The sequence below is a fragment of the Anolis sagrei genome, chromosome 2, assembly GCF_037176765.1.
Source record: "Anolis sagrei isolate rAnoSag1 chromosome 2, rAnoSag1.mat, whole genome shotgun sequence".
Taxonomy (NCBI): domain Eukaryota; kingdom Metazoa; phylum Chordata; class Lepidosauria; order Squamata; family Dactyloidae; genus Anolis; species Anolis sagrei.
The window spans coordinates 129,659,040-129,730,944 of NC_090022.1; the positions used below are offsets into that span (position 1 = coordinate 129,659,040).

General features: G+C 43.1%; 2 protein-coding genes across 3 annotated transcripts; both read left to right on the forward strand.

Annotated features, from left to right (window-relative positions):
- Nucleotides 1–7,003: 7,003 nt before the first annotated feature.
- ENPP7 (ectonucleotide pyrophosphatase/phosphodiesterase 7) lies at nucleotides 7,004–27,302 on the forward strand. Of its 2 annotated transcripts, XM_060764338.2 has the most exons (6): nucleotides 7,004–7,267; nucleotides 13,213–13,358; nucleotides 14,807–15,427; nucleotides 17,596–17,821; nucleotides 22,363–22,503; nucleotides 26,004–27,302. In XM_060764338.2, exons 1-5 carry the CDS (start codon nucleotides 7,027–7,029, stop codon nucleotides 22,464–22,466), a joined length of 1,338 nt encoding a protein of 445 aa, XP_060620321.1. In that variant the 5' UTR covers nucleotides 7,004–7,026; the 3' UTR covers nucleotides 22,467–22,503; nucleotides 26,004–27,302. The 2 variants fall into 2 exon arrangements, with proteins under 2 accessions (XP_060620321.1, XP_060620320.2); XM_060764337.2 differs by lacking the exons at nucleotides 22,363–22,503; nucleotides 26,004–27,302 and having other exon boundaries at nucleotides 17,596–17,955.
- Nucleotides 27,303–47,438: 20,136 nt separating this feature from the next.
- CBX2 (chromobox 2) lies at nucleotides 47,439–61,599 on the forward strand. Its single transcript, XM_060764335.2, has 5 exons — nucleotides 47,439–47,721; nucleotides 47,882–47,925; nucleotides 49,652–49,717; nucleotides 55,191–55,260; nucleotides 55,837–61,599. The coding sequence occupies exons 1-5, from the start codon at nucleotides 47,650–47,652 to the stop codon at nucleotides 57,208–57,210; spliced, it is 1,626 nt and encodes a 541-aa protein (XP_060620318.2). The 5' UTR covers nucleotides 47,439–47,649; the 3' UTR covers nucleotides 57,211–61,599.
- Nucleotides 61,600–71,905: the final 10,306 nt, after the last annotated feature.

Sequence of the window (71,905 nt, forward strand, 5' to 3'; positions counted from 1 at the left end):
CCAGGCCAACTCCATTCTGCTACACAGGAATACACAATCAAAGCATTGTGTGCCATTTGATGACTCTCTGGCTATCTTATTTATGCTTCTTCGCCTTCTTGTTTAAGCAGTTGGTGAAATTTAATGAAACCAAGTTAATAAGGAAGGGTGTTACTGTTGCATACAGGAAATGACTGTTGTCTGGCTGGACAAATGTTCTGGTAAATAAATAAGGCAAGGAATGAAGAAGCTCAGTGACCACCCTATAAGGCGGATGTATTAACATTCAAATAATGGAACCCTATTGAAAGGCAGGTCTGTATATGATAGTGGGACTGAGGAAAACACAGACCTCCAGATAGTATTGGCCTGCAGTTCCCATCAGAAAATGTAGCTCACAGTAAGGGATGGTGCAATTTCCAACATCCGGAGAGCCACACTTTGACACTTTCATTTAAATGAAGAAGAGAAGAAGGCTGAAAGGAGACATGATAGCCATGTATAAATATGTGACAGGAAGTCACAGGGAGGAGGGAGCAAGCTTGTTTTCAGTTGCCCTGGAGACTAGGACACAAAACAATGGTTTCAAACTACAAGAAAGGAGATTCCATCTGAACAATAGGAAAAACTTCCTGACTGTGAGAGCCGTTCAGCAGTGGAACTCTCTGCTCCGGAGTGTGGTGGAGGCTTCTTCTTTGGAAGCTTTTAAACAGATTCTGGATGGCTTTCATGCTGGGGGTGCTTTGAATGCAATTTTCCTGCTTCTTGGCAGGGGGTTGGACTGTATGGCCCACAAGGTCTCTTCCAACTCTATGATTCTATGATTCTATGAAATAATTCTGATGTGATGTTGTTTTTCATGTGTAATGGCACGGGCAGATCATGATACCTGTTGACTGTCAACATTCCGGAATGCTCTTGGTGGGATCAGGTACGTGGTGGGTGGCATCACTGAGAGTCATCTTGGTGAGCTAAGGCAACAGATGTCCCAGGAGACAAGAAATGACAGAAGGAAAGGCACAAATGGAGGTTTGAAACCTGATTATCTGGGGTGCAGGATAAAGTTAAGTTCCAGATCTCATCCTTCTCTCATGACCAGAGGAAATGTACAGAAAATCCTGTAAAGCTGATACCACTCACTTTCCTTCCCACAACCGGAAAGATCAGCAAAGCAGACAAGAAACCAAGCAGCTAAAGAAGGAACTCGAAACCCACCGAGCAAGCAAAGAGGGACACAAGGAAAAGCACCAAGGTCGATCGCATGGAGCCTCTGGGGAGCCACATGACATAATTCCCTTAAAATATTAATCCCCATTTTCGCCGCGAGGTGAGTCAGCAGCAGTGATAAAACCCCAGAGAAGTCGTAAAAAGCAAGAGCAATTGATAAAGCAGAGAGTCAACATAATAAAACTCCGACACGCTGAAGGTCAGGTCGTGCCTGTCTCAGTCAGGGCTATGAGCTCGCAGATGGATGGCATGCCTGCTATATGGCCCTCAGGGCCACCGAACAGATGCATCTGAGAAGGAGGTGCCACTCAATGAAACTTCAGTTGTGGGGAATTCAGGACCTGAAAGGTGCCACAGGGTCACCCCAGTAAAACTTCTGCACCTCAAAGTTTCCTAAGGATGACTGAACCTTTGTGCTGTATTCTTTGATGCAGGTAGAAAGGAACTTATGTCTCTGAATAATCACACATCTCTTATGATGGCTGAAAACTGAGTTTGAATGATGATAGTTTGAATGATGATAGAATGATGATAGATGGCGGAAGAGATCAACACCGAGCAGGTACATACACCAGGAATCAATCCTTTGATCCATCCTTGTCAGATGTGCAAACTGAATGTGTTAAAAAGCAGTGCTTCTCATCCTGGATGTGATATTCTGGGATTTGTAATACAAAAAGTTGGACATTTGAGGTCATGTGCAAGGATATAGATCATCAGTATTAGGCATCACTAGTGACTGAGCCGTTATCCCGTGTATGGATACAGCACTGGATACTACACACCAGCAGCATATATTCCTAGCACTGCCGTCTTTGTGATCAGCCAGATTAAAGCTTCACAACCAGTAAATGCAACAGCGTTACTGTTCCGTAAAGGTTTTCAGTGGCAGGTGAATGGGTATGCTCATACCAGCAAATGCATTGGTGGCAGTTGAAGGAGACTTGTCTTAAAAGATCCTGGAAATACAGTTCAGTAGGCTGCCAGAAACACCCATACAGTGATGAATTGCATTGGATTTTGTAAATAGAAAATAACAATAAAGTGTATTTACATGGACTAAAAGATAGCTAATAGCTATCTCTATGGAGAGTGCAGGAGAGGTCGGCATAGCTGGCATGGCAGTCCTTTAATATTAAATATTATGAACAACTTGAGATGGAGACGCAAATGATGCCTATATCTACCCAAGTCAAGTTGTATATTATTGTATATTTTCAACATTAAATTTAAAAACCCTAAAGTGCTTCTCCCTCTCCCTGAGAGGAAAGAAACAATAACAAACTGAACAACTAGCAATTTCCTGCTCTTCCATGACCTCAAATAAGCTGTCTAAGCTAGACACCTCACTTTAATGGTAGGGTTGGCCCTGGCAGGACACCCTCCTTAACCCTTCTCTGGCTCAGCCCCTCCCAGGGACTCTGATCAAGCAGTACAGGTGGATATCCCTGCAGCAAGAAAGGTGGTTTAGAAAGGATTATGCCAGCAAGCTTTTTTCCTAAGAGTTTCACAAACAATCTGATGTATTGACCCATCGTAAAAGATAGGGTCTCAGAGGGAGTTTGGAAGTTAGTGTTCAAAGGGAGCGGGGCATCTCATCTACAACACTCATGGGAGAAGCTCTAGGGTTGTATTTAAACACAAATTGAATGTGGTACCATTTTGGACATTAGTTTTAAAAAGGTTCTTAACACCAGAAACTCATCTACACTGGGCAGTTTAGCCTTGTGCAAAATGCTCTGGAGTCAAATCTGGGGTCATTATTCAGAAGGTCTGGGGCACGCTCACTCCATCGGGGTGGCACACATCTCACCTCTGTGTTGCTGCTGGAGCCACTCCTGAGTGGAGTTGCACCTGAGCTCCTGGTCATACGGGCACTTCTGCCAAAATCGAAACAGGCCACCTACATAACCAGAAGGAAGGAAGGGAAATCGTTCCCCTCCTTCTTGCTGATTGTACAGACAAAGCTCCATGGCTGGCATGGGGCAGTGAAACATGGGCACAATCCATCCACTTTCTCTGTGCTGATGAGCTCAGGAAAAGGGTGATGGCATTGTGTTCAGACTGGGCAGCAGATCAGTCTGAAGCAGGGAGTCCCACTATCCAAATAGCTTTGAAGCTGTGGCATACTCCAGAGTTTCCAGCAAACTCCAGAGTATTCCCAAAGGAGGGCAAAGTCAGTTTAAAGCAAAGCAAAACATCCACAACAGCAACAAAACTCCATGATACTCACCAGAAGCTGTGCTGAATCATGGAACAGCCAGCCTTCCATTCAGGTTGAGTCCAAGTTTTTAGTTTTGTTTTTTGTTGTTGTGGTGGTGGTGGTGGTGGTTTTTTGCAAATTAAAGCAGGCTACCAGAACACCTATTTCTTTTTAAATAGCACTAGTTACAAAATTTGAAAATTTTCTGTTCCTGGTTTAAAAAGTGTTATTTCCTGTTTAATTGTGTAATAATTACTTTGAAATGGGTTGTTATACTTCAAAAACTTCTTTTTTTATGGCTGCCACAAACTATGCAGAATTGGTTGAGACTCTGTGAGATATTCATTTAAAAACTATAGCAAAATGTGCTGCAGGATGGAATGAATTTTTTCCATGTTTTTATGATAGAACCAATTAGGAAATGACATTTATAACCCAGGAACAAAAATTGTGTTACATAGTGTAATATAAATTAAGCATAGGATTTCCACAAGCCTTTGTCAGATATTATTGGGTTTTTTAGTTCATACATTCATGAAGATAACTAAAATGTAATGTTTTCTCGTAGTCCGTAATACAGTACAATTTTTTCTTTAGGATATTGCATATTTGCCAATAGCTCAAGTTCTCTGCTGTGTGCACTAGTCTTCCATCAAACCTAAAGATTATGTGTACCGGGAAAGGGGGATCTCTGTAGATTCATTACTGTTGCCTGGGAGGACAAAGCTATCTGGAAACATTGGTGTGGCTTGCTGGAGTTTAGTCCCAGAATATGTCCATTCAAGTATTGTTGGATTTCCAAACAATGTCTGGGATGGGCAATGGCCAGGGGTGATGGATTAAGAAAGAGGCACATGACTATCCCATGGTTTCTTCTTTCGATTACAGAAATAAATCAAAGGCCATGCAGATGAGTCACATTGGAGGAAAATGAGAAAGGAAAACAAGTTTGAAAGCTGGTCTCAGTCTGTATACATGTTCAGCAAGGAACTCCATACCAAAAGGAAAGCAGGAAAGCAGAGGCAAAATCCAAGGGAGGGAGGGATGAAGAGGGGGAGGGAATGGGGGGTGGGACTTCAGGTTGCTAAACTGGAGGACAAGAGCAGGAATATGATGAGTGGCTGTTTTTGTTATCACTATCAGTTTGTTAATGCTTGCATATGATTGATACATTTAGATATGCCACCTGGCTTTTTAGATAGTCCTGTTTTAAAATATTGTAACATTCCCCTTTCTAATGTGCTGCTTCCTCTGGATGGAAAAAGAGGAAATGGTATTGGGGAGAAAGTGTGGCTAGATGGTGTCAGGAAAGGAGTGATTAGATCTTAGTGCTTTCCCCCAACCACATTATGTTGTGGAGTCTGCTATCGTCAACCCAAGGCAGCCCTTATGATTCATGCCACTGCCTACTGAAGCCTACTACCTTGGTTGGTACAGCCCAAAATTCTCTATAAATAGAAAGAGCTGCCATGTTGGATCAAACCAAAGCCTTATCCCCTGTTGCCTCAGCAAAGCCTCACAGCAAGGCATCAGTATAACAGCACCTTCTTGCTCCTACTCCTTGGTGACTAATACCTAATGTCCAGACTGGTCATTTTCTGTCTTTGCCTTATGGTTCCTGAAGTCAACTGTCAATAAAACAGTTGTAGGAGTCCTCTCTCTGCATGGCCACTTGGCATACCTGCCTCTGGCCATTTTGATGACACAGGGAAAAACTTACGACTATGTCACAACATTTTACCTCTCTTTGGGATGTTACACTGATTACTTTCTTCTAAAGCTGACTCTAGTTCATTTTCCATTTCTTCTCATGCCATACTAGCATATAACTCACTGGAATTGTAATTATGTGTCTTAAATTTGACCCTGGCTCTATTCTAGGACTTTCATGAGCAAGATTTGTTCAGACAGAGTTTGGCTTTGCCTGCCTGTAAGACTTGCTCAAGATCACCCAGTGGGTTTCTATGGGCAAATACAGATTTCATTCTAGGTCCCTTGAAGTCCTAATCCAATGCTCAAAAGTGTTACATTACACTTGTTTTAATCCAACCCAGGCAACAGACCAATTTTTGATCAGTTACAGAAAATATGCTGCTTCTGTCCATCTAATTCAGTGGTTCTCAACCTGGGGTCCCCATATGTTTATGGCCTACAACTCCCAGAAATCCCAGCCAGTTTACCAGCTATTAGGATTTTTGGGAGTTGAAGGCCAAAAACATCTGGGGACCCCAGGTTGAGAACCACTGAAATGTGTGGCAAAAATGATAGCAACACTCTGATATCACGATGCTTGTGGTGTGTGTCCATGTGGCATACTTTTGTTCTTTTTCCATTACTCTTTTCATGATCGGAACAGTTTTAGCAAATTATGTTGAGGTCTGGTGGCTCTTTGTGTCTTTACAGTGGCTTGTGTTTCTCCTTCATTCCTCTATTGTCTAAAATTCATTCCTTTTTTCCAAAACATTATCATCTCTCTTTACACTTTGTATTTGTGATTTAATTGTATGTGTGAGAGAGTGTGTGTATGTGTGAGTGAGAGAGAGAGAGAAGTTATCACCGTAGCAATTTTATTAAACAGAGATAACTCTTTTTTCCTCCCCCCCACACCCATTGTACCCTCATCCTACTTTTGAGCTTTTAAAAAACATGTGATTATCTGTTCAAAACACTAGGTATGTGGCAAATTATAAAGCTAAGTATCACAAAAACGATTGGGCCTAAATTTGGTAGGGTTATTTTCCTGAAAAGTCTGCCGTGTCTTCAAATGGCATCCAAGTATGACCAAAACCAATCAGCCCATCCCCAAAGTACAATCATTCTCAGGGGGGAAAATTAAGGAGGCTAGCAAAAATGACCCTGGACTGATCTATGTGGCATTTTAGAGAGTTGGGCTACTCTGTAGAGACAATGTTAAATGTTTAGTTATTTTAATAGCATAAATTTATTAATTTGGCTTTTTACATTTTATATTTATATTTCAATGTCCTTACATTGTTGTTAATTAGCACTGTTTTTATTTATTGTTACCACATTGGGCCCAAATGAAAGGCAGAATAAAATAAATAAATAAATAAATAAATAAATACAATGTGGCCAGATTCCATATAAATATGTGGAGTGACCAAAAGGGGGAAATGGTCTGGCCATTTTTGTTTGTGACCACAGTTCCACAGAAAAGATTAAGATTCTATTTTGACATTTTGATTTAGATTCAAATCCAAATAGTATGAGATCAAATTGGGACTAAATCCCAGTCATCAAGCTGGCTGCCAATGAAAAGGTCCCAAAGATCTACCAGCTGTAAGACTTTAGCAAAAAGGAAAGAAGCATGAAAGGCTTGGTCTGCCTTCCAGTCTCACAACCCCAGTATGTGTACATGTGTACATATGTCATTACATACTGCCTATTTATGCATGTGTTTGTACACGAGAGAGAGAGAGAGAAGGAGGGAGATGGTGATGGTGGAAAGTGATTTGAATACCAGAAGAAACTTGTTCCAAAGCCAAGTGCAAAAGGTTGTGGATAAGATAGAGCTGTGAACTTGGGACCCTGCTATGTACATATTATCTCAGCCACCGGGATATTTGTCCTTTTCTCTCTTGTGCTTTCTTGGAAAGATGTTTGCTCTCCTGGGCTTAGTGGCTACCTTGCTGACCCTTGGAGCTGCAGCTCCACTACAGGAAGCAAAGAGCCGCAACAAACTTCTCCTGGTCTCTTTTGATGGTTTTCGGTGGAATTATGACCAGGATGTAGATACTCCCAATCTAGATACCATGGCCAGAGATGGGGTGAAGGCAAAGTATATTACGCCTCCCTTTGTCACCCAGACGAGCCCGATCCATTTCACTCTGGTTACAGGTAAGGACTTGGTCACCTGGAAGAGATGGCGTGGGATGGAGCAGGGGAAGTGGAGAGCTGAGAATTAGGGGCTTAAAGACAACAACTGACCTCAATTACAATAGATCTTGAAACAATGTGAATTTGGTAAGTCAACACTTAAGTAAGTTTCATGATTCAGGGATCCCTTCTAGCGGGAACTCACAATTGGACTTAGGATAGAAACAGCAATCTTCTCTTTTTCAGAGGAATAAAATTTCCTTTTTTAGACTTTATGCACTTTTAAAAGGTGGCAAGATATATAGCAAAGACCGATCCCTTCGCGTACTCCAGCTCTTCTAGAAGTGTCTAGTAAGTCAATTGAGCTGTCAATATTTTTACTGGCAGTGAATAATTCTATATCTGAGAGAGCCCTCCTACTGGAATAGGCCTATTTCAGTCAGGAATTTGTCAGGCACACACATATTTACCTAGAATGAAATAGACAAATATGGCATTTCAGGCCGCCCTGGCCAGGACCAGTAAGGGGATTATGGGCAATCCGATTCTTCAGCAGGACTACATTTGCCCACCTTGATCTAGATCAGGCATGGGCAAACTTCAGCCCTCCAATTCCTAACAGTAGGCTGTTAGGAATTGTGAGCGTTGAAGTCCAAAACACCTGGAGGGCCGAAGTTTGCACATGCCTAATCTAGAATGTGTATGCCAAATTGAAAAAATGATCTGGAACTGAAGTCCAAAACTGGATCTGATTTTCAGAGCTTGGACTACAATCCCCCCATCAGCACAGTCAGTTTTCTGCGGATTCATTTACAGCAACTTTATCTGACCTGCAGTGTCTCTAACAAGAGGAGGGTGGGTTGGGTTTTTTTTTTTTTGGGGGGGGGGGAGATCTTTTCTTATTTTGTAAGTTGTATTTTGTTGTTCTTGTGTTTGGAGAAAATAATTTGTAAAAATCAAGATGAGGTAGGGATTTTGCCTGTGCTGAAATCTGCAAAGTAAAAGGGTTAAGAATTTCCATGTATAGATTTTATTATATTGCCACACTGTATTTGTTTGGGAAAAGCCAAGGAAAGTTTTCAGAAACAACTTAATCACTTAGTATCTCACTTTAAAACTATAACCGCCCATCATGTGATGCCTAGTAGGCTCACGGTGAAAGGAACAAATCTCATCTCTCTGACTCATATTCTCTTACTTGTTTTGGGCCCCCTTCATAGACAAGAAACAAAGAAGCTCCAGAGAGGGATTTTCTCAGTGCTTGCTTTGCAAAATGTCTACCACACTGTTCTTATATAACATACCTTTGCATAAAGAAGGAGATGTTGTAGTTGTATATGGAGACAACTAGATGAGACTCTATGGGCTTTCCATCTTAAGTGTACTGTGTAATTTATCATGAACCATGCTTAGTTGTGAGTGATTAATGTTGTAGTCCAACATATTTGGAGTGGGGCATGTCACTGAGTTGGAAAAGGCCTTCTCAATAGGGTGGGGGTTCTGGTACCAATAATATTGATTTCTGATTAACTGCTAAATCCCAGGCCTTCCTACAGCCATCTGAGTTTCCTGGGGCTGATTGGAACCCAGAAATGTTTCTGAAATCTCCAGAGCTGTTCTTAAATATGCAAAGACAACTGCAGTCACTTGATTCAACTGATCTTTCCCTCTGAACACTCACACAACAATTAGTGGTGCTGGATAGAGTGGATAATGAAAACTATCAATGTAGAATTGAAGAATGTTTGGCTGCAGATGTTTTGGACTCCACATACTGCAGTCCCTTGCTATTACAGATTATGGCTGGGGTTACTGGGAGCTGAGGTCCAAAACATCTGGAAAGGCAAAGATCCTCCAGCCCTGCATTAAAGGAATAGGGTTATTTCAGAACATAGAGTGAGACCAGTGCCCATCTTTGGTGTGTACATAGTCACTTGGGTAGTGGTAAATGATATTGCTAGTAGCAATAATATCGTAATCAAGGCCTAGCTCACCTTGTTCATGGCCCATTATCTAAAGATATCATTTCATGCGCCATTATCTGAATCCATAGCATCCTCTCCTTTGCATTGATTAGATAAATGTAAAGGTAGCCATATCTGGGGGAGGTGGAGACAGCTGGAATAGGAAATAGGGGGACCAAATGGAAATAAATGGCTGTGTGATTCTAGAAACTGAAATGGGCAACAGAAACTTGAAATCTCCTTAGCCTAGGCCTGGCGCTGTCCTGTGCTATTAAAAGCAGGGCAGACCACTAGTGACAGATCTAAGCGCGAATCCAGAGTGGCAACTGAGCCACATTTCTAGGGATGACTTGGTAATACTTCATTGGCAGAGGAGCATTCTGACTGAGCAGACTGAAGGTGAATCTACACTGAAGAGTGAAAGCAATTTGACACCAGTTTAACTGCCATGGCTCAATGTAATGGGAGTTGCAATTTTATAAGATCTCTGCCAAAGTTTGCTGGTGGCTCACCAAACTACAACTCCCAGGATTCCATTGCACTGAGCAATGTCAATACCTGCCTAGATTTATTATTATTTATTTATTTTTTGCATTTATTGACCGCCCCTCTCAGCCCGAGGGCGACTCGGGGCGGTGAACAGCAACATAAAAGAACAGCGTACAATAAATTCCGACAATACAGACCAGACAATACAAACATAACATATACTTATACTAAAAATCCGCTTCGTCAAGTCCTGGGGTCATAGCCAAAATTCATAGTTCTAGTCCATTCCAGTGTCGTTTCAGGATATACTCAGTTGAAGGCCTGCTCGAAGAGCCATGTTTTCAGGCCCCTACGAAAGGCCATCAAGGAGGGCGCCTGTCTAACTTCAACAGGGAGGGTGTTCCACAGCCGGGGGGCCACCACCGAGAAGGCCCGCTCTCTCGTCCCCGCCAGACGTGCCTGTGAGGCAGGCGGGACTGAGAGAAGGGCCTCCCCGGATGATCTCAAGGCCCTCGTGGGCTCATAGGCCGAGATGCGGTCTGCAAGGTATTTTGGGCCGGAACCGTTCAGGGCTTTGTAGGATAACACCAGCACCTTAAATTGGGCCCGGTAGCGGATCGGCAGCCAGTGGAGCTGGGACAGCAGGGGCGTTGTATGCTCTCTGCGTCCTGCTCCCGTTAACAACATGGCTGCCGCGCGTTGGACTAGCTGAAGCTTCCGGGCCGTCTTCAAGGGCAGCCCCACGTAGAGAGCGTTGCAGTAGTCGAGGCGGGATGTGACCAAAGCGTGTACCACCGTGGCCAAGTCAGACTTCCCAAGATACGGGCGCAGCTGGCGCACGAGCCTAAGCTGTGCAAATGCTCCCCTGGTCACCGCTGAAACCTGAGGCTCCAGGCTCAGCGATGAGTCCAGGGTCACACCCAAGCTGCGAACCTGCGCCTTCAAGGGGAGTGCGACCCCGTCCAGCACAGGCTGTAACCCTATACCCTGTTCGGCCTTGCGACTGACCAGGAGTACCTCTGTCTTGTCTGGATTTAGTTTCAGTTTGTTCGCCCTCATCCAGACCATTACAGCGGCCAGGCACCGGTTCAGGACTTCGACGGCCTCCTTAGTAGCAGGTGGGAAGGAGTGACAGAGTTGGACATCATCTGCGTACAGGTGACACCGCACCCCGAAACTCCGGATGATCTCACCCAGCGGCTTCATGTAGATGTTAAACAGCAAGGGGGACAAGATGGAACCCTGAGGAACGCCACAGATCAACGGCTGTGGCGCTGAACAGGAGTCCCCCAGCAACACCTTCTGAGTACGACCCTCCAGAAATGACTGGAGCCACTGCAAAGCAGTGCCCCCAAGACCCATCTCTGCAAGGCGCCCCAGAAGAATACCGTGGTCGACGGTATCGAAGGCCGCTGAGAGGTCCAGGAGCACCAACAGGGACACACTCCCCCTGTCTAGCTCCCGGCGCAGATCATCGACTAAGGCGACCAAGACCGTCTCGGTGCCATGTCCCGGTCTGAAACCAGACTGTGCCGGATCCAGATTATCCGTGTCTCTCAAGAATACCTGGAGTTGTGAGGCCACCACGCTTTCCATGACTTTGCCCAAGAAGGGAAGATTGGAAACAGGCCGAAAGTTGTCCAATTTAGTGGGGTCGAGTGATGGTTTCTTCAACAGCGGCTTTACAACAGCCTGTTTCAGGCTCGCTGGAATCTTGCCTTCCCGGAGGGAGGCATTAACCACCACCGTTACCCACTCGGCCAATCCCCCTCTGGCCTCCTTCAGAAGCCAGGATGGGCAGGGGTCTAGGATGGACGTGGTGGGTCTCATTCCTCCAAGTATCTTGTCCACATCCTCGGGTTTCACAAACTGAAAAGAATCCAACAAAATCGGACAAGCAGGTGCTTGTGTCACATCCACAGAGACTGCATCTAATGTGGCGTCCAGCCCAGAGCGGATCAAAGCGACTTTGTCTGCAAAGAACCGAGCAAATGCTTCACAGCGCGCTGCCGAGTTGTCAGGGCTCCCACCTGAAGTAGGGGGAGTTAACAGACCTCTGACAACCCGAAACAACTCCGCCGGACGGTTTTTTGCAGACGCAATAGTGGCCGCAAAGAAAGTTTTCTTTGCGGCTTTTATTGCCGCGGCATATGCCCTTAAAAAGGACACAAACCGTGTTCGGTTTGACTCGCTTGGGTCTGAGCGCCACACGCTCTCTAGAACCCTCTTCCTTCGCTTCATCGCTGCCAGCTCCTCAGTAAACCAAGGGGCTGGTTTAGCTCGGTTACTTGAGAGGGGACGTTCCGGAGCGATCCTGTCAATTGCCCTGGTCATCTCCCCATTCCAGAGAGCGACCAAGGCCTCGACATGGTCACCTACCGAGGTGGCGGGAAACTCCCCAAGAGCCGTCAGGAATCCATTCGGATCCATTAGCCTCCTGGGGCGGACCATCTTAATGGGTCCTCCACCCTTGCGGAGGTTAGGGGGCGCAGTGAGCCTAAATCTAATCAGGAAGTGGTCGGTCCATGGCAACGGAGAGATAGATAGCTCCTCCACACCGCCACCCTGCTCCCATCCCTGGCAGAAGACCAAGTCCAATGTGTGTCCAGCACAGTGGGTGGCTGCTAAGCATGCATAGATGTCAATGCATGCTTAGCAGCCACTCCACACCACAGGTCAAAAGGTCAAAAATGACACAAGACCAGATGTCAGGATGATAAAGAAGTAAAGTGGGGGGAAGGTAGCAATGTCATGAAAGTCAGAAGAATGTAGAAGAAGAGCACAGAACTGAGGCTCACCTAATACATGAAGACTCTAGATGGGTCTTCTGATCAATCAGAAAGCTGGAATCAGAAGTCAATCAGTTCCTGGAGGATGGGATGACAAACAGATAGGATATTATTGTTTCTCAGAATTTGTATGTTTGGTGTCTGCAATCTAGGAATATTGGATTTGTTTGGTGGTAGTGTTTGGAAGGGTCAGAGTCCATTACAACCCCATAGACAAAGCTCTAAAGAGAGTCCCAAAATTAATATAGGAGCATTGATCCATGGGGGGGGGGGGGGGGGTTACTTCTAGCAGTTTTCATTTCCAAAGAAGAAGATCTTTTGTAAAGTTAATGAGTTTAACTATACTCTTGAGACACTTCACGGTCCTTTGCATTGCAAAAAAAATCTGTTTGCAGTCCTGTTGTTGAGAATGCCCCCCCCCCCCACCTACACACACACACACATACTCTAGTCACACAGCTACTGTGATAATTACAGGATCATCCAAGTGGGACAGAGAAGTTTAAGGGGCATAATAGATGACATTATAATCCCTGCTGATCATAAAAATCCTAACAATTTCACCCAGTGATATCTGGTTGTAGGCATTCTGCAGTCTTCATGAGAGAGAAGAGAACTGGCAATAGTGGGAATATACTCCAGGATCCAATAGTTAAGTAGAAAGAAAAGAATCACCTTGGGAAGCATCTGGTCATTCACTTCAAGTTTTACTCTCTCTTTACAGGACGATACATTGAGAATCATGGGGTGATTCACAATATGTGGTTCAACACCACCACTGGGCAGAAGCTTGCTTATTATACCACCCAGGGGAGGTCTGACTGGTGGGACAACGGGAGCCTCCCAATCTGGATCACAGCGCAAAGGCAGGTAAGCTGTGAACAAACCCACAGGACTTTTAGGAGTGCGGCTGGGACATTAAAAGGTTATGCTTTTGAGACAAGTTTTTGGGGCTAAAATTCTGTTTTGTACACAATTTTTAAATATGGCTCATCCAACTCTGTCAATGCATGCATATGGGATAACCATTGAAAAAGGAAATACAGGCAGTCCCCAAGTTACGAGCTAGATAGTTTCTGTAGGTTTGTTCTTAAGTTTAATTTATATGAAAGTCTAAACAGGTACATTTTAAGTGTAACTCCAGCCATACATGTGTGTATGTGTGTAGTTTTGTAAGCACAGGGAAGTGTTAACACTCCTGTGGTGTTTGTTTTGCTGTCTGTGCCCCTGTTCAGAAAATTTCACCTCACTTTCTGTCTCTGTGATAATTGGATTTTGGAAAAAATTGTTGTGTAAATGAGGATTGGTGAGAAAACTTCAGTGGAGACACCTTTTCCCCATGATAACTCTTCCAGGACTGAATTTCCCTTCCTAGGGGTAAATTTCTATGAGTGATTTGTAAGTCAGATGTCTGTAACTCGGGACTGCCTGTATGCTTTAAAATAGAACAGGATAGCCCTTACCTGGCAATACAAGCTAGAGTTTGTGAGTAGAACAAGGTGAGGAATAGGTAAAATGTCAAGAAATAGTAGATAGGTGAGCATGTAGAAGGGGTTAGATTGTCTCCAACTGGAAAGGGGGCTGTTTCCTTGATTATTTTCTTTAGCTTTTGCTATCTGGAATCACTACTGAGATGTGAGTGAAAGTAGAAAGAGTTAACATAATCCACATCTAGACTATAGGTTAGCACCTCTGATTTAAGATAGAAAGAGGTTCTATAGCTAGATATAAAACGGGGCATTGTAGCAAATATTATTCAACATTCTGGAACTCAGATCTCACTTTTAAGAAAGAAAAAAGAAGCACAATTTCTATATATTTTTAGAATGATGTGTATTTTTTTTACACAGAGAGTAATATTGTGTGGCCCTAAGAATGAGAGAGAAAATTGCAGAAGGCACTGTTGTTCTGTCCACTTTCATCACCAAATGTCATGACACTGTCCGGCATGACCTTCGCTGCAGTTGATTTTGAATCTTTGCCCATACATCATTTTTTTCTACAAAAGGGATAGAGACAATAACAGAGATCCAGAGGGTTGCAACATTCTTTTGAGTGATCAGAAGTAGTATATTTTTAGGAGTGGGGCTCTTTTTGTTTGAAGAATGTTTCCCATGATTTTTCAAGCAGAAAATCAGAGTATTTTTTCCAGTCATTTAGCACCTCATATAGCCCTTGGATCACATTATTCCCACCCCCTGTGAGGACTAGAAAGAAAGGATGTCCAGTTCTGCTCTCAAGAATACTGTACCTCAGCATCAATATGCACTGCTGTATATTACTTTTTCAGTTTTTAGGCATATGATTTCTCATTCTAGGGCTTGAAGACAGGGTCCCTCTTCTTCCCTGGAGGGAATGCAACCTACCAAGGTGAACAGGTCAATGTTAAGAAGGTGGAGAAGCTCCTTCACAATTATGGCAATGAGACTGAATGGAAGGGGAACATTGACATGGTCATGAAGTGGTTCTCTGAGGATGATCTTGACTTTGTTGCCCTTTACTTTGGAGAGCCTGACTCCACAGGTCACAAATATGGCCCAGAATCCCAGCAAAGGAAGGACATGGTCAGTCAGGTGGATCGGGCAGTGGGTTACTTGAGACAGCGTATATTGGACTATGGCATGACATCGACACTCAACCTGATCATCACCTCTGACCATGGCATGGAAACAGTAATCAAAGAAAATGAAATCGTCCTCCGCAATGTAGCAAACTTTTCCTTTTCAGACATTCAGTTTGAGATGCTAGATTACGGGCCACAAGGGCTACTGGTGCCAAAACCAGGGAAACTGGAACAAGTTTATGAAGTCCTGAAAACAGCTCACAGCAAACTCCATGTCTATAAGAAGGAGGAATTCCCAAAGAGATTCCACTATGCCAACCACACTCGCGTCACCCCACTGGTATTGTATGGAGACCCTGGATACGTGATCAATGGGGTATGTTGAGCTCTGTTGCCTAAATGGAAACCTCTTACTGTGTTTCTTCTCTCTGCCCCTAGAACAGCTGTTGTTTTGTTGTTGTTGTTGTTGTAGTTCTTTATGGGAAAGACAAGAGTCTTTCTCTAGGAAGGTTCTTAAAAGTAGGGGATGGGAGAGATATCATATGGAGTGCCAGGTCAAGACGCAGAGCCCAAAATGGCATTTCCCACTCATTCCTTTTTCTTGCACCACTTACATATGACTTTCCTTCATTTCTCTGCTCATTGCTGTTGCTACTTGAAACACTTCTTTCTTCCCACTGCAAGACAAGGACAACACTACTCATAAAAAAGATGTCCCCCTACAGCTGGGTGGGCACTTATGTCCTCCAGATGAGGAGTGGGATTAGATTTAACCTGGAAGTTTTGTTTTAAATCAGATTTTTTTTTCCTTTTCCTTTTTTTAAATTAGGAAAAAAGTTTGTGAGATTGTGCAATGAACTCAAAAAACTCATTAGCTAGGGAGTAAAGGCACTGAACAACGTGGGGCTTACTTCTGAGAAAAAAAATAGGTAGGATTCCCCTGTTGGTGGATATGTATGTCACTGTGGATTTCCTACTGGACCCAGAGACTAGCAAGACATTGTAGGAGTGAGAATCCAGGAAATACCTTTCTGAATTTATATGATTGACCTTGCAATGCTGTTTTTTTTAATGTCTTCTTAAGCTCAGCAGTTTTGAGCTTATGAAGATTTAGAAGTCTGCTAAGGAAGTGTGAATGCTTACTTTCTGAGAAATGCTATTTTGGCCAGTAGCTATGAGGTTGTGCTTACATCCTAATCCCATACATGTATTTTCATAAGCAAGTCATGCTTTGTTTATTAAATATCACATCCAAATAAGTGCCCATTTTGCTATAACCAGAAGTAAGCTCCATTGTATTCAGTGGAACCTAGGCCACTTCTACACTGCCCTATATCCCAGGATCTGATTCCAGATTATCTGCTTTGAACTGGATAATATGAGTCTCCAATGCCAGATAATCTGGGACAGGTTAAGCGGATAATCGGGGATCAGATCCTGGGATATAGGGCAGTGTAGAAGGAGCTTCAATCTTCAAATGTATGTTTAGGATTACAGCCATTCTTACAATGAGGGAGGGATTCAGATATGATGGAAGCATCATTCCACCCATCACTTTTGAAAGAGAAAAGTTCTGCCAGCAAGGAGCACCAACAGCAAACACTGTTGTTATACCCATAGAAAGCTCCTGCTGTCAGCATAGATAGACGGTAGTAAATACAGGGCTCTGGAATGTGGCATTTCAAAAGCAGGGAAGGCACACTTTGTATCTACCAAGTCCAAAGTCTCGCTCTTCATTCCAAAGGGTCCCTGTCTGAGCCTCTCTGTCACTTGTCTACACTGCCATATAATCCAGTTCAAAGCAGATTATCTGGATTTTATATGGCAGTGTAAATGGGGTGTTTAACCTTTTCTGCCAAGGAGTGCTGATCCTTCACCAGACTTTAACTCACAGGATTCCATAGCATTGAGCCATGGCAGTTAAAGTGGTGTCAAATCGCATTCATTCTACAGTGTAGATACACTCTTGGAATAGGGATAACTTGAATCCCTTAGTCTCCTTTCAGACTGTCTCTTATTTATAGTGCCTACATGCTTCAGACACTACTCCAAGGTTAAGTGAAAGAAAGCTACAAACAGATACATTTTACATACAATTTGGTGTGTGCTGTAGCACACTTTAGCTATTTTTCATATTGAAAATAAATTTCAAATGTTGCTTAAATCCTTTGCATTAGCTTTTATATCGGGGTGGACAGAATGTCAATGCTCTTGGGCTGTGACTCCCAGCAGCCTTAGTCAGCTTGGTACTAGGTAAGGAATGCAAGGAGCCACCATCCAGCAACATCCAGAGATGGTCATGATTTACCTCTCTGTACTGCATGTAGTAAGCAGAAGCCTATTGTAAATGGAATTGTTTGCTTCAAAGAGCAGGCTCTTTTGTCCTCCTATTGAGCTTTCTTTTTTGGGATTTGAATCAGTCCATACAACACAGAACAATGGTGAAACATATACCACGTATTTTTATTTTTATTTTTGCTGTTTACTGGAGATGTGCCTGCCAAAAGAAATAAAAATACAGTATGCTCTTTCTTTCCCTTTCAGAGACTCAAAGTGCAATTCAATAAGGGGGAGCATGGTTTTGACAATGAAGATATGAACATGAAGACCATTTTCCGAGCTGTGGGACCAGCTTTTGAGAGAGGGCTAGAAGTGGAACCATTTGAAAGTGTGGATGTTTATGCTCTCCTCTGCAAACTGCTAGAGATAGTTCCTGAGCCACATGATGGAAACGTGAATGCCACGCAGGCAATGCTGGCCAAAAGTGCAGGTCTGAGTTTGGAAAACATTCAGTATTATAATAACCAACTGGTCAATGAACTGATTCAGTCTGAACTGATAAATTCTAATAAACCAGGCAGTGTTGTGGGATTTCAGTTTCACATTTAGACAGCTGTTGGCCAATCAAGCCTAAAAGAGTTTATTTATTTCTTATCTTACATTCCTGGGCAAACTCTGATACATGAGGAGTACAGAATTTTCCTTCCTTTTGTCTTCTACCTGAATTCACCAAAATTCACAAAACTAATATTTGAGAAGTGAAATTGATGGGAGATATTGGTAGTTTCATTTTCTTTTGTTTTTATCTGAACAGACCAATATGCAGAACTTTTAAATATGTGAGAAAATGAAATGGGCAGATTTTCCCCACACTGTGGCCTTGAAGCAGTCAGGGAATCCTTTGGCAAGCCTTTCCTCTGCCCATTGCATAGAATCAAAAAGTCGGAAGAGACCACAGGGTCAACCAGTATCCTTCCAGACCTGAATACATAATCAAAGTATTCTTGACAGATGGCAACCCAGTTTCTGCTTTAAAACCTTCCGAGAAGGAGACTCCACTACACTCCCAGGCAGCATATTCCACTGTCAAACAGCTCTTACGGTCAGGAAGTTCTTCTTAATGTTTAGATGGAATCTCTTTTCCTCTAATTTGAATTCATTGCTCTCTATCCTAGTCTTTAGAGCAGCAGAATTTCTGTGCCTATACATCTTATAACTTCTTCCAACAGATGCTTCCATTATCAAAGAGGCAAAGGACAGTTAAAAAGGCAAACAATTTTCCTGGAAATTTAACAGGCAGCAATCAGTGAATTACTCTGATTAATCAATGCTTCATCTTTATGATGGAATGATGAATTGGCTTCTATTTGTTTCTGTGTTTCCTCCATCTGATAACCATTTGCTGACTATTGTGCAAAAATATTCACATGGTGCTATCATCTTCCCATAACACAATCAACTGTCTGGTCAGTAGTTTATGAAAGAAGGAAAACACATGGTAGTTTTGATTTTTGATTTATTTATTTTTAGAAAAGGCGTATATATTTTTCCCATTCCGCTTTCAAACACCACACTCTTTGGCTCTGGCAAGTCAACATCATATGTATCTATCAAATATCAAAATGCTAGGAAGTAGGAAATGGTATAAATTTCAGCTCTTCATCCCTGTTAAATACCTTGAAGCCACCAGAACCCATTTGATCTTGGAAGCTAAGTTAGGTCAGACCTGGTGAAGGATAGGAAAATACCAAGGAATGCAAAGTGCTGTGTCCATATGACAGAGGAAGGCAATGGCAAATCTCTTCTGAATATCCCTTGCCTGTGGGATCCCTATGAAATTAATGGGGTTGTCATGAGTTGACAAGAGCCTTGAAAGCATGTACTTTACTGCTTATCAATAATGAATGAAAAACTCTAACACCATTGCCCTCCATAGTTGTTCATAAATATTGTGGGGAGACACTAAAAGTGCCTATGGCAGCTTCTTATTGGAGGAAATCATTATTCACTTACTATGTTGAAATGAGCCACTGTTTTGGAAATCAATGCCAAACTGATGTGCTTATGGTTCATATTTTATGGTATCCTCAGCCCACTGCCAGTAAAGTCTTTGGTTGGTCTGAATATAATTTCTAACTCTTACTTTCTGTCTCATGGGCTATACCCAAATCTGCCTTGCCACCTTCATGTTTGCACGTATAGGTGATCGGAGAGGTCACATCTGCTGTCTGCTGGGAAATGTCTGGTCTGGAAGATAAAAAATGTCCATGCCAAGTTGTGTGGCTTCCCTGACCTTCAGCAGAAATACAATGGGGCTGGAGGAAGGCGGATACATAGCAAGGAGTCCTCCCTCTGGCATCCTCTGTCAGCCATCTAAACATGGAAAGGTTTTTTTTAAAAAAAAAATTATATCCAATTATAATATTATGATATTATTGGAATGAGCTATGGAGGAAACAGCATAATTGGCTTTGGAAAGAAGTGCGCACATTTGCAGATTACCTTGTCAATAGTTATTAGTTAAAACCATCTACTGCTCAGCATTTATGCCAGACAGTCAAGGAGTGAAGGGCATGAAACAGAACTCTCCTTTATTTCCATGATGCTTCCATGCTTCCTTTGGTACAAGGGATCCCTGTGGAGTGGGCACAAAACAGCAAGCGCCTTCTCATACTTTTTGAATGGATGAGCTGAACTGAAGTGTAGACAAGCAGCTTTGTGAAAAACCATCGCCATCCATCTGCTGTGGCACATGCTTAGCACATGTCTGTTAGTGTGTATTATGCACCTGTGTGTGTGTGTTTCTCTGGACTATGCTTATAAAGCCCTGCAAAAGTTTGTCTCACACTATTCCATTACAGCATGTATGGTACACATTGATAGCAATGGCAACATACTATGGAGTCCTGACTTTGGCACTTTGGAGCGGGTAGTACTCTTAGCCAATGAGTCTCCTGGCAGCTCTGCCAAACTGCCAATCCTAGTATCCCATAGGAAGCAACCAGGTTAGCTAAAATGGAACCATAGCACCTTATAGTGGAACTATGTACTGTGAAGTTGTTGCAGATCAGGTGTAAAATAGTGGAGTCTATTCTGCTTCAGCTCCTATCAGTTTTGGGGTCATCACAGATTATATTTAAAGCCTCCAGATACCTAAAATTTCAGATACAATCAATGTAGAGACCATGCAGTTATGTGTGAATGAACTGGCTTATTTTCTACTGTGGACCAATTTTTAACAATATATCTTTGTTTCCTGGGATTGCGCACAAGAAGATGGTGAACATATAAGTTAGAGCAGCCAGATGAAAAAAGAACAGTGTTTCTATGCTTCTAACAGTTGTGCAGAAGAGGGGCTCTCTAGCAATGGTACAACCCCATGCCTAATATGAGACACATTGTCTCCACCATTTTCTGATGGCTAAGAGCACCAGCATACCCCTGAGCAGAATCTTGTTAGTGTCTATACATGTGTGAATCCTCCTACAAAAGAGGTTGCTTGTTTTTATCCAACATATATGGATAAAGGTGTGAAATTGACATTATGGAGGAAGTGTCATGCACTGGGAAGATTATTCTGTTGTATGTCGGACCACAGGGGGAAACTGTACAGGGAAGGTTTACACTTGATGCAACTTTGCAGTAGGAACTCTGATTTGTGTCAGGAATGCTTTCCAATGAGACTTTTATATTGCAAAAGCTCTGCCCCAAACAGAGGAATTTGAGCAGGTGTCTAGATAGCAGGTGTCTTTCATTTGTAACCCCCTTGTGTTTTCCCACTGTTTCCTTCGCTTTTTTTGACCAAGAAAAAACACTTGAAAAAGATAATACACAATGCTCTTTTTCTAGTTGGAAGCACTAGGAGCTTCCAACCAAAAACCCACCCTGCCAAGTGGTGTTAGAAAACACCACTTGGCAGGGTGGTGGGTTTTTACTTTCAGGCTCCATGCAAAATACAGTCAGGTTGGCAGAAGGAATCAGCAGTGAGATTAATGTTTAAATAGTGACATCTAGTGATAGCTTCGAAGATTGCTTTTACTCTTCCTCATTCCAAAACCTATAGTCAGCCCTCCACATTAGCTGAGGTTAGGAGCAAAAGACTCCAATGAAAGTAAAAAAAAAAAAAAAGCAAATGAAGAAATAGTTTGGATCTTTTCTGAAAAAGTAGATATCTACGAATTTCTATCACGCACAAGGATCTAGAGACAGGCATACGCTCTAGGACAGTGCTTCCCAACCTGTGGGTCCTACAACTCCCTGAAATCCTAGCCAGTTTACCAATTGTTAGGATTTCTGGTAGTTGAAGGCCAAAACATCTGGGGACCCACAGATTGAGAACCATTGCTCTAGGATGCCTGGAGTAGGATGACATAAAACTACACTGGAAGCCTAGACATTCCTAAAGAGAACATGAAAGGATCTTATCACATTAACATGTAGGTTCACCACACATCATGGTGAATCTGTGGGGTCCCAGCAGATGGCATGGAGAACCCACCACCCCATGCCCCATGTTGCCTGACTTATTTTGGGCCCCATCCAATTGGGGGGGGGGGCATTCACTGCACAGCTTCCCCCTCATTGTTGCAATTGCAACATAGGAAGTCTCCTGCATTGCTGTGGAAGCGGTGTAGACCACTTCCTCTCCCCTTTTGCCATGGAGCCCTGCCGGAAGTCGATGTTCGTTGTGTAATGAGCAAGTGAGAGGAACAGACATATGACAGGCAAATTAGCCTGTATGATGAGATCATGAATCCACAAAAGTCAAACCTGCAAATGTGGAGGGCCAATTGCACATAACTGCCTTGATATCAAAGTAATGAATGAAAGGATCTTACAAGCTGGAAAAATCATTTTCCAGGCAGCAATATTTCCCCAAAGTTTACATCTGTGACCTGGAAGAGATGGGAAAATGACTTATGCTAATTTCAATCAGAGGGCCCCACCACCCACCCCACTTGCTTAGCATAAGAGTCTCCTGTGCAAGATAGAAAACGAGGACATCTGACTTTCCTGTCTTCTGCATTACAGGGACCAGTCTGACTTCTCTGAACACTTGGAAACTGGCGTTGGCTTTGGGCTTGAGTACCTTTCTGAGACTCACAACTGGTATTTCGGGTGGTATGTTTTTGTAAGACTTTTCACCAGCTTCCCACGAGAGACATCAGCCAGGTATAAAGAACTAAAACTGTATTTATATAAATGGTTTATTGTGCTTCTTAATTTTTTAAGCCTCAATGTATCTTACAACAATTATAATATATATCATAGAATCATAGAGTTGGAAGAGAGCTCGTGGGCCATCCAGTCCAACCCTCTGCCAGGAAACAGGAAAATTTCATTCAAGCACCCTTGTCATCCAGCCTCTGCTTAAAAGCCTCCCACAGGATGGTAAAACAGTTTCTCAAGCCGCTTCTGACATGAAAAAATGCCCATTGCAATGTTTGGGAGGAGAGATTATGTGCCCAAATTTTATAAATTTCACAACATACTGGTTAAATTGCATTTTCCAAATTTGGTTTTTTGGAAGCTTCTGGCAGAATTGTTGACAAGACAGTTTAAAAGGCAGTTTAAAATAAACTTCAGTATATCTCTTATTTTAGGAGTCCCCGGTGGCGCAGTGGGTTAAACTGCTGAGCTGCTGAGCTTGTTGACCGAAAGGTCACAGGTTCTATTCCGGGGAGCAGCGTGAGCTTCCGCTGTCAGCCCTAGCTTCTGCCAACCTAGCAGTTCGAAAACATGCAAATGTGAGTAAATCAATACGTACCGCTCTGGCGGGAAGGTAATGGCACTCCATGCAGTCATGCCGGCCACATGACCTTGGAGGTGTCTATGGACAACGCCGGCTCTTCGGCTTAGAAATGGAGATGGTCGCCACACCCCAGAGTCAGACATGACTGGATTTAATGTCAGGGGACAACCTTTACCTATCTCTTATTTTGTAGACTCAATTCCATTCCCTTGCCTCTGCTTCCAAACAGTTAATTGACAGGATTTCTCCTTTTAGAAGAGAACAGTTGGAGTACAGCTCCAGCTGCTGGCTTGAAGACAGGGATGTAGAAGAAATTGGTTGAGTTCACATTTTCTTAGGGACTATCCATTTTGAGCTTCCTGAGACTAGTGACAGGATAAAGTGCATATTGCCTGAAAATCCATCAGCTTCAGGCAAAGAAGAGAAATACAAGGAAAACAAGGCTGGCAGATTTCTCACATCCCCAGGTCTGAGGAAGGCAACCCATGTGTGCATGTGACTTCATATCCAGGGAAGGAAACACACATTGGAACCGTCTTCCATGTGAAATGAAGGTAAACAGCTTCATGTATAAGGCTTTGCTGCTGTTTGTTTTACTATGTATACAACAAGCCAGCAAACTTGTTTACTGTTGATGGTTTACCAAAAGAAAAAAATCCATGCTTGATCACCACATGTAATCTATTTGTGTTTCAAAACGTATGGATGTTTGAAATACTGCAAAATGTTGCAGAGGGGTGTAGAACCTCAGGCCCTGAGACTGAATCTGTCTCTCCTGAGATTCCAATCTGTCTCTCATAGAGTCACCTCAGATCAAAGTCAACTTGGCAGCAGTTGAAATAATAACAAACCTCTCATTATGCCACCATTAATTAGTTTCCCAGCACCCCCCTACCTTCCAAAAGGTCACAAGTTAGTCTCAGTTACAGGCTTTACACGAAAGTATTCTCATCTGGCAATAGAAGTTTTACACTAAAGTGTGCTGCAGTGATTTGAGCATTGGTTCAAAACCTCATTCGGTAATGGAAGCCAACAGATAACCATAGCAAGGCATGCTCTCTCAGCCTTAGAAAAAGGCAAAGACAAATCCGGTCTGAACAAATTTTGCCAAGAAAACCCCATTATACGTTCACTTTAGTGTTGATGTAAGTTGGAATGAACTTGAAAGCACACACACAAACACATTTATTTCCTCACTAGCAGGAGGGGTGTAGCAGTGGCAAAACAAGGACATTGCCCCCCCCCCCAATAAAAAATTCTGTTCGCCATTAAATTTTCCACCAGTCCTCAAATTTCTACCATTGAAAATTCAGACATTGAACATTATTCAGCATTTATTGTTTTTCATTGATGCCTATGTTGCTAAATTCTCAAACGAAGTTTCAAGTAACTGTAATGCTAGATGTTTGGCAACTGAAAGAAAATTTCATTGCAGAAGTAGAATTCTTACAGGAGTATGTGATACTAAGGACTTGAGGGGAGTCTTTCATTGCTTATTGTTCGTTTATGCAATATATAGTAGATATAATAAGCTAAGGATCTGTTGAGAGAGATGAGAGTACCAAATGTTGGGATTAACTGGATATCTGTGGGGGGTTTTTAAAAGTAGGTGTGTATCACACCTAGTTAGTAAAAGTTGAATGAGAGTGCAGGAATTTGAGAAATTAAAAATTAATCAGGGTCAGAGATAGAGATTAGTTAGAACCAGGTTAGAATATGAGTGTGTGAGAGAGAATAAGGCATGTCAGAGTTGACGTCAGTCTGCCAAGGGATACCAATTGAGTATTCCTTAGCTGAACTGTTTGAGACCAGAAGTGCTTTGGTATTTGGGATACCTTCTATTTGCTTATATGCCATGAGAGTATCTTCAAGATCCTCATAGTTGGTGGCCACAATAGTGGGATAGGAGGAGATTCTTGCATTGGAAACAAAGATGGGGAGAAGTGACACTCCCCACAGGTAGCAATGCCCTCGTTTGACTCCTTCCTGTAGCTAAACCTATAATGCATGAATACAACACAAAACCACAAAAAACTCTCTGAAAATGAACTGGATTCTCAGGCTAAAAGAGGTTCCCTATTTTGAAATACTAAGATTGTTGTGTCATGACTAAGGGCTGAGAACAGCGGTATACAAATAAAGTAAATAAATAAAATAAATAAATAAAAAACCATGGCTACCAATAGCAGTACTTTGAGGCTGCTAAGCTTTTGTCTGAGGCTTCACAGGATTATCATACCATGCTTCCATACAAACACCTATCTGTTACACCAGTGGTTCTCAACTTGTGGGTTCCCAGATGTTTTGGCCTTTAACTTCCAGAAATCCTAACGGCTGGTAAACTGTTTTTTCGTGTTTTTTCATGGAACCTTCAGTAATTGCTGGAAATTGGGATGATGAAAAATGTTTGCTGCTTGGCACTCATAGGCTTGGAAAAGGATAAACACCCCTTTCCTTTTGTTTATGTCTGATTTGGTTGATGACTAAAAGTACTTTTATTGTGCTTTTCCTGCATGGCGGAGGATTGGACTTGATGGCCCATGTGGTCTCTTCCAACTCCATGATTCTATTATTCTATTTGACTATATACTTACAAGATGTCGGGGAAATTTTTAAATTGAGAAATCCCCCATTATATCATGTTTATGGGTGTGGAATCTGTGGAATCCAAGTACCATTAAAACATTTTCTTCCTGAGGAAGAGTATTCATTTGGAAGAAGAATGGAATCCTTGAGAGGCATTCACTGGATTAAAAATTGCTTTTGATATATAGACATTAAGAGCAAACAATTTCTGCTTCAAATTGGGATCCAGAAAGAGCCACATAAACAAGGATAACTTGACATGTCCCTCTTGCCAGGTTCTATGATAAGGAAGAAAACAATAATATTTTGCTATGGCCTCTTTATCTCTTCACAGTGATAATAAGTGTTGCAGCACCTGGCTAGAACAAGAAGACAATCCCAATGAGCAACAGAATGGAATCAGGAAACACCTCCCAGGGTTTCTCTTGGATCTATAAAGAAACTTATTGTGTTCATTCCTCACAGCAGGCACACCTGTATGAATTGAAACAACTCTAATGAGTTGATGCCTTTCTGGATATGAAATGCCCTCAAGCACACCAACTCTTGACATACTATCAATCAAGACACACAATGTATGAAATAATTAGGATGCAGAAAAAAACACTGTTGATATATTTGGATCACAATTGCCCCCACTGAGTGTTTTTTTCCTGCTTCAGCTTACTTCAGGGATGAGAAACCAAGGTGCCATGTTAGGTACGAAGGACTGCAAAGCTGAGCAAAGGAAAGCCATGGACACTTCACTGCTATATGCATCCATCTTTTATTTCTGCTGAAACTATTGTCCACTTTCTGAAACAGAGAAAGGAGACAGGTAGATGGGTTATGTGGAGAGCAGCACCAAGTTCACAAATTGGCCAGTGCTATCCTTCAAGGAACAACCAGGTATTGTGAGCAGATTGCCCAGGGAGATCATCCAAGGCAGCCTACCCACAATGCCTGGTTCACAAAAAGAACCTCTCAGAACCAGGCATTTGTGTCTGCTCCAGATTCAGACCAGTCATGCCAGAAGCCCTTCTGTTGTGAGAGCAAGAAATGGCATGGTCTGCAACACTACATTGGTTAAGGTGGCAACCTGGTTGTGTCTACTGAATGGGTTGAGAATTTAATGCACCCTCACCTATCCCTATGATAATTCTCACATCCCTTCTTTGTTGGAGCTGCGCTGCTAGAGAAAGGAGACCTGGAGCATGGTCTGAGCAAAATGGGACTCCCAATCTACAGGATCCAAAGGCCTCTCAGCCCATATCTATAAGGGGATAACCACCAGAACAGAAGCTCCAATTTTATTTTATTTTTTACTCAAATAGGTAAATCTCAGGATTTTGAATCTCAGGGAAAGAGGGCTGTTCTGGAAAAAAGGTTTGTTTTCGATTGTATTTTTTCATGGCTCCCATTAATTCAGGCTCCTTTGGATTAGCTGCTATAGACTCTTCAGAGGACTCTTCCTTTTCCCTCTCTCCTGTGTCTCTTTTATTAGACTGATATATTTTATGTTTTGACTTGTTGTGCTTAATGACACCACCATATCCTACCCCCACCTGTGTGACATTACCAGACACTCCACCTCTCAGATTTTGGGTGTGCGATTTCAGAGATGTTCCTGCCCTGGCAACCATAGAAAGAAATAGTTAAAGAAAATTGGATTTGAGAAGAACATCATTTTTCTGCCTTGTGGCAGAAAGTCCAACAGGACTTTGTGTATCTGAGAACACCTAAAGTTACTTGCATGATTGACTCCAAACTCAGTTCAGGGCCTCTTTCAGGCCAGTGCCCAGGGGAAATGCCCACCTCATTTCCCTCTAAGGCTGGCTCTGCTTAACAGTGATCTCTAACGGTTGTGAGTGACAGTGCTAAAGCTTTGCAGCACCTTGCTTTCTTCAAAGATGCTAGACATGGAAACCAATATTGTTCTTAACCTATAATAAAGTAGCTCTCTAACCATTTAAAAATATATTTTCCTATGGTTCTCATCTTAATCACCAGCAAACAGGGATGTTCCATTGTATTGTTGTTAGGATGCCATATAAAGTTTCTGCTCCCAAATTCTATATGGGGCCCAGAACAGCAGTTTAATGAATCTTGGAAAATTCTGTATTGTTTATTTTGTAATTATGTTGTTAAGAGAAACGTGATTGTTTCTCTTAATGAAAAATGAATAAACTGATCCCAAGCAGAAAAGAATCTCAACTCAGTTTTCTCATATCTTTTAAAAAAATATTCACTCAGTCAATAAGAAATGTGTGTTTTCTTGCATGAGATAAACTCTCAAACCATCACACTGGCTCTTCCCAAGTATATATAAAAATCCATTTCATAGCTTCTGTCCTCTGGTTACACTGATATTCTGGTGCAGTATCTTCAAGTGACCTAAGAAGACTATAAAGTGATCAATATAATAGGCTGTGTGTCTTCAGTGAACATATTGGCCAAGTCGGTTTCTTCCCAGTTGTCTTCTTCATAGAGAAAGTGGCTGAAAAGGAGAGACAGAAAAAGCAAAGAAATGAGATAACATTCTTGTTTATTGGTTATCCTAGGATCTACATATTTATAGAACTGCAAATAGGGAGGTAGTTGAGGTATGAGAATTTCTCTTGGTGGTCAAGAGGAGGCAAGTTTTACCTCCTCCTTAAGTGTGTTCCCAGATGCAATTCCTTTCATCCAAATGGAAAAAATAGTGGGCATTGCCATCTACCTCAGAAAGCAAGTAGACTTTCATTGTTTAAGTGGAGCATGCACAGTGTTGCAATAGGGATTGAATAAGTCCCTACAAAATCCTGTCCATTTCAAAATTATTCTGACTTCATCCTTTGTGCTGCCTTTCTTCTACAGTTTTTCTCACTGACTTCCCTGGAGAAATATGCCATGCTGGCAGACATTTTCAGTACTTGAAAATAAACATCCAAATTCTTATTATTTTTTTAAAAAGAGTTACACTTTAAGGAGGTTGTAGTCTACAATTTTGTCATACTTTGAACCATCAGCAGTGTCTTTGCTTGTTCTTCAACACTTGTGTTTCGCTACACTTACTAGCAGTTGGAGGGCTGCTGGATTGTACTGAAAAAATCCTGGTCCGTCTTGTGAATCTACTTGTGGCACTGTTCAATTCTATTGTCACAACTGAATTGTGTGCAGCCAATCCTAGTGGGACTTTCATTCTTAACTCTTGCATTTGGCCTCTTGTTGAGTCAAGATTTCAATTCCATCTGTTCTACACATTCTGGTAACATATATACAGAGTAAAGAAACCGCAGCAGTTGGGATTCCCCCTCCCCACAGTTACCGGAGGAAGAAGCGATCATTTTCAAAGATATGATGAACAGTCTACAGGAAGCAGCAAGGTGCTGTAACTGCAGAAGATCAAGTAATATATAGAAGGGAATGAATTGATTGTGGTCTTTAAGATATAAAGAAATGATCAAAGAAAGGGTTAGCATGTAGAAGAAGATCTTGAATCACTCCTTTCACTTTAAAAATATTATTCATGCAATTTACTTAAGAGCAGCATCTTCTAATAGATAAGAACCAGATGCATTACAGACACGTGATAATAACAATGTGCTGGTTTCCCAGAGCTGGGATTATCTCTTGAATTTCTGCTTGTTATGTGAATATGAAGCATTCAGTCCTTCCAAGGGGAAAAAACAGAAATCTGCTTTAAAGAAATTAGGTCATATGATACTAATTGCCTTGGTTTGAACTGAACTGGGTTCTGAATAAAGAACGTCCCAGGGTAGCTGTAGGCTCCTGCACAAGCTTCCCAAATTTGCTGTCCTCCAGATGTGTTGGACAAGAAATCTTATCCCTCCCTGCCAACACAGCCAATGTTGCCATTTCTGGGCATGTTGGAAATTTGTTGTCCAATATGTTTGGATGGTGCCAGATTGTGAAAGGCTATGTTATAAAACCTTCTTCCAGTCAACCATTTATTTGTTTGGCATTGTTTGGCCTGTTAGTGATGGAAAGAGGCCAAAAGCTCTGAATGGCACTGAAGGCTTACTGAGCTTTTTCTTTTTTTACTAGAACTCCAAGAATCCCCCAACTGGCATGGCTAGCATGCCAGGGATTCTAAGTGTTATAATCCAAAAGCAGCTTTTCTGGAATCTAGGCTTTTAATATCTCAATCATCACTCTTTCAACTTAGGTTCTTCATGCTTTTACAGGTGCTTCCAGACAACATCAAATTAGTATTAAATAAGTGGATTTAAAAATCACAGGACCTGACAGCAAGTCCAGACACAGACCTGTCAGTCCCGGGAAATGGTACCCCACCATTCTCACAGCCTTCCTTTGTAGCAGATTTTACAAATCCGCAAGATGGACAGGGACATCTGGAAGATGTGTTGGTTTTTTTTAATTATCTCCAAGATGTGCTGGATTGTATATGTGCTCATGTGGATATCTCAATGTACACACAAGCAGATTTTTTATTCTCTCTCCTCACTCAACTATAAATTCAATCTTTGTTTAATATTATAAAGATCAGAATTAAGGAATGGTTGCAGAGAGTTCTAATTGCAATTGCTTTCCAATTGTGCTTCCATTTAGCCACCCTCCCTTTTATCCTGTTTTTTTCTGGGTTTTAGTGCATGTGTAGAAGGGCCTTCTGTCTACCTTGTGGTTAAAGTACTAACAAAAAAAATAAAGTTGTGATTCTATAGCTTCTAATTTCCCAAAATAGTAATTTGGGATTATGTCACCCCTGCACATTGGCAGTTTTGGCTTGTAGATTTGATTATTCAAAACATTTTCTCTAGGATGTTTAGATTCTCCAGTGTAACTTTATGGTCAACACCCTACAATCATGCTGGAGGATCTAGAGAATTTCATCCTCAGTACAGTTCTATGGCTAACTTCCAGTGGAAGTTGACTATAGATGGAACTGTGCTAGAACATCTAGCAATTCCAAAAGAGATGTCCTCTCAGGTTAAAAAAATAGCTATTTCTTTATTCACAGAATTTCATTTTCATTGTGGTTCTGTGCACCTAACCCCAGCAAATGTGGTTATAAATAAATGAATAACATGCTTACGACATACATTTATAGCCTGTTTGTCCTATATGGGAAATGAAGTCCTTGCCTCTCCTCACTTTCAACCAAGAGGGTGGGGTCCTGGCAGCACCTGGGTGCAAAGCCATTCTCTCCCAGTCCCTGTCAAGGCCATTGCTGGTGCTCTTGGGGGCTTCACAGGCAGCTGGCAGCCCCTGCCCCCCCCCTAAACAACCACCCCCAAATTTCTGAAAGTACCTCTCTCTGGCCTAGTACCTCATATCTCAGGAGCTCAATAAACATGCGTCTCCATAGCAACCAGTTCCGGCTGCGCTCACCAGTGGTGGACGGCTCCCACTAATGAGATGAAATCAGAGCTGGGCCTCCACTCAGCCAAGCAGGAAGGAAATGTTTGCTTGGGAACCTGTTGCCGGGCAGGCGGTGAGGGGGGTGGCGAGGGGGAAGCGGCTCCCAAGAAAGGCCACCGGGTCTATTTCAGTGAAAAATCCATTTAATAATAAACTAAAAGCCACAGCATAGCCCCTATTTTTCTCAACAACCAGGGCAAGCATGATTAATAAAACCCAGCCATCAACAATTCACTTGAATTTGTTTACAACTGATTTCAGTTCATATTGAATAAAGGCTTTTGCTAATGGACAGTGGAAAGAACTAAAACTGCTAGGCAACTCAGGGCTGCCTAACCTAAGCCCTAAAAGTGGGGGTGGGAGAGGGGGGTCTTGAGTGTACCAATGTATAAGCCATCTTGGAGACTGGATCTGCCTCTCATACCTATTTTGGAAATAGCAAGGCAGCTAAAGATCTGAAATACTTTTCCAAAAAGAAATGTGCCAATTCCAGATTTGGAGATATTGGGGAATTTAGATAACATGGTCTCAATGGGCCACCCCAGGTGCAGTTGGGCAATTCTAGGCTCTGGAGTTGATGGTCTGTTCTGAAGAGGGAGGCCTCTTCAGCTGTCACGATGTATTCCTTCCTGACTTCAAAATGTGACAAATCAGCCTCTACTTCCTATGGTCCCCCCTTATGCATGCTACAGGAAGAGATTCTGACTTTAAGCACAAAGCCCTGTTCTGTCTGTGAACACAGAACCTGGAGAAATGACTTGGTTGGACCATAAAGCCCACACACCTCAGCCACAGGTAAGCAAGATTCAACCTGTGTAGATTCCCTCCTTTTCCTTGCTTTTCTCATTCCTTCTCATAGAGAGAAGCAATAAAAAAGCGGGAAGTTCCCAGAATTGACAGTAGGTTCCAACTGCATTGTTGTTGTTCTTGTTGTTGTTGTTATCCTCCTCCTCCTCCTCCTCCTCCTCCTCCCTAGAGAAAGATCACACAGTATTTCATATACAATTTTAGTCAGAAGTGGAAATCAGGGGAATGATATGTGGAAAGAGAAACCATGGATTCTGTGGCTTAAACCCAACATGAGTTTGAGTTCCAAGAAGGAAATCTTTTCTTCCCCCTATCTTCTATAAATAACAATTCACTTCTTCAGATGCTTCAGAAGAAGTGGCTTCACATTCAACAACAGAAGTTAAATGATAATCACACAAGCTCATGCTAAAATCTGGTTAATCCTAATGGTGCTGCCACATTATGCAAAATTACAAGACCAACTATAAATCCAGTGCTTAAGTACGGACAAACATTTGTCACCACACCAGTTCCTATCTGCTGAAGTAAGTTCCTTGGAGAAAATGACCTATAATCATTCGTATTTTGAAAAGTTTAAAAAAAGATAGAGGAGAAAACAGGCAAAGATGGACAGAGCCAGCCCACCAGTCATTCTCTGTGCAGCAAACACTAGATCCATTTCAGAATCAATGGTTCAATCTGAGAATTACCATTAAAAGGCTCTGATAGGACCAATCTTGAGCCTGTTGATTCAACAGCAAGTCTCACAGAATTCCTCTGCAAGTTGTGTAGGGCAGTGTTGTAATGGATCTAGGGCTTTCATGGTTGGAGCGCCACGATTTATTACAAATGATAATGCTAACAGCATCAGCTGCTATCTCTACCCCTCAGGCTACACTTTCCTTTCAGGCTTGTCTGCACTAGAAGGGATAAAGAAAATATCACTTCTCAACAGTGATATATTCTTGCAAACTATCCTTGTTGCAATGCATTGTGTTTGGGGATTACTTGACTTTGAATGCCAATTCACATTCATTATTTTTTTTAAAAAATGCTTTCATTGTCTATTATCAAAAACTCCTATTATATTGTTTTAAGTGCAGTGTTTCTCAACCTGGGGGGGCGGGGTCACAAGGGGATGTCAGAGGTGTCTCCAAAGACCACCAGAAAACAGCATTTTCTATTGGTCATGGGGGTTCTCTGTGGGAAGTCTGGCCCAATTCTATCATTGATGCAGTTCAGAATGGTCTTTGATTGTAGGTGAACTATAAATCCCAGCAACTACAACTCCCAAATGTCAGTGTCTATTTTCCCCAAACTCCACTAGTGTTCACATTTTGGCATATTGAGTATTTGTGCCAAATTTGGTCCAGCTCAATCATTGTTTGAGTCCACAGTGCTCTCTGGATGTAGGTGAACTACAACTCCCAAACGCAAGGTCAATGCCTGCCAGACCCTTCCAGTATTTTCTGCTGGTCATGAGAGTTCTGTATGCCAAGTTTGGTTCAATTCCATTGTTGGTGGAGTTCAGAATGGTCTTTGATTGTAGGTGAACTATAAATCCCAGCAACTACAACTCCCAAATGACAAAAAGCAAACCACCTCCCAACCCCACCAGTATTCAAATTTGGGTGTATCAGGTATTTGTGTCAAATTTGGTCCAGTGAATGAAAATGCATCGTGCGTATCAGATATTTAAATTATGATTTGTAACAGTAGCAAAATTACAGTTATGAAGTAGCAATGAACATAATGCTATGGTTGGGCATCACCACAACATGAGGAACTGTATTAAGGGGTCACAGCATTAGGAAGGTTGAAAGCCACTGTTCTTTTGGAATTGGATTTTCAATGGAGATAAGCACAGCTGACTTAATTTTGGACTCGCTTTCAGGACATAGATGGAGTAACTATCATGAGTATCTGTGACTTCAAAATTCTCCATGGCAATATTGCTTAAGAGTACTGACTGACCTTTAAGGTTGGCAACAACTGCCACATTGGCCAGAGTCAGTGAGACAGGCAATTTTTCCTGCTAAAAAGGTGTTTGGCTCTGGAAACAATATTTGAAGAGAGCATCTCCCTTGAGACATACCTCAGTGCCATTGCACACACATGCAAACAGCAGCCTCTTGCCATTTTCAAACACTTCACCTCCACCTCTCATTTGGTTATTCATTCCCATGTGTGTTATTTTCTAATTGGAAATTAGGCCCCTTTTGCAGAATTTCAGTATTTACATTGCTATAGCTTAAAGCTATTATCATGTCCATTGACACCAGTGTTTAAAAAAAAACATTACATTACTGCAGACCTGAATATGAACAAAGATAAGGTGTTTATGTTGTGATTTCATGGTTAACAGCATCCATCTGTGAGAATTTAATCACACTAGAGGCCAAAACAAATCAATAAAATGATAAAACATATTTCCAATATGAAAGTTCAACATGAAATAAAAGATTGGTGAGTATATTTACAATTTAATAAATCAGGTTGAATTTGGTGACTGAATTCACCAACTGTCAAAAGTTGGGGATGAGCCCTGGGGAATGAATCACTTGTCTGTTTCACTGAAATCAATAATCAATGCAGTTACCAAATTGGTTTAACATAGTGCAGAGGTCCAGATGGATTTTAATCAGACTCATTCACTGCACAAGGTTTTAATGGTGATAGCATGCTTTTATGTAACATATGGATATCTCTTGGTCAGAGCTCTACATTTAATCGTTATTACCTTTCCAGTGTGCACTTCACTTATTTCAGTGAAGACTTGAGGTCTGTGACCGTTGCCAAGCATCATACAGGGACAGAGCGTATTAGGAAGTAAAAGGAAGAGGTTTTTATATTCCATCAGCGCTGCCTCCGGAAAATCCTGCCAATCTCTTGGGAAGACAAGCGGACAAACGTCAGCGTGCTGGAAGAAGCAAAGACCACCAGCATTGAAGCGATGGTCCTCTGCCATGAACTCCGCTGGACCGGCCACGTTGTCTGGATGCCTGACCACCATCTCCCAAAACAGTTGCTCTACTCTGAACTCAAGAATGAAAAACGGAGTGTTGGTGGTCAGGAAAAGAGATTTAAAGCCAACCTTAAAACCTCTGGCATAGACACTGAGAACTGGGAAGCCCTGGCCTGTGAGCGCTCCAGCTGGAGGTCAGCTGTGACCAGCAGTGCTGCAGAATTTGAAGAGGCATGAATAGAGGGCGAAAGAGAGAAATGTGCCAAGAGGAATGCACATCAAGCCAACCCCAACCAGACCGCCTTCCACCTGGAAACCAATGCCCAATGCCCTCACTGTGGGAGGGCTCCATGGTCACCTAAGGACCCACCCTGGAGGATTGTCCTACTTGGACAACGAGGGATTGCCTAAGTAAGTAAGTATTCCAACTAGCCGTCCCCTGCCACGCATTACTGTGATCCAGTCTGGTGATCTGGAAAATAAAGCAATGAGAAAGTCTTGGTTTCTAATCTATGTAATGTCTTTCTGCTTGTGGGTAAACAGTATTTCTTGCTGTTTCTTTGTCAGCGTTGATGTGGAGATTGTCTGGTTTGTCTACTCTGGAACATGCAACATATAATTGTCCTTCTTCAGGGGGCCCTTAAAAATCTATGATACTATGTCTGTCTCTCTGTGTGAATAATATATATATATATATATATATATATATATATATATGGCTGGATGGCTCTTTGTCAGGAGGGCTTTGATTACGCTTTCTTGCTCTGGTGAAGGGAGATGGAATGGATGGCCTTAAGTGTTTTCTGTTGGTCATGGGGGTTCTGTGTGGGAAGTTTGGCCCAATTCTGTCATTAGTGGGGTTCAGAATGCTCTTTGATTGTACTATAAATCCCAGTAACTACAACTCCCAAATGTCAAGATCTATTTCCCCCAAACGCCATCTGTGTTCCTATTTGGGCATATGGAATATTTGTGACAAGTTTGGTCCAGATCCATTATTGTTTGAGTCCACAGTGCTCTCCAGATGTAGGTGAACTACAACACCAAAACGCAAGGTCAATGCCCACCAAATCTTTCTAGTGTTTGCTGTTGGTCATGGGAATCCTGTGTGCCATGTTTAGTTCAATTCCATCATTGGTGGAGTTCAGAATATTCTCTGACTGTAGGTTAAATATAAATCCCAGCAACTACAACTCCCAAATGACAAAATCAATATTTTTGGACTGATGGTCACTCCTTGGGTTAGTAGGTGTCTTGTGGCCAAATTTGGTGGCAATTCATCCAGTGGTTTTTGAGTTATGTTAATCCCGCAAACGAACATTACATTTTTATTTATATAGATAGATGTGGTCATTTACACCCTTCACATAGAGGAAACCTTGCATAATTCCATGCACCAATGGCTAGGATGGAAGGGATGGGATCGTGTGCCCCCTTTAAGGCCAATTCTAGCATGAGCTTCATGGATTACAATCCACTTCCTCAGATGTAATGGTAGAGAGTGATCTCTTTGGGGAGCTTTGCAAAAGGAGAGTGCAGAATCCCCTTTGACATTCTGTAATACCTTCCACAAGCAGATGGTGGCTCCCAAGCTGTGCTTCTTCCTATTGAAACAGCCATGACTGCATTTTCAGTCCCCTTGGGAAAGGATTTTGCAGCTGCAGGGTCAAAACGGGCTAGAGAAACATTTATAGTCAAATGAATGCCATCAGCATATTGTTCAAATATTCAGCCGTTCCTAGTTGGCAGTGTTACCATGGGAGTCCAACACAGCGACTTAACGTTCTTAGGAAATGTTGGCCTAATCCATCTTGCTAATACTCTGGAATCTCTCTCCCTCTCAAGATAGGTGAAAAAAATGAAACACAAATTGAAAGTCATAGTCTATTGTCTTTTCCCTCCTGAAAGTTTGCCTCAACTTCCAATGGCCTTCAAAATGAAATTTTTTTCCCACATTGCAAACTGAAAATCATCCACAGCCAAAGTGATAGCGCATCTGCTTGCCTCCTAAAGTCTCTTTTTCCCCTCAAAGTCATGCAGCAGATGGGAGTAAATCCACAGATGCAGTTGCCATTGCTTGTTGCCAAATAATATTTCTTGTGGCCTATTTCCCTAGTTGTTGATCCAGTGCAGCACAATAAGGGAAAGATTATCAGTGGTACACATATTTGTACAAAATGTCTTGCAGCAGCTAAATGATATATTCCCAACTGCATCTACATAAAAGCAGTTTACTGTTGATATCTGACACCTCCACCCCCACCGCAGTCTATATCATATGCTCCTTGCTAGTCAAGGTCACATTCATGGTTAATCCAGCCCATTTTCTCTCATCTTTCACAGTGGACACCCTTACTAGAATGACAAAGGAAGCCACTGTCTACTTACTCCAGCCGGCTTCCCCCACATTCAAGTTTTGTATCTGCTAGATATGTGGCTGACAAATACAAGTCAACTCCTTGCCAGCTGCAATTTCAGATGACTTGCATGCATGTGAATCAGCATGCCTAACTCTGCAGAATAAATGTTAATATCATTCTGAAGCTAATAAGTCAGAATCTGACCAGTTGCTCATTGCATACTCCTTGGGAATCTGATATTTGGGGTGGGGGGGGGGGTAGCATTTTAAAAAAATGCTACCATGGAATTGTATTTCCCATCCCATTCTCTTCTTTTCAAAGTTTTCAGAAAATATAATATAATTGCTTTTATCCATAGATGCTTTACTTGAAGTTTGCTGAATAAACAATTGGAAAATACTAAATTCAACATGAGAATCCAAAGTGCATACAATTGATAGCGGATTCTGTATGAAAAAGGTCATGCAAAAAGTTGAAGTGCAGTGAATAGACTGATTCAGGATCTTATCATACTAGAGCATGGTTCCACTTTAAATCCATTTTCTGCCTCATGCAGAATTCTGGGACTTGTATTTTAGGGAGGAGCCTTTAAACTGCTCAGCCAGAGAGATCCTGAGCCTCACTGAACTACAAACCCCAGAATTCTGCAGGAGGAAGAAACCAGATCTAATGTAGATCCATGCTCTGGTGTGATGAGGCTGTAGGTTCAACCCCTGTAAAAGCTCACTGAGTGAAATACTGAGGGTAATTCCCTCCCTCCCTCTCTCAGCCTATTCTGCCTCGCAGGGCTATTATTGGTACAAAGTGGGTAGAAAAGAACGTGGGTATTGCTCTGAGTTCCATGGCAGAATGGCTGGCTAAAATGCATAAATAAATAATGATACAATTGTTTGTGTGTGTGTTTTATTAGAGTATATATTAAGGTAGTGATACATAATTATGTATTTTTCCAAAAGTATGGGACAGGAGTATAATTATACTTTGAATATTTAATCAAAATTAATTTAAAAAAAAGAACATTCCTTCATCCCACTTGCTGGTCAATCACCCAGCCCAATAGCTTGGAATATTTACAACAGTAAGATACAAAGGAGGTTAACCTTTATGTGGCAAGTTAAGCATAACCATGTGTTAACTGTGGCAGGAAAAGCTGGTGCTAATGGGAAGGGAGCATGCAGCTATCCAGGGATGGGTATCCTTCCTTAAGGCACTAACTGTTGTCCCACAACCACTAAATATGCCACTGACATGTGACATCTTCAATTTGCCTGTTGATTTATGGTGTCCTAATGAAATTCATAGGCTTTTCTTGGACAAGGAATACTCTGATGTAGTTTTGCCAATTCCATCCACTGAAATATATCCTAAAACATCTGGCATTCATTGGTAGTCTCCCATCCAAATACTAACCAGAGCTGATTCCACTTAACTTCCAAGATCAGATAGGATATGGTACCTTTGGATATTTAAGCCCTACCACAGACAAAGCTGTCACTAGATTTTAGTGACTATTGTAGTAGTGCAAGACAGGAATGAAGGAAGGAGAGAAATAATGTGGAGAAAATGAGTAAGTGAAGAATGTGGTTGGAAAGAATTTGCTCTCTAGCAATGTGAGCACAGACTTCTGGTAGCTTGGACTATAGCAGCTACCCTAATTTTTGGTGGTGTCAAGACCAAGGCCATGAGAACCCACTGGGTGACCTTTGACAAATCCCACTCTCTCAATCTTAGAAGGCAGCAATGGAAGCCCCCCTCTGTACAAATTATGCCAAGATCAATGGTTTCCCTTATATTTGCCATGTCAGTAATTACTTGAAGACACTAAACAGGTGCATTTTAAAGATAGCAAGACAATAAAGCACTTAATACCAAACAAGGGAGGTTTTAGAAGAGGAACAGAACCCAGGCCCACCTTTATGCTAAAAGTACAGCAACAGAGGCCATAGTGAAAAGTCCAGAGACATTCCACACATACACACGTAGCAGAATATGCATGGATTAACAGCATTGTAATCTCTCTAAGCTAGTATGGCCTTTAGAAATCCACAGTAATTTAAACCCTTTCCTGAGTGCTTTGGTTCATCCAGAAATTGGTGAACTAAAGTCAATCTCAGCCTTGGGAAGACGCATAGGAGACAGACTTTTGATGAGGGAGGGAAAAGGGTGGGTACACCTGTGCACATTGACTAATGCAGCTTTGTTACACCTTGACACCCAATTCAACAACTACTGCAAAGATATGTATAAATGGAGATGGCTCTCGTGTATGGTTCATGCCTAGTGATAAAAATCTATAAATGCAAAAGTTTCAACGTGTATCACAGTAACCCATTTGACTGCTTCTACAGGTGTGTGTCCATCCATAGATCATGAAGCATTAACACTACTACTCTTCAGAAGATGGGAAAGGACTCAATTCTTCTTTAGAAAGAACACACAGAAGGAGGGGAGCAAAGCATCTTTCCTTGATGAATATTTTTAAGAAGAAACATATTCAGAAGCCTTTCTAGCAAACTTGCCATTAATTACCCAGGGAGTTCAGTTCCCATTGTTATTAGAATCATAGAGTTGGAAGAGACCACACAGGCCATCCAGTCAAACCCCCGGCCATGCAGGAAAAGGGCAATCAAAGCACTCACAACAGATGGCCATCTAGTCTCTATTCAAAAGCCTCCAAAGAAGAAGCCTTCCTCACACTCTGAGGCAGTGGGGACCCTTCCACACAGCTGTGTAAAATCCACATGGAACTGGATTATATGGCAGTGTGCACTCAGATAAGCCAGTTCAAAGATATTGTGGGTTAGCTGCCTTGATATTCTGGGTTATATGGCTGTGTGGAAGGGCCCTGAATTTCACTGTTAAACAACTTACAGTATAACAACCTCACACTATTTAGCCAAGCATTACCTGGCCACAAAACACCCAATGCCCTCCAGATGTGTTGGACTACAATTCCCATTGCTGGCTGGGGTACCAAAAATTGTAATCAACACGGAAGGTGGAGACAGGTTGAGAGAGAGCAAAGAAGAAAAACCCAGAGTCTTCGCTTTAATCATCCATTATAAAGATTCACTTAGAAGAACAACATCATAACCACTGTTGCTGTCAACTTTATGTCTTATCCCTACCCTCAAAACTGGGAAAATAGCTTTCAAATTACGCATGCAAAAAGATGAAGACCTACCAGAGGGGTTTATAAAAGCCTCCCAAAAAACCTGATGAAGGTGAGCTGGTACTTCTTTCCACAAGAAATGTTTGGCAAGACAATGACGTGGTTTTTGCCTTCTCAGAATGATTGGTTCCCCATCTGCCTGACCTACCTCCCAGGCAAAGAGGAATCACACAGCTCAGCAGGGAGAGGCCTGTGTTATATTGCATCCCAATTTGCTACGCATTTCCGTGCCATTTGCTTCCCTTTCTCTTTCCTGGGCTGGAAAGCTATTCACTGCAGGAGGTTGGGTGTTAACTAACCAACGCAAGGGAAGCAAAATCCAAAAAAGGCTGCTTATCAGGAGATCCAGGGGTTTTGGGGAGGGGGGGAGTGTTCCAGGTGTTTCTATGGTTACTCAAGAGGCTAAGGGACCAAGTGAGTCTCTGCTCAGCTGACTGCTAGAGATTCCACTGCGAGACTTCTCTTCTTATTTTAGTCTAGATTCTCATATTCTGACTGGCAAAAGATGCTTTAAAAGCTGGAACTGTTCCCTGGCACTGACAGGAATATTGTATCCTACAGAATACAATATTGAGCAGCATGGAGTCTGAAACATGCACTGGCATGTATACTCATTTCAATGCAATATCCATAAAAACTTAAATATCCATAAAGACTTGAGGACCAGGCACTTAAAGATTCATTTTCTCCCATGAGCCTGGCCATGTATACTTCAGCAGCCCTTCGCCATGTTTCACTACAATCAAAGATAAATAAGGATGTGCCCACTGCTAAGGTTAAAATGAGGCAGCTCCCTCAGATGACAATACTAGGCATGAAGAAGTTACAGCAAAATGTTAGAGGATAGAGCTGTGTGTACTATGTTGCTTTCCCTCTGCCCTGCGAGCCAGTCTCTACCAAATGGAAGAGGCTAACTGTTTTAACAAGATCATCTCTAAAGTCCCATCTAGACTGACCATTTAATGCAGTTCGAAGCTTGTTTCAAACTGGGGCCTGACGACAAACAGCAACAAACCCTCTGAGGGTTGTGTAATTATTATCATCAGGGCCTCAAACTGATTCCTATGTAATAATCTGCACAGCAAAACCACTTTCTTCAATAACAGTTTGAAATTGTATCAAATGGTTAGTGCAAGTGGGGCCATATACACATGCATAGTTGCAGTCTTCTTGTCTGGATGGAAATCTCATAAAGCTCAGTAAGACCTGCATTAAACATATGTCTGAATAAGATAGTTCTCTACCTAAAATTTAGTAAACCACAAAGTAAAATTGCACAAATAGTGTCAATTTAATCAACATATTAATTTCCAGGGGAACAGGTTGATTGTAACACTTGTTCTCCTTTTTTTGCTAAGTACTTTGGTGGTCTTACTGTAATGGCATTGCATTGGAATGAGGGAAGTGATTCATGGTGTCTCACAGAGAAAGCCACAGACTTTTTCAAAATGAGCCTAACTATGGCTGAGCAGCTGATTTACTCTCTGACTAGAGTGCTTCCATAGGAAAAGAGTAACTGAGAGAGATCAGTTGAATCTTCCAGCTTAGCAAGAGCAATGTGTCTTTGCTCAGCATTGAAAGGCTTGCAGATTTAAAAAAAGAAATACTGGTTCAATTGGTAGCACAGGATTGTATATTCTCACTCAGATATGCTAGAAATCCTTGGAATGTGTTATGCTGTGTGCCACAGAAGCAACATGATGTGCATTGTTTTTAAGTCATTAGGTTCCAGCTATACTTTACTGGAAGTAGAACGATACTTGGACATTTAGCATGGAATGAATGACACTTCTTAACAGGAGCATGTCATTCTGCCCCTTGGCTATTCAAGCTTTCCCCTTCTCCATCTACTTAGCAGAATCCATATCCCTTTGCTTCCTGTTCCCTCCTGGGACCCAGAAAATGAGATGAGGCAGGTGCTGTAGATTGGCTTCCCCTCTTCAAAAGCCAACGGGAATACATTTATGCATGGCCTCTCACAAAGCTTTGGATGCTGTCGGAAGCACATCTTAGGGGGCCAAAATCAGTGGATAGATCACTTCTTGCTTGTCCCCCTGCAAAGCTTTTGACATATATGGGCAAGTGGGGGTGCTCCTGCCATCCCAATTTGGCAAACGAAAGGAACCCTGCATTCCATATCAGTCTACCTAACAATCAAAATGTATATCAAATCAACCCCACCTTCAAAGGTGGTGCAGGTGATAAATGCAGGAAGGGTCACAGCGCTTGTTTATGCAGTTTCTTTCCAGGCAGCCTGAAGTATCTGTCCTTGAAAGAAACTAGGCCAGCTTATGAGTCAACCTTTTGCTCTATTCCCATCCTACAGCTTTAAAAGGTTAACCTTGAAAGGGAAGAGACAGCTAAACAATCAAAATATAGGAACTACTCTGCACATAGTGCACCAACACATTGCTTCCCATTCCCATTGGCAATTGGGGATGGAGAAAAAAGACAAATTAGGAGTCACTAAACTCTTAATACTGTTGTCATGATTTGGAGCTGGGTTGCCTTGGCTCAATTCTCTTCCTGGCCAACAGTTTTTAGGTAGCATGTTTTTGCCTCCCCTTGTATTACTGAACATGGCTCTCCGCCCATTTTGGGGCCACTTTTATTGCTCTTCATACAAGCATGGTTTCAGGCCTTGACATCTGGTTCCTGAGCTGTTTGGGATAGATATACCATTCTCCTTAATTGTTCAGCTTTTACCATATTTATTTCAATGTTTTTGTTTGTACTTTATTATTTTCTTTTGAGGGGGATGTGGCTTTCTTAGTTTCTTATCACCAATAAACTATTGTTCTGTTTGGACCTTTGATGGATCCTGTAGCTAGAATCCAGAGAGATGTCTATCTTTTTACTTCTGTTTAGATATGTAGAAGCCTGACATTTCAATCTCTGCTATGAATTTAGTACTTATAACATTTTTCTTGTTGTCTTTCCTATTTTGAGTTGAACTTATGCAGCAAGAAACTTTAAGAATTGTATCTTGCTAGTACAGAGCAGCAGGAGTTTAATGAAAATAATGATACAAACTGTTGATAATTTTTTGAAACATTCCTGCATGGCCTAGACCTTATTTATTTCTTTACTTACTTACTGTATTTATATATGGCCTTTCTCATCCCTGGGGGTGGGGACTCTGGCAAAAAAAATGGCAAAAATTCAATGCCGACATACAGTACACAAAGAAATCATAATAACTAATTACTATGTGTGGCTCCTGTAGATGAGCTTAGATCCCAGCCCCCTTCGACATTATAACTAGCCATAGAGAATGGTGGGAGTGGCAGGTTATCCTCATCTGAATGGGACACATGTCCTTCATGCCTGATTGTTGATTGTCAATAGTATCCAAGAGGTCTGCCTTCTTCAATGGTGGAGCAAAAATTCAGTGACTGAAGACAATGAAGTCAACTGAAGATCTTGCTTATATTCCTTTCACATCCCAAAAAGCTTCCTCTGTAGCTGCTCACTTAATAGATTGATCATATTAAATTTCCTAAGGCAGGGTCCATTCTCCAGGCAGCTCCAAGTTCCTCAGGACAGGGTGAGAGAGCCAGAAGCACTAGAACAGAGGTGGCCAACTTTGAAACTTCCAGTTTTTGCTAGATGGCAACTCTCATCAGCCCTATCTAACCCTGCGAATGGTAAGGGACATAGGAACTGTAATCCAACAAGATTTGGAAGACCACCCCCTCCCCCAGTCCTGTGTGATGTGAAGCAATGGAATACAGAGACCTTTTCTCTTCCTTGTCAGAAAGACAAGATGTTTAGCTATCCCAGTTCTTCCTGGACTGCTCCTGCTGGCCTCACCTCACCCTGGGGCAGATTAACAAACCTTTGGTCTCAGAAAACAGGAAAAGACACATGCTGGGAGTGCTCCTTTATTTTATTTGACTCACACAGCTGAGAGAAGGTCACAAGACTCATCTAATGCTAATGCAGGAATCATGGAATTGTGACCAAACCTTCACCACCTTATGTAGTTCATTCAAGCCCTGAAGAGCAATTATGGACAGGTTCTTTTGGGGGTTTTTTAAGTCAGAATATTCTGCCTTCCCATTTGAGGCTGAAAACTAATTTGCAACCAGCTGGTTGTAATTTATATACAAATCTACCTTTTCCCTATCTGCTGGAGAAAATTTACTATGGTATTCTAGGTAGTAGTCAACATATTGATTTAAGATATTGTTGCTAGTTCAAACAATGTCTATTCTGCTCAGTGTCATGGGAATGTTTAGGAATGAATCACTATCTGCTAAATGTTTTAAAAGAAGAACTGGCTAAAGACTCAACTGTCTATCCAAATAAAAGCAGCATTCATCCTTAGAAAAGTTCATTTACTGTTAATGTGGTGGAACTAATTGCCAGCTAATGCAGGAGAAGTAACTACATAAAGGGCAGGTAGTCCTCAAAAATCGAACAGTTGAGTCCTGTACATTTGTATAGCACTTGTTAGATAGTTCAAAACACTTGTGTGAGAGAGTCCAGTAACCTTGCCACAGCATTGCAGGCCAGGGGTTGGGCATGAGAAGGAGAGGTGCTCTAAGATTACCTGGAGAATTTAGCTCAGGGTGCTTCTACGCAGATATTATAATCCAATTTTGAAATGGATTAGAACAAACTGTTCAGTATCTACACAAATACCCCAGAAACCGGGTTGAGGTTGGGCTGGTGGCCACAATATCCACTGACTGTAGATGAGATCTGAACCCAGGAACTGTAGTATTTGTGTCTAAACAGACATGGGGAAATGGCTTCCTCCCCTTTAACCCGGTCACTGTGATGTTTTGATCTGAATATGCATGTCCTTTTGGGATCATCCTGGTTTCAGCTAAACCAGGAAATCCCAACTGGATGGCCCCCCACAAGGGTCTTCCTCCAGGGGTAAACCAAGAATGTCAACTTGGAAGTCCCTGAACAGACTCAGAAGTGGAGTGGGCAGATCAAAAGACAGCCTGGCAAAATGGCATTACCTAAAAGAATCCCACACCTCATGTGACTGTGGAACAGAACAAACAACTCTACATCTGTATGTTTGTCCACTATGCCCTGCCTCATGTACAGAGGAAGAATTGTTTGAGGCTACAGACAATGCCATTGCTGTTGCCTGTCTTTGGTCAAAAGATATTTAGCCACCTGTGCTCCTTCTATTTTTTATCAGCCTTATACTAATTTATGCAATGCTTTTGATACAAAATAAATAAATCCTGGTTTTAAACCCTGCATTATATATACTCTAATCAGCTGCACTACATTATCTGGCTTATTTTGGACTTTCCAACATGTTGTTTCTGGCTTGATCCACACTACAGCATGGGGTACATGTTTTGTGGACCTCCTGCCCTTGAATAGGCTTCAAACTGCATTATAATGTTGGTATATAGAGACATCACACATGGATGCGAGAGCTGGCCAATAAGAAAGGCTGAGCGAAGGGAGATACACGCTTTTGAACTGCGGTGCTGGAGGAAAATTCTGAGAGTGCCTCGGACCACAAGAAGATCCAACCACTCAATATTCCAGGAAATAATGCCCGACTGCTCATTGGAGGGAAGGATATTAGAGGCAAAGATGAAGTACTTTGGCCATATAATGAGGACAGGAAAGCTTGGAGAAGACAATGATGCTGGGGAAAATGGAAGGAAAAAGGAAGAGGGGCCAACCAAGGGCAAGGTGGATGGATGGTATCCTTGAAGTGACTGGCTTGACCTTGAAGGAGCTGGGGGTGGTGACAGCTGACAGGGCTGTCGTAGGCTGGTCCATGAGGTCACAAAGAGGCAAAAGCAACTAAATGAATAAACAAATATATAGAAACACCTTGAGTGAGATCTGATCCAGAGTATTTTCTTGAGCATCACTCACAATACAATGCTACTACAGATTCCAATGAACTAGTGTATGATTGTGAAAGAGAAGAGAGAAGAAAGCTGAGATAATAAAAAGTTTGGCTCCTGTGGTGCTAGGGGAAACTTTTATGGATATTGTGGGCTGCTAAAAAGATCAATGGGTCCTACAGCAATTCCAGCCTGAACGTTTCCTTAGAAGCCATGGATGACTAAAACAAGCCTGTGTTTTGGCCATACCTTGAGAAGGCCTAACTCACTAGAAAAGCCAATCACGCCTGATCAGATAAAAGGCAGAAGGGAAAGATCTGAACAGGGTTGTTGAGGATAGGACAGGCATGGGTGAACTCTGGCTCTCCAGGGACTTTGTACTTCAACTCCCACCATTCCTAACCTCCTCGGGCCCTTTCCTTTTCCTTTTCCCCCTCAGCCCCTTAAGCGGAAAGGAAAGGAAAGGGAAGGAAGGAAGGGGCCTGAGGCAGTTAGGAATTGTGGGAGTTGAAGTCCAAAACACCTGGAGGGCCCAAGATTGCCTGCAATAGGGCCGCTTGGAGCGCTCTCCTTCAGAGGGTCGCCATAAGTCGAAGTCAATTTGAAGGCAGTTAACACAAACTGATCTCTCTCTTTCCTTTATTTGCTGTTTCTCTAACATTGAGGGAGTCGTTCGCTGTTAACGCTGTTTTACGAGCGTAATAATATCTATATTATTAAAAATAACCACCTTGAGTGGTGGGTGGATGTTATCGTGTGCCTGTCTCTAGTCATTTCGGGACAATTGTTCTCCCAAAAGGGAAGACGAAGACGCGAAAGTTGGAGCTTTTCCGGGGCGCCCCTCCCAACCACTTTTAAAAGGGAATGGTTTTAAGAAGGGTGGCTGGGAAGGGCTCGGCCTGGGTCACACGGCCCCGTGGCATCTTCTAGGGGTTTCGCCCAAGTGGTGCTCCCCCTCCTCTTTGGAGCTCCAGGGCAAAGTTGCCAGGCGCGTGGCCTCGCAGGAGTTCCCTTTGGGCGTCCGCGCAGGACAGGCACGGAGGCGCGACACAAAGAGGCGTTTTCTCCCAAGCGGAACCTGCCAGAAGCGCCCCGGCCCCCGCACGCAGGAAGAGGCCGCCGCCACCGCCACCGCCACCGCGCGCCAGACAATAGGGCTCCCTTTTCTCCGCCAGCAGCTCCCAGGCCCCGCCTCCCCACCTTCCCATTGGCTCCTGGGGAATTTGGGGAGCCCCCGAGCAAGGCGCGGAAAGGCGGGGCCGGCTGCGCGCGCCGCATTGTGCGCGTGCGTGGGGGCGCGAGCGCGCCGGCAGCCGAGCGGAGAGCAGGAGGCGAGGACACGCGCGCGCACTTTCTCTCGCGCTCTCTCTCTCTGAGGTGGAGCGCGCGCGCCTTGGCTCGGGGGGCCTCTCTCTCTCGCCTTGAGGAGGCACAACACTGGCTCCGCTACGAGCAAGTCAGAGGAGGAGGAGAAGGAGGAAGGCCCCGAAGGCGCCATGGAGGAGCTGAGCAGCGTCGGCGAGCAGGTCTTCGCCGCCGAGTGCATCCTCAGCAAGCGGCTCCGCAAGGTGGGCGAAGAGGGAAGGCAAGAAGGGAGTTCAGGGCGAGTTGGGAGGAGGGGGGGGGGGTGGCAAGAAGACCCGTGGCCGCCTCGCCTCAGCCTAACCCGCCGCCTCCTCTCTCTCTCTCTTTCTTTCTCTTTCTCTCTCTCCCTCTCCGTCTCCACAGGGCAAGCTGGAGTATTTGGTGAAGTGGCGGGGCTGGTCCTCCAAGTGAGTGCGGACAATGAAGGCAGCAGCTGAGCGCCAGCCGGCCGTTGGGCTGAGGGGCTCCGGGGCGGGGCTTCTCCCCAGAAGGAAGGAAGGAAGGACAGGGGAGATGCTGCCCTTGCTGCTGCTGCGGCTGGCCAGGCCCAAGCGGGCGCGGAGTTTCGGGAAAACAGGGCGAGGGTGGGGCCGGGGGGGGGGGGAGGCGGCTGGCAAAGCCCTGGGAGGGCGAGGGATGGGACTCCCCCCCCCCCCAAAATATTGTTTGCACTTGGGAGGCGCTTGGAACTTCCTTTGGTTCCCGCTTGGCTGTGCGCGCGCGTTTGTTTTGTTTTGCCAAAGCCCACCGGGAGCGGGCTGAAGAGGGACGGTTCCTCCCGCTGGAGTTTCTTTTGTTTACCAGGAATTGGTGGCTTCCTTCCCCTTCGCGCCGCCCCTCCCGCCCTTGTTTGCGGTTGCTTCTCCTGGCCCGCCTTGCTGGTTCCTCGGCGCCTCACCTCGGCTGTTTTGCAGTTGGGGGGTCGCCAGAGGAGGCCCTCATGGCATGGCCAGAGCTCCCCTTGGTGTCTCTGGGTTGCCTTCTGAAACCTGAGCTGCCAATTGATGCATGTTGCAGAAAAAAGGAGGGAGGGCGGGAGGGCCTCAAAGGAGGGGCCCCTTCTCCATTTACCCACCGCCACTAGCAGCTGCTCCTGCGAAGCAGACTTCTCTCAGCTTTTCTCCTTTCCCTGCTGGACTTCTCCTCTTACTCCCTCAGCCCCTTGCTCTCACACATGTGTTCTCAAGTTTATTCCTAATCCGTCTGAGGTTTTCTTTCTAAGCAAGCCCTCTTCCCCACCCCCCTCTTCTCCCCTGTCTTTTTCCATTAAGCAAATTGATTTTCCACTCTCATAGGCCACTGAATTCACATCCTGTTTTATGATCCCAGGTTCTAAAATTCCACTTCGCTAATCAATGTTTTAAATTTCCTCTGAGTAAGAAGGTGACATTCAGTTTTAAACTGCCTGTGCTGCTGTCCTGTAGACTCTGGCAGCTGTTCATAGTGAAAAGGGGAGTTCTTTCCAACAGTGTGTTGTATTTTTATGGGAATGGACCAGCTTTGCCTTAGAGCAGTGGTTCTCAACTGTGGGTCCCCAGGTGTCTTGGCCTACAACTCCCAGAAATCCCAGCCAGTTTACCAGCTGGGGACCCACAGCTCTAAGGGAGTGGTTCCCAACCTTTTTTTTTTTTTAACCAGGACCACTCTCCAATATTAGTACTAAAAGGGTTACGAATCAGTTCTTGGTCAACTTTAGATTTGGTTTGGTTATTTGGGGTGCAGATTCAGAAAATTGCATTGAATAGACCACATCAGCTCTAGTTTCTGATACAGAACATATGCCAGTAGTTGCCATCTGCTCATCCACAGAAAAATCATATTTAATAATCTAGAGCGGATGTGGTAGAAGTAATCTTTTGTAGGTAGTCAACCTCTCCCCTCTCATCCCCCATTGACTCAGCACTATAAGAGGGTTTCCCAAGACCAGTTGCTCTCTTTGTCTCATGGTTTGAGACAACAGTGTAGTAATGATGAGGCTACAGGCCACATTTTTGTTCTTGCGGACCACTGGTGGTCCACTGATCACAGGTTGGGAACCACCTTATAAAGGCTTATAATAGAGTACAATGGCTATTTAGCGTCTTACCTTAAGGAAACAGGCTGTGCTTGCAGTAACCTGTTATTCTTTTATAGGCACAACAGCTGGGAACCAGAAGAGAACATTCTTGATCCCAGGCTGCTCCTGGCCTTTCAGAAGAAGTGAGTAGTCTGCAAACATTGCCAAGTGGAGGGGTAGCTGGCTGGATTATGGATGCAGGATACAGAGTAGAGTATTGTGTATTCATTGTTGCCTTTTAGCCAACCTTTCTGTTAAACCTGAACATGAAGGCAATGTACAAGCCTGGTTGGTGTTGTAGATACAGATATAAGAATATTCTTAAATTTTCCATCTTGCTGTTCCTCTACCTGTGTCACTTGTATTCACTACACCATAGATGTCAGCTTGAAGTACAGCACTCTTCATGTTGCACGCATGACATTAATGCAAACTGTGAGTGGAAAGAGTCATCTGAAAGAATGTCTACTAAACAAGTAGATTATGAATGAGTTGTACTTCTCAGTTTCAGCATTGTTTTGTGGAATCAATATTTTGAAAAGTGAAATTGACACGTTTTGTTGGCTGTTTCTTCCTAAATAATTCAAAATAGCTTCTTGTGACCATTTATTCTGTAAGAGTACAACAATAAGTCTTAAGAGTCAATCATACTTTTCAATGAAATTAAACCTTCTTAGAGTTCTGGCTAAGCACTATCAATAGTTTCTACTGACTTGAATAAAATAGTGAAAACAATTTATATTAATTTCAAAAGAATCCAGTAATGCTTTCTAAGTTGCTCAAAATATGTCTTAGGCAGACAAATATGTGTTTTTCATATTTGTGTTGTGATTTACCTTTTGATTCATGTTAAAATAACACTACTGGAATTAGTGCAAAAGTCGGTCGCATACAACATCTTGTTTTCCATAGTGGTTAACAGGTTGCTTGTGTGCATCTCGCAATAGCTGTATCCATAGATGAAAGCCTAAAACCACAGAATAAATTAAAGTATACTGCAGGCAGCTTTTTCTATGTGATGGATTGGGTAAAGGGAAAAAGTATGATAGATGGGACCCACTGCTGAGACAGCGCACCGAGTGAGAGATGCAGGTGCGACAGAATCATGGCAAGATAGTTCAACACAAAGGGCTGGGGGGGGGGGGGACAAACAGCCAAGCATAGTGCTTAAGGCTATCCGGATATCGTATGCAAACATGTTCAAATACATAATGTCTAATTCCAACCCGCGTCACGCAACCAGCATTGGGTCCCAGCTATCATACTTTTGCAAGGTAAAGGCATGGTGAACATAAGTCCAACTTAGTGTACATTGAAAATTTGTCCTATACAGCAGTAATGACCAATTAGAGTATTTCTTGGAAAAACAATCACAGACTCTTCTGTGGTGTTCGTTTGCATCCAAGTACTGTTGGGAACATTGCTGGCCATTGTTGAGTGTGGAAGTGAGGTGTACCTGACTGTTTGGCTCCTGTACGACTCGTTGGGGGGGCGGGGTCTTGCTATTTGGTTCTAGGGCAGTGGTTCCCAACCTTCGGTCCCAGAAATCTCAGCCATCTTGCCAGCTGTTCAGATTTGTGAGAGTTGAAGTCCAAAACACCTGGAGGCCCAAAGGTTGGGAACCACTGTTTTATGGAGTGATGAACTATAGCCAGCATTGTCCCTAATGATAAATCGAGGAGGTTCCCCTTCTTCTGTGTCATTGTGCAGTAGCTTCTGGCAATTTTGCCCAACTAATCACCCAACCAGGACATTAAACAGCATTAAGATGGCCACAGCTACCCAGGAAAGATTGTGGAAATGTTACCCATGGATTCAGGATACCTTTTAACAAAAACAAGCACTGTGTTAGGAAATATTAGGAAAGTAGCTGAAAGCTAAAGGAAGCCTGGAACAAGGAGGGTATTACCAATGAAACTGGCAAAAGTAGACCATATTTTAAGGCCTGGCATTTTTGGTGTCTTTTTGTACTGTGCTAAACATGTGAACAAATGGAAGTGCTTCCCCTAGATTCCTGTATAACTGTTTTCACAAGCGTGGGACTAAAGATCTAAGCGGAAAGTACACATTCCTGAACATTACTACATTTACAATTACACTAGTGACACTGCTAGCTCTAGGTTATTTTTCACCACCTGTAGCATCACTACTTTCCTGCACATTATTTAAGAGAAACCCTTCAATGTAGGCAGGCAAACCTTTTCGCAGGGGTGCAGAAAGTATCATGAAACATCACATTGTTGCTCCTAAAGCCCACTAGAACCCCTAAAATAGTTTAAACCATTTATCCTCAAAGCCCACCATACAACTTAACATGGGAGGGGGAACAAGCCATGAAAAAATGTTAGCCAAAAAATTGCTGACCAAATCCTCTTACATTAGGCATACCAGTGTGGCACACCGGGTGTGCCATGGTGAGAAATGACTCACACCATTGACACAATGGCCCACAGCTTCATAGTATCTATAAGTGGCAAACTTCACATAATTATAGAGTATGTTGCTGTGTGATCATATTTGCAATATATGTAGCATTCAAAATATTCGATAAGTTCACATTATGCAGGCCTGTGTTGGTAAATCTTCTTAAAATTATACCTAGGTGTCAACATCTGTTTGACTATGATGGGAAAGAGGACTTAAGTTAGTCTGGTTCTCTTTACTCCAGGCAGTTATGATTTGTTGCTGGATGGGGTACAGTATTTGAACAGTTCACGTAATGAACACTCCCTACTTGAAGAATACTCTGGTAGAAAGCAGGGTTATTCAGGTTATGATGCTGAAGGACTTCAAGATTTCTTGAAAGTTTTGCTTTATGTGCATCAAAATGGTAGATTGTGTGCATTAAAATGCTAGCCGCCACTGCCTCTGTCATGCAACACTGTCATCAGTTTGTAAACCCTGCACAGGGAAACAATATTTTAATGTATTGTATAACAGTGCACTGGATGTTCCTGGCCTTGCACTGTATGCACTTAGATTACGAAAATGCAACAGGAGGAGAAATGTAGAAAGGAGTCCTTTGAGAGCAAACTCTTTGTACAGAACAATCTGTCCTCACAAAATATATCTGAATATGAGTACATTTGTCATACATTTCTATCTAGCATATTAGTGTTGTCAGATTCCTGCACTCTTGGCTCTAGACCACTCCCACAACTGGGGGTTATAGGACATAGCATCTCACAACAGGTGAGCGTGGGAATGACGATATGCTGTCTTACACTCATAGGATCTGTTTCAGCCCATGCTGTTCAATAAAGATATTCGAATTTCCATTTTGTTGTTTTGGTAGTAGTATGTGGGGATTCCTCTTCCATCTTGTTGTGATCCAGCTTCAGCCAGCCTTGGGGTGAGAGAAGTTTGCTTGGGCTGAGTGATGATAGTGTTTTCCTCTTTTCATACACTGTACTTCCATGCTGAGGATGAGGCAATGCAAGGCAGAGGCATTGAAGTCTTTGTGAGTGCTGCCCAGCAGGGCTGGCCTTTCATTGGTCCATCTAGGGCACTAGAGTGTTTTATTCAGACTGCCTAATTAGCTCAAATGTGTCATGGCAGCCTTCCATCCCCCAGTTGCAGACTGATTTTTTTCATGATAAGTTTTGACCTAGATTTGAACTAAATTTACTACTTTGTAAATTTATGCCTAGGCATTAACTGGTATATCCAGCTAGAACTCCTCCTATTCTCCCTAGGCCTCCTATCCATGTGGAGGAGGGTAGAGGAAGCAAATGCCTTCTGATTTGTTGGTTTGGTGTGTGCCTTTACTTTTCCTTAAATAGCAAGGTTTTTATGATTTGCCTCTGTAGTTATATACTTTGAGTAGGTTGCACTAACAAAGAATGCTTGGACTTTGTAGATCATTTGGCGAGAGTTATTGTTTGTTGTCTGCTTGCCTTCCTCAGTTTTGGGGCTTATTGCAGCCCTGTGTCCCACATGAAGGATACAGAAGAGCTGACATTTCAGTACCACCCAACAATTGGGTAGTTATCAACAACAGTGATCTATCACTTATAGATTGAAGAAAATTACTAGTCTTAATATAAGTAATGTTAAAGGAATGTGTCTTTTGTGCCTTTTTCTGATTCAAGCTATTTATATACTTTGAAAGAGATAAATATTTGCATCTTTCACGTGTGTTAAATGTTATTTTACCTTCCATTATATGCCAGCCTTTGTAGTTGGATAATGCAGTTTTTGAAATTATATGCTTGTGTGCATTATTGAGAGTATCTGATTTAGCATCACTTATGTGTTTATGATATATACCTATTTTTAGTTCTTATATTTTAGAAGATGTTTTATCCATCACAGGCTCTGTTCAGGATTTGACTTGAGCATACGTGTGCAATATAGATATTTACAATTTTAAATTTGTAGTCCTTTGTGTGTAAAGACTAATGCAGATATTTTTAAAAACCAAAATCTTGTAATGAAAACAACCCCAGGGTTTGGCACTGAGCTATGTAAAATGTTAAAATATATGTTTGAAAAAGCAGAAATATAAAGAGAAGCATCTGCTTCTGTACATAGGGACTAGGTAATAGTAGGAAAATGTGGCAAAAGCACACAAAGGAGTAAATAGAAGCAGCATATCCATTGCATAGCAACATAGCAAGCCAGAAGACTAGGGTGGAGAGAGAGCGGTCAGGGAATACCACAGAATGAGAAACTGCTCTCTGTAGTTCAGTGTAATACCATTTGCTAAAGAAATAGGCAAGCTTCCTATGTTTCTTTTGGTAAACTGATTTGTCTTAATTTACATACTAGCATATGTACCCAGAATTTCCTGGGTTTACATTTTGTTTGTGGCTCTTTATTTTCTTCTTCCATTTCCCTCATTCACCCTGTCCCTCTCTCTTTTCTTCCTTTCTTTCCTTGCTTTTCCTCTTAGAGCTTCCTTCCTCTTTTTCTTTCTTGTATCTTTGTTTTTTTTTCCCTTCCTTACTTCCCTCCCATTTTCATCCCTTTTTTGCTTCCTCTCTCCCCCATTCTTTCCCTTAATTTCTACCCCTTCTCTCATGCCTTTCCCTTCCCCTTTGTTTTCCTTCATCCAGTCTTTTCTTGGAAGTCACGGTATCTCGGTCACAGAGCAAGGTGCAGAGGCACGCACACCATTCAAAATATAAATCGTTAAATTGTTTATTTCCTTATGGGGTGGATGTCCTGACTGTGGTTTTCAGGGCTGATTGCCAATACCTAATGCTATATATATACTTCTGTCTTGTGGTTGCATCTGAATGCTGCGTACATATACCTATAGGCCAGTAACGTTTCTATATATATACTGCCATCTTTAATTTTGGGACCCCCTTCTCCAAACAGGGTTTGCATTCCAACTGAAGCACATCAGTTATATTCAGTTGGGTAATGAAAATTATGTATGCCAAGTTTGGTCCTGATCCTGCAAGCCATGCAGGAACCTTTATGATAAAAACATACATACATACATGTTTTGACTTTTGTAGAATGAGACGGTCATGGGCAACTGTAGAAAGACCTGTGAAAGAGAAATGTGCCAGTAAATTTAGGGTGAAATTGTGTGACAATGGAAAACAAGACACCTGATAAAGGAAAAAATGTGATGTATGAAACTGATGGTTTGTTTGTTTTCAGAGAACATGAGAAAGAGGTTCAGAATCGGAAGAAAGGCAAACGGCCCAGAGGCAGGCCTAGAAAAAATGTGGTAAGTAATTGTGTTTTCTGGGTGGCTGATGGAAATACATAGTCCTCCAGTGCTCTTTTTGGGTGTTCCAGTATCCCCCTGACACTTCCAAATCATCTTTTGGGAGTGAGAAAAAATTGTCTTCTGCTCTTGAAAGTCTACAAAACCTGCTGATTGCCTTTTAATTTTGTTTCAGGGCCCAAAATATACACTGATTAATAGGTTTTTAAATATATTATTATTAAATTCTTTGTTGTTGGCTATCTATGGTTTGCTTTTGTTCTTCTATTTTTGTTGCATTGCATAACTCTTAGGGTTCCAGAGACAAAAAACTGGCTCATAGACCTGGTGAAATTCTCCATTCCTAGTTAAGTTAATGTCATCCATAAAATGTAGCTGTTTATTTGCCATGGAAGAGCAGCTGAAGCTGTCTGTAATAGCAGAAGTTAGCTATATATAGCGAGTTCTCTGTTATAGTTGTAAGTCTTTGTAATGTAATAGATTCAATAATTCATCACTCAGCAGTATTGCTGAGGAAGCAGTTAATTCTGATGTTGTATCCATATTTTTTTTGCATGTTTTCTTGCTTGTTTTAAGGAACCAGAGGTACCTTCAAAGAGCAAATCCAGCAGCTCTTCCTCCTCAAGCTCCTCTTCATCTTCTTCATCTGAGGAAGAAGATGAAAGTGATCTGGAGACAAAAAGAGGTCAACGGAGCAGAGAGAGTCACCCAGTGCCTCAGAAGAAGGCTCAGATTCTGGTGGCCAAACCTGAGAACAAGGACACTGTGAGAAAGAAACGTGGGCGGAAACCGCTGCCTCCAGAGCAAAAGGCAGCAAAACGGACTGTCAACCTAACAAAGGTACTTAAAACAAATCAGAAGGACATGGGAAGGGGAGGAGGACCCAAACTGATGAGCAAGATACCACCGCAACATAACGCTCAGACTTCTGGCATTGCCATGCTTAAATCCCACATGAAAGAAGCTCAAGGGGCATTTGGTGGGTTTTGTTCAGGACCATCCTCTGCTGACAATCTCTCTAACATTGTGAAGAATGCCTCCCCTGGAAGTCCAAGCTGTGGTATCAGCTGGCAAAGTTCCATTGTGCATTACATGAGCAGGATGTCACAGAACCAGAGTTCGGCGGATGCCTCTACAGTGGGGAGGCTGGCCCTTAAATCAGCCATGTCCTGTAAGAGTGGCCTGGGACTGGACTTAAAACTAAAAAACCAGAAAGGAGCTGGGGATCTGGAGTTGACCATGCAAGGATCCAAAGTGACTAAGAGGGCCAATGGAAGCAGTACATTGGGAGAACAGAAAACAGGGTATGGGGGTGGTGCTCAGAATTTGCACAATGGCAACAAGATTCTTGCTGGCAGCCAGTCAGCTACCTCCAAACAGGAGCTCAACCTCCAAGCTTTAAATCTTCAGAGTGTGAAAAATGGGCCAAACTCCACTGGCGGTAGCAATCTTCCTCGCCATGGTTGTGGGACTGTATCCAAAAGTGCAAGTGGCACTCTAGCGACAAGCATAGGTGTGGTCAAGGGCAGTGGGGCTGGTGGCTGTGGCTCAAATGTTGCCAGTGCAGGGGCACCAGCAATGGACGCAGATTCTCGCAAAAGTGAGAAGGCTTCACAGAGCACAGCCGTGGCTGAGAAGGATTTGACAACCAAAAGCCGCCCCCCTTGTGTGAAAGAGGGATGTCCCACAGCAGAGAACCACAAGACTTCAGCCCTGTCAGAAATGAGCACCGGAGAAGAGGAGACCAGCTCTGATTCAGACAGAGACTCGGCTTCTTTCCCTGGGGCAGGCCAAAACATGTCTGTCTCCATTCAGACTAGCCAAGACTGGAAGCCCACTCGCAGCCTCATTGAACATGTCTTTGTCACAGATGTGACAGCTAACCTGATCACAGTGACTGTCAAGGAATCTCCAACCAGTGTTGGCTTTTTCAATCTTAGACATTACTGAGTTCTGAGACATGCAGGAGATCTCAATCTTTATCTATCTATCACTTTCTTTCTTTCTCTCATTGACTCTACCTGATGGTTGCCTTGGATGTCAGAAAAAAAAAGAAAAAAAAGAAAGAAAAGAAAACCCAGCTGCTACTGCTTTGTATAAGCTAGGTGCTATTAAGCAGTAACTTTTTACTGGGAGGTTCTGTAACTACTGGCCACAGTTATTTTGAGCTTCTCATTTTCTCTCTGGAAACTCCCTGAAACTTACAGAGCAATTCTTGGGAACCGATTTATTATGCTGCTGAGAAACATATACATACACATCTGTATGTAAGGATGGAATTGGCGAATTCTTTCATGAGGGTATTGCTTTAGTTGCTTATGTCAACTAAAAACAGAGGGTGTTGGATAAAGGCTGATAGCCCAAGTTTAGCTATAGCTGAACTTCTTAGCTTTATCATTCGGAATGGAAAAAAATGAGATACCTGGGTGCCTGGAAACCTCGGGCAGGGGAAAAACATAAAAGCAACTCTAGTGTGCTAACACTTGTGTTCACCAAAAGAAATGGTCCTCACTATCCAAATCTGACTTTTGTAAGTTCCAAGGACAGTGAAACAACCTCATCTTCAGTTTGAATTTTACATTTAGGAGACCTGGAATGGGATGTGTGAAGTGAGAATCTTTACTTGTCATTTAGTATGCCTTCTTTGGGGAAGCAAATGGGGGTGATATTGAAGAAAATGCTGCCTCGTGGTCTAAGGGAGCTGACCTAAAGATCATGGCCACTATGGTCTTTGTGGTGCTTCAGTGGCTCAAAGGAAATATTAGCATCCTGAATAGGAAGTCTAGTTCTGATAGACTTTTACAGTCCTTCTCCCAATTAGCAGTGGCCATTTACACTACATAAGTATAGCACTAATATTCCACTTTAGCTGGCACTAACAGCCTCCTGTGGAACTGTGAGGCTTGTAATTTGGTCAGAGTTATCAGAGAACCTCTTTGGCTGGAAATGCTTAAAGCCTCCATCAAAAACTGCATATCCCAAGATGGAATCCTGGCTGTATAATGGCCTTGTGTAAAAGGGCCCCAAGGACTTCATCACACTCCTAAGAGAGGCCTAAATCTCATAGCATGTAGGAGGAGAAAGTAAACTGGATTAGTCTTATGGAAATGCTTTGCAACCTTCAGTTGTCTTTAGATGCAAGAACATGTTTCTTTATAGCTCACACAGCCATAAGGAACATTGGCATTTGAATTGGAACTATGCAAATGATTCATCCGAATCCTAAATCAGGCCATATTAGATAAAGAGGTGATGACCAAGATCCTATATCAGAGCATAACACCATTCACATAGTTTCATACCAGGTCCTAGTAGGGGCTGCTCCTCCTTCTTACTGTTGTGGAGGAAGCAATTCAGAGCATGAAGTGACATCCAGACTCAGTTCAGTGGCCATTGCAGAGAAACTAGGATACAATACATTGTCCTTTCTCTTTCCCCTGGAAACTAGGGCAGCCATATGTACATACATGATCTGAATTGTCTCCCCACTCCCTTTCCCAATGGGAAGAAGCTGCAGCACCCTACCAGGGGTTTGACTGCTGTCTGGGGGATAAGTTTTGGGGTGAAAACAAGAGTAAGAGCATTTTTATCACTAAGGATGCTGACCAGTTTGATAAAACTATTTATGCATTAGGGCTTTTTTCTCACAAGGTGAAAACAAAGGACTTTTATATTGAGATAATTTTCTACAGAATGGGTCTCCTAAAGTAAGGTCATCAGTGGATCTCAATATATATATTTCATAGTAGTGACAAAGTACCACCAAGGTATCTTACCTAGAACAAAATAAGAGCACTTTCACTAACATGTGCAATGTTGTCACTAATTCTAATATAGTACATTAAGTATGACCATTAAGTCTACTTCAAAATGAAAGCATCCAGCTCCAGAAATTTGATAAAAATTTATTGTGCATGTTGGTATATTGGATCACTGGGGGATTTATATTCCTTTCATGTCCACTGTTCTTCAATCTGGTTTCCTCCTTTTCCGTTTGCTCTGCACTCTCACTGCTATATGTTTGCTCTGTAGAATAGTGTCTGCTGCAGTATATGTGAAGTCTTATTTCTTCAGTGGTGGTATTTTTTTCTAATAGAGCCTCTAAGAGTAACGTAATCTTCACCCACATAGCCATCTCTCATTTTGAGGCTGCCAAATAGTAATTCAGTTTGTTTTATTTAAGCTTAGCCAGTGAATTCTCCACTTGGAAAACTAGAGTACTCCACTGGCTAGTAATTTAAAAGCTTCTTGCAAAGCCTGTCAAGTTCAGGCTTGCATAGCCAAGATGCTGTTCCAGTTGTGTTGTTTGATGTGGAATTGGCTGGTCTGACTTTTGTAGTAAAGGAGGGGTGTTTGCTACCTCATTATTTATGTTCTGCATCAGGTGTTATTTGGCCTTTGTAAATTGTTATTCTTTCTTCTACAGCAGTAGTTCCCAACCTTTGGGCCTCCACTTGTTTTGGACTTCAACTCCCAGAAATCCCAGCAAGCTTACCAGCTATTAGGAATTGTGGGGGCTGAAGTCCAAAACACCTGAAAGATCAAAGGTTGGGAGCACTGTTATACAGTTTGTCTTCTGCACATCCCATGCATGTTGCAAAACATGTTGCAATGCAAAATCTGACTTGCTCTTCTAGTTTGGCAAGCACTGATTTGCAGTTGTTTGATCCTTTTGCTGGCAGAGTTAGCTCTCATAGCTCTTACGAAGGAGGGCCAAGATCCTGAAGCAGAATAAGAGGATGAAACTCCATACTATCTTATCATACTTGTAGTATATCAGCCTGTTCCACAAACAGGAGTGGAAGAGATCTGATAGATGGGCCAACCTTCTGTTTTGCTGTTGGTCATCAGTAGATTAATAGGATTGCCTGCAATGGGGGTCCATTGCTACAGCTGAGCTATCAGGAATAGAAACTAATCTTTCTTCTTTTGTGTATTATTACTCTAGCAGTGTTGCAGGGTTCAACAAGCACATTCCATTTGACCCTGGTGTTTTCTATTCTTCTTTTCATCCTTACAGGTGCCTAACCTGTTCATATGTCCATTTTGTAAATATTTTTTCCTGCATCTGTAATTTAAATGTACAATGGTTCACATTTGTTGAGAAACCTTCCTGCCTATTTTCAAACCTTTATATAGATTCCTTGCCTCTGCCCTTCAGTCAGTGCCATTTGGTGACAGGCATCTTTATATTCCCTAGTTTGCCTGAACAAATGAAAGGCCTGTTGCTCTTTTCCCCTTATATAGAAGCTCTGATTCTGTGCCTTTCTGTTACCAGTTCTTTCAATTCCAAAGTTTGTACTCCTGGAACTGCCTTACCTATAACCAGTAAGATAACTCACTCATCTGACAACTTGGGTAGACGTTATTAGTTGCTTGATGCACAACTGGATCAAAAGTTTAAAAATATTGAAAATATGACAATTTAAACAAAACCTGATGTTTTTCAAAGTGGTTCTATGCTCTTTATTTGTTACAGTTAGTATTCAAAGCCTACCATTATACTTTGTTATTAACTTTGGTGCTGATTGCCTTTCTGGCATGGGAAATTTTTATTTAAAGTGTTGATGTTACTTTTCCCAACCTTTGGAAATTGCCAAATAGTGCTACAATATTTATGTATCAAATTGATTTTTTCCTGAAGAAACTTAATTGCTCCGATACATTGGTTGATAGAAGAGCCCAAGTATGATCCCCTTGCTAAAAGTTGCACCTACATTACCAAATACATAAGAGTTACTTTATGTTGCAGTGTTTTGATACACCACTAATACTCAAATGTACTCAATTGTGAGTTCAGAAGAAATGGCTTTCACAAGAAGGAAACTTGTGAATATTGGTTCAGTGCTTCTTGTAATGTGTGTCAATCACTGTGTGTTTAATTTTAAGAAAGCCAAATAGTTCTTATATGACATTTTCTAATTGCTTTAACTAGAGCTGTTTCTTTGCTTTTGTCCTAAGAGAACAAAAGTTGGAGATGTTATTACCCTGGGAAAGCTTAGGTTCTTTGTTCAAGTGGGACAGACTTTCCAGCCAGAATATTAAACAAGGTTGAAAGCAACGTCTGCCCCATTGATTTTGCTTGGGGCACTTACTGCTGCATTTTGGGGTTTGCTTGTTTTCCCTGACTGGACTAGCTTGCTTGCTTCTCATGTGTGATGTCTTATCTTCCAGTATTCCTGACCATTAATACTAGTTTAGGCTTGAGATTTCTAGTCTGTTTGTTTTTAATTTATTTTGCAGGTTTAAAAAATCCTCCTAGAAGATATTATACTGGAGAATTTTGTATAACTTTCAATTCATTGTTTTAGTATCAATAAATATTTTTTTAACTTTTCAGCCAGGTGGCCAATGTTACTTTTTTCATGCAGTTAAATGGTCTCTCCCTTCACCTAACAAAGTACATTGAGTCATTGGTGCATTCATGCTTTATTTATTTTAAAATGTCATTATTTTATACATATTTATTCAAAAGTAATTCCCACTAAATTCAGTGAGGATTTGTGCCTAGTTAAGTGTCTGGTTCATGTAGGGAACTTCTCTCCCTCGGAAAAGAAATTGATACATTACTGTTCACATTATCCCAGGGGTTATCTATGTTAAGAGAGGCAAAGAGAGGACAGTGGGAGGGCAGAATTGTAAATTCCATGAATTTGCTGTCAGCTACCACCAAGCTAGATAGCAATTGATTTTTTATTAGTTTAACTAATTATATCCCACTCTCTATCAAAAGGTCTCAGTGCTGCATACAAGAAAATCAACTTGACCACCCCCCTAAAAAAGAAATACACAAACTAAAAGTACATTAAGCAATTTAACAAGTTAAAACACTATCCCCTGTTTTGATATCAGCCAGCACGCTAATGCCTCAAATCAAGAAATAGGTTTTAAGATCTACAGAGATACTCGCAGGAACACCTCAACAAGCAAGAGTCCAAAAGTGGCAGGCTAAAACCCGGAACCTCAATCCATGGCTGATACCAAGTGAGAGACTCCCTCCTGGGCACACAGAAGATTGGGTGACTTGGAAGGCATTGAACAGACTGCGCTGTGACACTACAAGTTGCAGAGCCAGCCTTAAGAAATGGGGCCACAAAGTGGTGTCCACAACATGCAAGTATGCAGAAGTGCTAACCACATACCACCTATTACAATGCAGTCTGAGCCCTGCCACATGCACAGTGAAGGACCTTCTTATAGCAACACCAGAGGCACTCCAAGTGGCTAACTACTGGTCAAAGGACATTTAATATAATGCCAAGTTACTAAACTTGTGTTTTTTAAATACATTACAACTGCATCTTTGGTTTGCTCCTGATATGATAGATAAAGTTAAAACACTTTTAACATAGCTGTTCAGAAGATGCTAGATTCTAGTCCCCCATGAGCCCCTGACAGCCTGGCCAATGTTGCGGGATTATCAAGGGATCAAGCTTCAGGTTTCTGAAGCAATGGAAAATGAAGTCCCATCAGCAATAAGATTTAATTTCAAGACCAGGCAGGTTTTGTAGAATAGAGGTGGAGGTGCCACATTGTCCTTCACCTTGGGTTGACTTCAATTATCTCTTACCATTAACAGCACCATAAAGCAAAAGCAAAATTTTGGTTGGCCAATAAATGTATCACTCTTGTAAATTTTGTATTTCATTGTGCTATATGTTCAAGATGACTACCCCTGAATATTAAGCAGACTGGCAGGGGCTGATGGGGAATTTGGGCCATAAATTCCCCATATTTGGCATGCAGAAGGGCAACATCAATGAAATACTATTTTATCTCAGTAACCATTCTGAAATAGAACATTGTGTTGTCATTTTACTATAACGGAGTGGTCATGGGCCTTCTGGTCATCACAAGATTTGGGAATATCAACATAAGGCTTCCCAACATGAGTGCATTTTCCATTTCAGTTGACCATCTGGGGCAGCAGACTGATGAAACTGCCCTGGGTTTTTCAAATGAACTTGGAAGGAACTATCCAAAGTGCTGAACCCTGTCTCTAAAATGGGTTCATGGATAGCTCCTGTGTAAAGTACAAATTAAAACCTGAATCAGATCCAGTCCCAAAACCAGTGTTTATGTTTAAATTATGCAGTGTTTTTGGGTGGGAGCAATCACCTGCCTATATATGTGTGTGTAAGAGAGTGAGAGACAATGGGGAAAGCATTCTCCAAATATACATGTGAAGTTTAAATATTTAACTAACACATTTTGCATAAAGTTGTGTTTTTATCTGATGTTCTTGACTGCAGCCAACATGAGGTGATGTGAGGTGAGGAATGCTGCAAGCTACAGTTGAAGCCCATTTGATCACACAACCCCAGTTCCACAAGTGCAAGTATCAGATGAGCATTCATGGCAGGAAATATATCCACCAAGAAATGTTTTTCAGTAATCCAAAGGGGGTGTGTCACTACTAGCAAGATTGCTCAGAGTTGTCTCTCGTGTTTGGAGAAGCCAAAGGCACCTCTTAGCTTGCTTGTCATTATTAAGACACATAAAAACAACAAGCATTGAATGCAGTCTCCCTGCCTCTGTGACAAAATCATATCTTTTTGTTACTTAATGGGGGTGCATATGGGTCCTGTGCAGGAAATCAGACCTCTATTGATTGGTCATGATAAACACTCATGGAAAAAGGCACACTAACGTGATCATGGCCCTCAATGTGATTGTGTGCAGTCTAGGGATTGTATACAATAAACTGGGCCGAGAGTTTGTCAGGAAGATCAGGTTGGTCTACTTTGCTGTTGAGACTCCTCAGTGTGACATGGATAATAACTAATTATTTTGGCTTTGCATCAGTTTCTGTGCTTTCACTGCCATTTTCCCCTCTAGATGATGGTTTCTAGATTCACTAAAATTTCCATAATCTGCCTGTTACCTGCTCCAGTGCAGTACTGTGATACACCCATTTTATATACTGCATTAAAAAAGAAATATGAATAATATACAGTTATTGAAGATTTGGAACAAAGAAAAGTGACGTTTCCAGGGTGAATTTTGATTTTGCTACTTGGGCCTATCACAACTCTATAGAGCAATTCAGGGCATTTGGCCACTGAAGATCAAATGTAATACTCACAGAGCTGTAACTGGGCAAATATGTCATTCATCTATTTAAACCTTATTCTTGAGCAAATGTTCTACTCTACTTGAACTAATGCTTGCATCAAGTGTTGAGGACAGAGGTGGGCAACTGTGGTGCTTTTGGCCTGCAGTTTCCATCAGCCATAGCCAGCATGACCGATGATGCCTGAGAGGAGATAACCGTCCAAAACCATCTGGAGTCTTGCAGTTGTCCAACTTCTTCAGAAGTTGAAGATTAATAGTATTTTGATTCTAAAAATATTTGTTCTAAATTGATGGTATTGTCTAAGGAAGGTTTATTTGGTATGGTTCCACTATCTCGGTGGAGGCCAAAAGGGGGCACTAGACAGAAAAGGATACATCATTTTATGGGAGGGGGAGAAATGAAGGAGGAAAACCAGTGCCCTATTTTTGCTGGTTATTCCCCTTCCCCACTTTCCATTTCATAAATGAGGGTTATGGTGATATGGGCAAGGAAAATGATAGCAAACAGTACTGTTCGTTTTAAAGAATGCAATTTTCCTGCTTCTGGGCAGAGGGTTGGACTGGATGGCCCATGAGGTCTCTTCCAACTCTGTGTTTCTATTATTCTAAGACATATGAAAATAAAAATGATAAAGCAGGTGCTAAAACAACTTCTGTTGACCCTAGTAGAAACTTTAGACCCTGATGCAAATGGGATGCTCTAGCCTAGCACAACTTCCATACAATACTCCAGAATGTGGAAGGCTGCTGCTTCAGTGCTTCCTCCAAACAAACAACATGCCTTTTCTAGCTTTGCTGCTAGTATTTGTAACGAAATTTCTCTGACTCGTGCCCTAACTCAGAGACCATCTGCTAGGGCCCCCAAGGTTTTAGTAACAGCGGAGGCGGCCTAGTGTCAAGACGCCCCTAGCGGCCACTTCGGGAAAGAAGTGCCTTTGAGCCTTCCCAAGCTGGTTTGTTTGTTTATTTATTTATTTGTCAGGAGCGACTTGAGAAACTGCAAGTCGCTTCTGGTGTGAGAGAATTGGCTGTCTGCAAGGACATTGCCCAGGGGACGCCCGGATGTTGTGATGTTTTACCATCCTTGTGGGAGGCTTCTCTCATGTCCCCGCATGGGAAGCTGGAGCTGACAGAGGAAGCTCATCCACGCTCTCGCCAGATCCGAACCTTCGACCTGTCGGTCTTCAGTCCTGCCGGCACAAGGGTTTAACCCGTTGCGCCCCCGGGGGCTCCTGCCTCCCGAGGCTGAGAACTATGGCAAACAACCCGAGCCTAGCCGCCCCGCCCCGCCCGGGCTCAGATGGGGGTCTGTGACCTTTATAACCGGCTCTGAGCCCATCGATCGACCCTGAAAGCCTTTGCTCTCGTCTGTGTGAGGTCTGGGCTGGAGAGGGAGCCACGACAAGCACCGCGTTCTGTTATTTCATCCCTCCGCTTGAAGCAAATGGAGGGGCTCCCCGTTGTACAAGTTGCGGGGCGGGTAGATTAAGGATCCTTGGGGATGGATGCAGCTTCTAAAGCTACTCCAAATGGATGAATGGGGAAAGAACAAGAACCACCGGAGGTTCCCAGCCCTTTTCCTATTCCTCATAAAAACCTATTGCTTCTGTAGCCGGATCCAGCCTGGATGGGGCCGGAGGGGCCCCACTGTGGAAGGATAGCAGGGTCTTTCCCTGCGTATCTCCCTCGACCGCTAGAGGGCGCCCCTTCGCAGCCTGCCTCGGACTCGGAGGAACACTCCCAAGAGCTCCCCGCCTGGCCTGGAAACGCGAGTGGGTCTCGAGGGTGCGGGCGGGGATCTGCAGTTCCTCCAAGCCGAGGGGCACTCCAGATCCCCACCCGCACCACAAAAAGGTGGGGAAAACGCGACTTCACTCAGGGCGGTTATATCCCCGGACAGCTTAAATCCGGGACAATCCGGTGCCTTAGAAACGAGCTAAGCTAAGCCACGAAGAAGATCGCTTTTCTGCCTTGAAAGCATGGGTTTGGGGCCCTGGCCCTCCTGGGAACAAAGCGGAAGTCGAATGGGAATTCACGAACGCCCGCCTGCAGCCTTTATGGTGAAATGACTCTAGAAGCGAGGCCTCTCTTCCAACTTCAGGCGGCCACCTACCTCCCTTTGCCCATCTACACTGTCGATAGAATGCAGTGTGGCCTCACGTTAACTGCGGTGGACTCGTGGGAGCTGCAGTTCGATGAGGCACCGGCACAGGGCCGTAGCCAGAAAAAAAATTCGGGAGGGGTTGAAAATTTTTTGGGGGGGGGGGGTGAAAATTTCACGGGGGGGGGGGTTGAAACCTACCTCCTAGCTCACGCTGAAGCAAAGAGCAAAGAGCACTGCAGGGGGCAGAGCAGCCTTCCATAGCCTGCAGCTCCGCCCCTGTCAACCACCTCCACCAAGTCTGGCCTCCTTAATGAGAGCATTCAACACACACACACACCCCAACTTGGTTGCTTCGCTAGATCGGCTATTGCTGCAAGTAATGACCGTGTGAATAAATTGTCAGTATTTGCTTGAGATAGTGCTTGCAGTTCTGGAGGGACTCTTAATTTTTTGCATCTCATAGACTTAGCATGGAGATTTGGTTGACCAGTTAAAAATTCATGAGTAAACCAGGTTTTTTTTTTAAAAAAACTGAAACATTTCGGGGGGGGGGGTCGAACCCCTAAAACCACCCCCTCGCTACAGGCCTGCACCGGCACTATTTGATAGAGAAGGCGTGAAACTCCCAGGATCTCCTAGCATTGAGCCACGGCTGTTCAAGTGGGGTTCGACAGTGCAGATGTGCCCCCTTGTGAGACAAATCCTCAAGGGCTGTCATTGCCTAACCCCGATGACTCTCTCTAGTGGGGCTGAGGGTCACTTCGGTCTCAACCCCTTCACTCCCCAGTAATGCGGACAAGGCCAAACGGCCCCGCCAAGAGGTGCTCCTAGGAGGCGGCATGCATCCCGTGTCCTTTCACGCCTCCTGGCCTTGCAGGAGAAATGCCCTGCGGGATGGGGGGGGGGGTCTACATCTACATTGCAGAATTTTGGCACTTTAACACCATTTTGACTCCCATGACTCAATGCTATTTGTTGGGGAATCTGAGCTGTTAGGCTCAAAATAACCCTCAGTTGGGGTGATTCCACCATAAATATAGCAGAGTACCAGAAGTAAACTTCATAACCAACAGAAACTTAAATGTGATGAGCTAGGGTAAGCCTCTATTCCTTAGGATGACATAGGATTGCAGAGTCAGAACTTTAGGTTCAAAAATATTGAAGTAAAAGAAATACCTTCTTGATTTAAAAGGTCTTGGAGCTCACTACCTTACTAAATCTCATCTTCTAAAGAGATAAAAAGGCTAAAAAGTCCATGCAGCTATCTTTTGCCTAGAGAGAGGCAAAATGTGCATCCTTATAGGTAGAAAGAAAAGCAGAAGAGAGGGGGAAATGGTGGAGAGACCTCGTGGTCAACCCAGAGAAATAAAAAAAAATCATGTAAAAGGAAGTTCCCTCACAGAATTCCACTGCGACACCATCAAAGTGGAGGAGACAGTGGCAAGGAGGAGGAAGAGTAAAGGCAAAGCCCTTTTGGGAATGTGGGGAGGGGGAGGAATCCCTCAGCCTAATCCTCTCCCTAGCCTACCTACTCATTGAGATCGGGAAACTTGATGACAAAAGAGACTTGTGCAGTCCAGGGATGAAAACCAATACTATGGAATCGTGACAGCTGTAGTTTCACAAGGTCTTGAGCTTCTCTGTCACTTTGGTACCTCACCAAAGTACTTCTAGGATTCCACAGCATTGAACCGTGGCAGTTAAGTTGGGCTCAAACTGCGTTTATTGGGCAGTGTAGATAGATGCACCTTAGGCAGGGGATGGAAAGAATGGGCTTTGCTAGTTCCTTCCTCTGAAGTAATGTAAGCTTTGCGTTTGGTGATGAAATTATTTTGAGTCCTGCTGTGTCCAGGCAGAAGGTCAAACCTGAACGAGCTCTGAAATAGCTTAGGAGGGTTGGAAACGTTTGGAAACGTGGGAAAGCTGACTCTCCAGAGCGCTTTTTCTCACCCTGTCCCGGGGATCAGAGGGGAAGCTGCCCACTGCATCAAATAAAATAAAATGAAGAGTATCAGTGTTTCAGGTCGGGGAAGGGGAGGAGAGAGAGTACCAGGTAGAAGAAACACAAGCCATTGCCAGCGTCCAACAAGAAAAATGTTGACACATTGGGATTTTTTGAAATTTTAAAATGGAAGGTTGTTTGCAAGAGATTGAGAACCTGGATCCTGAAGGGTGCTTCAGTCTCCACTAGTTGGTGGATCGCACTTACTTCCCAGCATCCTTCACCCCTTGCTTTGAGGCTGATGGGAACTGGAGTCACCTCTGGGGGGCTGCGGGGCCCTCCCAGTCCTCGGGTGCATGTCTGCACTGTCCAATGAAGGCAGTTTGAGACCACTTTCATTTCCAGGGCTCTGTGCTATGGAACCTTGGGAGTTGTAGTTCGGTGAGGCACCAGCACTCTTGGACAAAGGAGGCTTAAGCCAGGCCTGGGCAAACTTGGGTCCTCCAGATGTTTTGGACTTCAACTCCCACCATTCCTAACAGCCTCAGGCCTCTTCCTTTTCTCCCCCAGCCGCTTAAGCGTCTGAGGGAGAAAAGGAGGAGGCCTGAGGCTGTTAGGAATGGTGGGAGTTGAAGTCCAAAACACCCGGAAGCCCCAAGTTTGCCCAGGCCTGGCTTAAGACCTTGTGAAACCACAACTCCTAGTGTTCCATAGCATAGACTCCCCCTACTCCTTCTCCTCCCCTGCCTTTTCCCCGTTGCAAGAAGAGTCCGCCATAAAGAAGGCGAGCCGCGACGTTGGAAGGGCGTAAGGCGTGGGGTGTTTTCCTGCCAGAGCAGGCGGGCCAGCCCGGCTTTCTTCTGGTCTTCCTAGTTGCCTGCTTGGTGATGACACACAACCGAAGGAAAACACACCGCTGCGACAACGGTCATTAAAGATGGGAGAATCGCCTGACCAAAACACGCCTTTCCTCGCCGAGGCAACAACCATGGTCTTTCCTTCCTCGCTGCCTTTCTTGGATGGGATGTTGGGGAGAAAGCGAGGTGACCCCCCCCCCGCCCTCCAAATGGCCTCATACATCCGAGTGCTCAAATCGGGAATGTTCTAGAAAAATCCTGGAGAACAAGCGCAGCGCCGTTGCCACCCGCTGCCTCCGCAATGGTGCCTCCTGTCCGAGCATTTGTTTTGTTTCTGATTTCTCACAAACATAAGGTGATTGATAGGGGGTGGCAGCTCCTTAAGGCCAGACCATCTCCCTTTTGAATCTGGGAACGACGCCTCGGCCCTTCCATTTAGTTATGCAAGGGCTACTATACTGGGTTGCTGTGAGTTTTCCGGGCTGTATGGCCGTGTCCCTGAAGCATTCTTTCCTGACGTTTCGCCCACCCCATATCTATGGCAGACATCCACAGAGATTGTGAGGTCTGTTGGAAACTAGGCAAGTGGGGTTTATATAGCTATAGAATGTCTGCTTGAGGCAGGTGTGAATGTTGCAATGGCCACCTTGATTGCATTGAATGGCCTTGCAGCTTCAAAGCCTGGCTGGTTGCTGCCCGGGGAAATCCTTTGTTGGGACGTCTTACCTGTCCCTGATTGATTCTTGTCTAGAGTTCCCCTGCTTTTTTAGTGTTGCACTTTATTTACTATCCTGATTTTAGGGTTTTTTAATACTAGTAGCCAGATTTTGTTCATTTTCATGGCTTCCTCCTATCGCATTCGGGTACTTGTTGTTTATTCGTTCAGTAGCATCCGACTCTTCCTGGCCTCATGGACCAGCCCACGCCAGAGCTCCCTGTCGGCCGTGGCCAACCCCAGCTCTTTCAAGGTCAAGCCAGTCACTTGAAGGATGCCATCCATCCACCTTGCCCTTGGTTTGCCCCTCTTCCCTTTTCCTTCCATTTTCCCCAGCATCATTGTCTTCTCTAAGCTCTCCTGCCTTCTCATGATGTGGCCAAAGTACTTCATTTTTGCCTTTAATATCCTTCCCTCCAGTGAGCAGAGTCGGGCTTTATTTCCTGGAGTATGGACTGGTTGGATCTTCTTGAGTGACCTCCTAGTAAGCTAACTTGTAGCTCCATCTACTTTATCTCAGAACAAGGTGCATTTTCTTGCAGAGTATAGTTGCATTACTTGGAAAGGTATCCCAATTTGCCTTCCTTTCCTGACCTCAGGGAGATGATGATGATGGGGGTGATCCTTATCTGCTGGTAAAGGAGGGGATGAAGCAGTGCTATGTGGCCCCTATGGACAAATGCAGGATTGGATACTCAACGATTAGGAGGCTTGGTTGGTAGAGAGGGACCTGGGGAGAATCTTCACTGTACAATGAATGCAGTTGGATACCACTGGGACTGCCATGGGCCAATGTTATGGAGTCCTTCCTGGGAGTTGTTTGACAAAGTCTTTTGCCTTCTCTGCCAAAGAGCACTCCCTGCTGTCTCATAGAATCATAGAATCAAAGAGTTGGAAGAGACCCCATGGGCCATCCAGTCCAACCCCCTGCCAAGAAGCAGGAATATTGCATTCAAATCACCCCTGACAGATGGCCATCCAGCCTCTGTTTAAAAGCTTCCAAAGAAGGATCTCCTCAAACCACAACCCGCAGGATCCCATAGTCCTGAGTAGTGTACAGCTGCGTTCACTCTCGAGTGCAGATGCAGCTTGCTGAGGTACTAGCGCTCTTTGGCAGACAATCAGAATCATAGAATCATAGAGTTGGAACTCGTGGGCCATCCAGTCCAACACCATTCAGGAAAATCGCATTCAAAGCACCCCCGACAGATGGCTACCCAGCCTCTGTTTAAAAGCCTCCAATGAAGGAGTCCCGGGCCCGTCCCCGTCCCCGTCCCCGTCCCCCCCCCAGTCCAGGGCAGAGAGTTCCACTGCTGAATAGCTCTCACAGTTAGGAAGTTCTTCCTCCTGTTCAGGTGGAATCTCCTTTCCTGTCGTTTGAAGCCATTGTTCTATTGCGTCTTAGTCTCCAGGGCAGCAGACAACAAGCCTGTGCCCTCCTCCTCCTTCTTGGAATTGTTTGTGCAACGCAAAAGATCTTGTATAACTCCAATGCAACGTGGAGTCAAGGCAGTTAACCTGGTGTCAAACTGCAGTAATTCTACAGTATAGATGCCCCTTGCCACCCCCAGATTCAAATCCTCAGCCTGGCCGGCCTCCCCGGATCGTTGGGAACCTGGAGAAGCAGCACAGGTAGAGGAGGCCCGCCTAGTGACCGGAGACTGCCTTGGTGTTTCTGGTGCGGTTTTGTGCTTGGCCCGGCCTTTAGTCACTCATGATGGGATTTTGTATATATACACACGCACAAACTCTAATCCCCTCACAGCGGATACTCCCCAAGCATAGGGTGCATCTACACTGTCGAATTAATGCACTTTTAAACCAATTGAGCCGCCATGGTTCAATGTTATAAAATCCTGGGAGTGGTCCTTTGACAAGCCTTTAGCCTTTTCTACTCACGAGTGTGGCTACCTCACCAAATTACAATTCCAGGCATCTATAACAGGTCTGGA

Coding starts and splice junctions, on each gene's coding strand:
- CBX2 (XM_060764335.2), top strand. CDS start 47,650: ATGGAGGAGCTGAGCAGCGTCGGCGAGCAGGTCTTCGCCGCCGAGTGC. Junction 47,926..49,651: donor TGGCGGGGCTGGTCCTCCAA/GTGAGTGCGGAC, acceptor ATTCTTTTATAG/GCACAACAGCTGGGAACCAG. Junction 49,718..55,190: donor CTCCTGGCCTTTCAGAAGAA/GTGAGTAGTCTG, acceptor GTTTGTTTTCAG/AGAACATGAGAAAGAGGTTC.
- ENPP7 (XM_060764337.2), top strand. CDS start 7,027: ATGTTTGCTCTCCTGGGCTTAGTGGCTACCTTGCTGACCCTTGGAGCT. Junction 7,268..13,212: donor CCATTTCACTCTGGTTACAG/GTAAGGACTTGG, acceptor CTCTCTTTACAG/GACGATACATTGAGAATCAT. Junction 15,428..17,595: donor CTGGATACGTGATCAATGGG/GTATGTTGAGCT, acceptor TTTCCCTTTCAG/AGACTCAAAGTGCAATTCAA.